The sequence below is a fragment of the Delphinapterus leucas genome, chromosome 9, assembly GCF_059928025.1.
Source record: "Delphinapterus leucas isolate spDelLeu-1000000601 "Yukka" chromosome 9, BTC_Dleu_Yukka2, whole genome shotgun sequence".
NCBI classification, from domain to species: domain Eukaryota; kingdom Metazoa; phylum Chordata; class Mammalia; order Artiodactyla; family Monodontidae; genus Delphinapterus; species Delphinapterus leucas.
The window spans coordinates 66,490,524-66,562,612 of NC_143137.1; positions in this window are offsets into that span (position 1 = coordinate 66,490,524).

Here is a 72,089-nt window from a genome sequence, read left to right on the forward strand (position 1 = left end):
CACTCAAACTGAACCATTTGTGGTCCATTAGTCAAGAGATGCCACTTCTCTTCTGCTTGGTCCTCAAGAGGCCCAAACTGAGAAGCCCTTCTCCTTATTCCGCAGTAGAATACTCACAGTTTTTCCTGCCTGATCGTCGCAGAGGTTCTCCAGGATTGCCACAGACCGAGGTCCCAAAATCTGTCTGTGCTGCACTGAAGTTACTTATACCTATGGGCATGCAAAGAAAAATTAACACACCATCAATGTAGGCACCATAAAGACATCCACTGGGAGAAAATATTTATATTCCATGCATAACAAATGTTCTATAAATATTTACATAAATAAATAAATTCCATATATTTATCCCATAAATAACAAAGGTCTAGTATCTAAAATATTTACAAAGCAATACAAATCATAAAGGAAAAGTTAAATGACCCAACAGAAAACACGGTCAAAGAATATGAAAATGCCCTACAGAAACACTCATCCCGGAAAAACTCCTGCACATATATAAAAGGAGTCATGTATAGACATATGGATTTCAAAATTACAGAAAAATGGGAACCCATTTTTTAATTATTGTTTATTCATATCCATGGTTATTCGTGTAGCTGAATACAAAACTAAAATGAATTAAATAGAAAGAGATTTGCTTCCAAATGAAACAAATGTTTCATTTGTAAAACTAAAAAAAAAAAAAAAGCTAAAAATTATGATTTCAGTCATGTGTTCACAGATGATTATGCTATTTTTTCTATTGTTCTAAATGCTGAAAATATGTTTTTTAATGCAAGAAGGATATAAAAAGATCTTAGCTTAGATGAGCAACAACTCAAGTTTTCAATTTAGAAGAAAATCACCAAATCCCTGTTATGATAAATAGAAGAGACACATATAGATAAAACTGATGAAATAACTCTAAGAATAAAGACAAAATTTTATAAGCTTTCAAAGAATATATGAAAACAAAGAAGAGAGAGACTAGAAACAGATTTCTAATCTTCAACTCTAGGCGGCAAAATCTATACATTTATAATCTGTTGTCAGGAAATAACTGTGATTTCAAAATCCTATTCGTAGCAAAGATATAATTTTTATATGAAAACAAAACAACTTCCGGTTTCCTATTCCACATATAAGGAGCCTGTAAGACGCCATTCCGTCCCAGCGAGTAAAAAGCTGAACGCTTAAAAAATCAACAGCTCAGGCTTCCCTGGTGGCGCAGTGGTTGGGAGTCCGCCTGCCGATGCAGGGGACACGGGTTCGTGCCCTGGTCCGGGAGGATCCCGCATGCTGCGGAGCGGCTAGGCCCGTGAGCCATGGCCGCTGAGCCTGCGCCTTTGCAGCCTGTGCTCCGCAACGGGAGAGGCCACAGCAGTGAGAGGCCCGCGTACCGCAAAAAAAAAAAAAATCAACAGCTCTTCTTATACCCGTAGAAGAGAGGAGGGCACTGGGCCAACCACTGGCCCGAAGACTGGAGAGAGGGACAGGGGGATACAGGGAGTCCAGGTCCACTGGGCAGAGACTCACCAGTGGAAACCACGCCAGGAACCAATGCTGGGAAGGAAAACTTGAACTCCGATGAATTGATGGCAGTTCAGTGTGGACAACTCTGAGAGTTAAAAATTCCAGGGGAACTCGGTTATAAGGAGCCCCACAATATTGTGAGAGTTACCAGGAGCTTGACAAGCCTCCCACAGTAACCAGAGGAGAAAACTCCCCTCACGCACTGGGCAGGGGGAGGGGAAATGGAACCACGTTTAAATACGTCAGAACACGTTGTTCTTAACAAGGCCTGCACTCAGGAGAAACTAGTTAACCAGAGCCCGAGTTGCTGGCATTTAATCAGAGGCTAACTGACCTGGGAGAAGGGAATATCCAACACCAGCTCCCTTTAGCCTTCGGGTGGGGAGAAAGGAAATACCCAACTCTACCTACTCTAGCCATCCTGTCCCACCTAAGGAGAGAAAAAAACACTGAGAAGCACTGGTGAAGTTCACAGCTGAAAGGTACAGGCTCACTAAGAGTGACACCTGATCACAGGATTAGAGGACACTTCCCCTCTCCCCACACCCCACTGCCACATTACTAACAGCCTACTTAACAACTGTCCCTTTTACCCAATACATCAGCTGCAGCTATCACGAAAGCAAAAGAAAGACATTTTCTGACATGCAGCAAATAACGTATATACCTTCTATAATCATCCATACACTCTTTGAGGAAAATACTAGACATGCTCCTACCAAACGACAATTTAATGAGGACACCGTCAACAAAACGAAGGAAAACAAAATTCCAATGAGTGGCAAGAAATGATTTTTAAATACATAAATATGTATGTAAATACTCAAACTTCTGTGACTAGGTATTATGATTAAAGTATTAAGCAATGATTTTTAAAACAAAGATATTACTATAGTTCATAAATAAAAATTCTAAACTGCTTAAATCCAGCAGTTGGAGAAGTAAATGCATTCCAAACATTTTCTGTGGTAGAGATTTTGGGAAACCAGTTATGTGAAATGTTCTGTGCAGGTTTAGACATTATTTAATTTACTCTGATGTAGATATATCTTTACATAGACGGTTACAACAGGAATGTAAGCAGTAATAGGATAAGAAATGCAGTAGTACTGTATTTCCAATTTAAAGTAGGGAGTAAAAGAGGAACAGAAAGACATTTAATCAAGTCAGCATAGAAAAAACAAATTGGAAATCGGGGGAAAGGAAACAAATGTACTCAATAATTAATATAAAGTATGGTGAAAATATTAATATTTATTTAATTACAATAAATATGAAGGATTGAAATTATTTATTCAAAGGCGAATACTATCAGACTGAATGAAATAAGGAACTCCAGGGACATGCCATTTACAAATGGTACATGTAAAACAAAATCTCAAAGGCAAATTGAAAACAAAGGAATGACAAAATCACAGAATTACAAACAAAAGTAAAGTAGCATGGCTACACTAACATCGGATAGAGGGCAATTCAAGGTCAAAGGCAGGAAAAAAGACTAATCAAACTGAATGGGTACTGCACACTTGCTATTTAGATTAAACCACAAAAAAACTGTCATTTTTAGGTCACAAGTAGTCAAATATTGGCAATTTCAAAAGCGTCAACATATAACTATTAAAAGTCTTTAAAAAGTAATCAACACATCACTTTATTATAATTCTAGTAAAGCAAAGATTATTCAACATTGGGAAATGTTTAAAATTGTCAAGAAAAAAAAGTAAACTCATGAGACTATATTGATAAATGCCAAAACATATTTGCTAAAGTTCATCAACCATTTCTAACAAAGTTCCTAAGAAAAACAGGACTAGGAAAAAAGAAAACCACTAAGGTACAAAAAATACTTTAAAAATTAACATCAAATATTTATTAAACAATGAAATGATACAGTCCAAATAAAATCAGAAATACATGAGGATGACCACTATCACCGTACTTATTCAACTTGCTTTTAATAATAAAGGGAAAACAGTTTATTTAAATAGTATATGAAATTGAAAGAAACCAATATTTTTATTGTCTGATTATATGATTGGTTTTAGAAAAGAAAACCCAAAAAATTCTTCTGATAAATTTTATATTTAATGAGAGAGATTTGCACTGTAGCTGAATACATTTGCAAACTCAACTGTATTTCTTTAGAATTTCACTAGTCAGTTAAAAATAGGAATAAAGAGGAAAACCACAACAATAACTGTTGACTACCAATTCACTGAAGGGACCATCAAAATAATCTTTTTATCAAGCACAGCCAAATTAATCGTTCTGTATTAAGGGAGAACACCACCTCCACAGACTCTTAGTAGAATCTTGGCAGGATGGCTATTTTTAAAGTTTGGGGGAATGGATTTAAGGTGGATCTTCCCACGCAGCGGGGAGGTCTTGATCGGGATGGAACAAAATTCATGATATAAGAGTTTAGGATTGATGGACATAGGGAAATGAGAATTCTGAAGCAAGTCTTAGAGAGTAAAGCCCAACTGACCAAACTAATTTTCCTGATAAGAAAACTGTTTATCCTGATGAGAGCAAGTTGAAAATGTTTTCTTTGAATAAATGAAATGTCTGAAAATCCCTGAAACAAACATATAATTATGTCCAACTGTTATTATCCTGAACAAAAATTTCTTGGAATAATAATGTTCTGTTAATGCACAGAATCAAATAGTAAAGTCACCTAGATGTAGAGTTTTATACTTAATCATATTAATCTGTGACTATTAATGGTTTTGTATCTCATGACCAAAACTGTAAAATGCTGAGGACTAAATTTAATAAGATTAGGTTCAAAACATATAGAAACTTATAAAATATGATACAATGGAGACCTGGGTGGGAACACTTCAAACAATTAAACTGTGTTATTTTCTAATTATTACATAAATTTAATGCACTTCCAATCAAATTTTTAGAGAACTTGGTGGGGAGAAAGGATCCTAAAAATTGGTTTTAAGTTTCTTATAAACACGTATTTTGTAAAAACTGCTTTAAAAGTTTTGGGAGAAAAATGAAAACTCTAGAATTCTAAACTGTAGAGTGTGGTAAAGTTTATTATTCCTCTTTATTCAAAACTGTATGTAATTGACCCAAAAGCAAATAGCTAGATAAGTAAACAAACTAGAGAGTCTAGAAATAGATTTAAGTGTATTAGGGAGGTTAATATAAGTGTGGCATTTTAACTGAATAAGAAAACGATCTTTAATTTGCTGTACAGTTCTTGCACAGTAGCTATCCCCAAAATAAACCTTATACATCACTTCCTCACAATATACATTAACAATCTAGATGAAATAAAGTTCTAAGTGTTCAAGAAAAAAGTTAATTTAAAAGTAAAGAAAATTTCGGAAAATATTCCTGTAACCTTTAGGTGATAAACTCTTACCAGAAAAGAAACTCAAAAGCCAAAAAGAAAAAGTTATGTATTTGACTGCTTTTTTAAAAAAATTATATTTAAAAAGACAATTATTAAAGTCAAAGACAAGACAGGCTGGAAGAAAACTGTTGTGCAATGCATATGAAAACAAAAAAAATTAATATTCATAATAAGATGAGGAAAAGCCAAACCACCCAAAAGAAAATAAACACAGGATATGGCAGGCATTTCACAAAAGAATGGCAAATAGCCAATAAACATGAAAGGATGCTTACTGTAACTAGTCATCAGGAAAATGCAGTCAGATACCATTTTGCACACATCAAATTTGCAGAGACAGAAAGAAAACGCTCAATAGGCTACATGTGGAAATAGGCCCTCATATTCTGTGGCTAAGACTATACATTTCCACACCTTTTTGAAAGTCTACCAAGTTAAAAAGATGCACTTTGAACAAGCAAATCTCCTTTTGAATATTTATCACACAGATAGAATGTACCAGTTTATAAGTGATTTTTAGGTGTATTTTAGTAATATCATACACTTACAATAAATTACTTATTTCATTTTCCTTACCAGTTTAAAATACTAGAGACACAAAGAGGATAGTCATCAAATAATGAACAGTTGATCACATTCTGGTACAGTCATTCTATAGAACATCAGAAATCTATCATAGGAGAGGAAAAATTCTCCTCTACCCTCTGAGTGTCTGGCTGGCCCTGAGGATTAAACTGATTTAAGACAGATTAACAGGAAAGAAAGCATACCAATTTTATTAAATTTTTACATGTTCGTAGGAGCCTTCGCAAGAGAATGAAGAGCCAGAGCAGGAAGCTTTTATACATTTTCGACAAAGAAACAATAAAATTGTGAAGAACTGACAAGCCAAAGGGCTTTGGGCTATGGGTAGCAAATGGTGAAGAAGTAGGTAGAAAGATAAGACTTTTACAGAACAACTATATCATCCAAGAGAATGAGTGCCCCAGAAGCCCCCAATGCCAAAGTAAACCCTCAGCCTACCAGAAGAAAAAACTTGCCAGAAATATGATAGAATAGTGAAAAGAATAAGTCAATACATGTCATGATTTTAGTATTTTCTGTAATACAGTTAGCAGTTTTCACCAAGAGAGGAATTAAAAATAAAGGTAATATACATTTACAAAGCTACTCATAACCAACTTATCTGGCGATTATCTACAAGCATTTTTTTCACTTTGTCAAATGTCATTCTTTCTGTAAATGACATAATATCTAAACTATGAAAGTACTACGATAAATGAGCAGACGGTTGACAAAAAATAGCCCATGGACGTTCCTTTCTCAATCTTAAATTCCATGTATTCAAAGTCTGTTACCTTCTCACTAAAGTGTCTCCACTCTAACGACTCCAATTCTGTGAATCTTCTTAACCAAAAACCTGGAAAATCATCTCTAGTTCTTCACTTTATTTACATGCTAGCTGTTTCTAAGCCCCGTTACTTTTTCATTTGAAAAATTTCTTGCATTTATCTCTTCCATTTCACTCTGATAGTCATCACTCTTATCAAAGTATTTATCACCTTACACCTCAATTATAGTTTATACCCAATCTCATGATTCCCTGTTTTGGCACCTCCTCTCCTCAAGTTCCTTTTCAAACCACACATCTACTGTCCTTTTCAAATGCCTACGCTCATCTCTTAATATAACAAATCCCAACAACTCATTCTGCCTGGCTCTTGAGCTGTATGGTACACACTCACTCTCCCTTCTTAGGTTTGGTCTTTTACAATAGCAACCTTCCACTTCCATCCAGGATAAGATCAAGAGCACAACATGAGCAGGGAGACTGTGGGTGCCCCAACCATGCTAGCAATTTAGTAATCTTTTAAAAAAATAGATTTTGACTTCCATTTAGAGCAGAGCCAAAGCACAGTTTGAGAGAAGGCAGGACAAAGACTTTCTACTATTGTCACAAGCAGTTTAGCTGTATCAAATTTACAATACCACCCCCATAAACAAGCCGTGATGCTTGCCAAATCCGCCCTCCGCAGAGCGAAATTTAACAATCATCCATATTAACTCCAGTCCTTATCAAAGTATTCTTTCCAGAATACAGAATATTCATTCTCTCCCAGAGAAATGATAGGAAACATAACTTTCTCCACCATGTTGTATTTCAATGATGTTTTTCCTCCTCAGTGTTTTTTCAGTTCCATTTAGAGATAGGTACCAGGATGACTGTCTACAGCTTAATCTACCTTCGTGCACAATTCTTTCACTCCATACTTCTGCTCTTTCATACATGGAATGCCTCCCTCTTTCCTGTCCACCTATGAAAATGCAATTTACTCACAAGGGCTGACTCCAGTTTCACTCCTGCCTAAAGCCTTTTCTGATTAATCAGAATATATTTTTCCCCCTTTGGCAATTGTTGTTCTGTTACTGTCTCACCTATGTTAGTTTTGTCTCCTGGTGGAGATTGCAAGTTACCAGTGATCAAGCACCCTATGTTTTCTTTCTTTCTTTTGTGTCTCTCTAATCACATAGTACGTACTCAGTGATCAATAGGTATGTGTTAATCAATTAAAAACTGTAAGCCATAAGAGCTTATTTGACAGATCAATGTAAAAACAAATTTATGACCAAAACTAAATTACTAAATAACTTTTTACCTTCAATAATCTGTTACAATATCACAAGAAGTCCTCCCCAAACAATGTATAAATCAAGACACAATAGACTGTTCATTATTTATCAATATATTTGACAATATCAAAGTAAAGTGTAATATTATATACAGGAATCATATTTTCTGCCCCAGAGATATTAATTCAAACAGTCTAAAATCCAAAATTTTTCAAGACGACGACTCTTCCTTTGTACCTGAAGACACCCAACAAAAAATCATTGTGTTTCACTTAAAATAAAAGAATACAGCGTGGGGAAATGCAGGAGTCTGAGAAATGCCCCATAAGAGAGGAAACAAGGGAAAGTTTCCATTAAGATCCTCTACTGAAAATGTTTCTTATATTTTAGATATTCCTAGGAGTGCTGGAAGAGAGGAATTAACCATCAATGATGTTCATGAACACGACGACCTGGGGAATTCATAACAGAGCACACTGACATGCATGTTACATAACAGTTCTGAAAATCCTTCCAGATCTATTCATGTATTTGAGAACAGATGTTTCTTCTTCATGATGTTTTTTTCTTTTCAACATTGAAAAACTGACTTTGAAGTTTGGGATCAATTTACAGATTTCCCATAATGTTAAGTCATTTTCTATAATGTTCTATTTGGAGTAAAATTCATGTTTATTTTTATAGCAATGGAAAAATCTCCCTTTGGAATACAAAATGGGACCGTCAGTATGATTAGGAAGTCAGTTAAACAATATATTTTGTTTGGAGACAATCTGTTCTGTTTTGAATTCTTAGACAAAAAAGAAAAAAGTCAATTAGTAAAAATATCTGTTAAAATAGCACTAATTTAAAATTAATCCAGGTCCTTATTCAAAAAATTGTTTTAAGTGTTTCATCAATTTCCCACAATTCTTCTAATTTAGCTATGCTTGAGTTAATTTTTAGAATCATGTTTCATGACTGGGCCTCAAAACTTCAGGTTTAATGGTTCAAAAATGGTGAATGTTGAATCTACTAGTTTATAAAAATAATGAAATGAAAATATTTTAGAACAGATACTAATACAAAAAAGGAGGAAATGAATGTAGAAAAGTAATGCAAATGAAATTTTAGCACAAAGTGGAACAAAGTCCACGTCGAATTACAAAACATGGATAGGACAAGGTCCATAGTTTGACTGGCTCCCAGTGAAGAGTTTATGTATTTACCAACACAAGTCAGCATTTTATTAAAGATTTTCCTAATAAACAGATGTAACAACACAAGCAACACGATCTGTATTAAACAAGTTTTGTTTCTTTTCTACAGCAGAGCTCCTCCTTCCTTCCCTAGCATTGTGTTAAGTAAAACTTAAGTTAGAAATCTTTTGTAGTTTGTTTTTAGATATAAAATGTTATGATTATATATTTACTGTATTTTGCTCCCAGTAAGTGAAATCAGTTTTGTTGATTGCTCCTCCTTGTGCATGAGACAAATACCTATTATAGCCATCAACCACTTAGGATTTCTTTTAAGATTTTGTTCATGTAATGACCATTGAATCACATTTTAGTTAAGAACTGTCCAAAGTTGAAGCTCAATCAAATGGAGCTTTCAGATTTTTTAAATAATAAATGTCATTAATTTTCCTTAATATTTTTATTTAGTTTTTTTCTTTTAACAATATATATTTAATTTTGCAAAAGTAGTTCTAAAGGATACCAGGAAAGTGGAAATTTATGTCAGTCCTAACCACCTTTTAATAATGAAATCCAGGGATTCGTGAGACTTTTTTTTGCCAAATTAAGTAACAGCTTCTACCTTTGGCTGCTAATTGATCACAACATGAGTGAGGGCAGAGTAAAGATCAATTATCACACAGTGGTACCCATAACATAAGGATAACTGCAATTAGGAGCCTTTAAAAAAAAACAGATTCAGTCGGTGTATTTCTTCTCTCTTTTCAATGACTGAGAATGAAATCTTCCTTCTCAAACCATGTATAATTAGTCTTAAAAAGTGACTCAAGTGAGGTGAGTCACTGTTTGAGTTTAACACGTTTGCTTCAGAATCTAAAATTTGCTTCATTTTATTGCTAACTTCTCTGGTCCTTTGGAAACTTTACTTCCCTTTTCAACCATATAATCAAACCCATAACCAACCATGAAGACAGATTTAAGAGAAGATATTTCTCATATAATTTTTACAAACATTTTCTCATACAAATTTTTCTCACTGTGTACCAGATTGTGACTCTGATAACTATTCCCTTGATCAAAGTGCAGTAATTCCATCTAGTCAGTAATTATACGGTTAAAAAAAAAAACTTCACCAGGGGAAATATAAATGGTGAGACAGGAACTCTAATTTACCCCCATCCAACCACCCATCCACAAAATACATAATACTCCTCTCACAGTTCTTATTACTTCAGAGAAAGTACTTACTGAAAGGAACTTGTTTATATTAACCAAAGGCTAATTTAGTGTTCTCACCTTTACATATAGAGAAACACATAGAAAATTAAATATAATTATATTCAAAGAATATGATTTAAGGAAACACAAAGTTTTATTTTCAAATGCTAAGTGTCAAACCTCTTATAACCAGTATTACGGAAACAGTAATCTTGAGTAGCAATTATTTAGTACTTTTATGAAAAGTTTAATAGGAAGATATGCTCACATGATTTTCTTTTTAATTTGAAAGAGGAACAACTAAAATGGAAAAATTGGAAACAAAAAAACTTAGAAAAAACCCAGGCAAGATATACTTTTCATAGAAATAAACATATTTCTGGTGATATAAACTGTAGCCATGTAAAATGTCCCATATACTTCCAGATCTGGAAAACACGTTTGGGTTATGGATTGACAATGAGAATGAGCAAATGCCTTGAGTTTAGCTAAGACACAGGAATTGGGCATATATAAAGATATAGTTAGGCAAGAAGTAGTCAGCCAAAACAGGAGAAAACTACATGATTCAGTATGTCCATGCAGGTACAGAGGGCAAAAGATCAAAGACTAAACCTGTGACTTCTGATGCTATTTCCCTTTTTGGAGTGGGCATTCCCTTGCCTAAAAGGAATCGGCCGGAAGCCTATAGTTCAACTCTGTCCCTCAGTGAGGCAGGATAGTGATACTTAGATTCATTTACATTCAACAATTATTTACTGAATGTCTATCAACTATACTTCTGGTACTCTGTGGGGTTGCTGTGTATACAGCGGAGGGCAAAACATACCTGATTCCCGCCCTAAAGAGCTTATGATCTAGTGGCAAAGACAAACAATAATAATCAAAGACACACGTACACAAATAAAGGCTTCAATAGTGTAGTAAAGGAAAAATATAGAGTTCTGTCTTATGTCGGTTTCCTAGAAACAGAGCCTGAGATCAGGATTCTTGTTCAAGTGACTTCTTGATGGAGTGTTCCCAGGATGACTGGAGCAAGGGAAGCAGGATAAACAGGGAAGAAATTTAAGCAAGAATGTGGACTCAGCTGGAGACTAGTTTGGGCTTGACCCCAGAGGGATCTCTGGAGCACGAACCACACCGCCAAGCTGGTCTCACATTGAGGCAAGGAGGCACACTTTTTGTAGTCCTTGTCAGTCACTGGGTGAGTAGGGGTGGCGGGAGGGGCACACTTCTTTTATGAACATACCCAAGTTGAGATCAGGAGGTTGTACAGTGTTTGCCTCAGAAAATAAAAGGACCTAGAATATGTAAGGTAGTGAAAGAGGTCAGCAATAATGGGGTATCACAAGATGATACCGGGAGAGAGGCAGACAGGAGGTAGATTATGAAGAATCATATAGAACATGTGAAAAATGCTATTTTTTATTCTAAGAGCAATGGACAACTTCCAAAGATTACAAGCAGATGAGGTACTTAATCGGGTACATGTTTTTGAAAGATTTTTGGAGAAAACAAATCAAGTGTAGATCTTGGAATAACAGGTTGATAATTCTAGGGATCCAGAAGAAAATAATGATGGTTTGAACTACAACAGTGATAGAGCACATGGATACGTATAACTGGATTAAAGAGTTGATTACCGGGGCTTCCCTGGTGGCACAGTGGTTGGGAATCCACCTGCCAATGCAGGGGACACGGGTTTGAGCCCTGGTCCGGGAGGATCCCACATGCCGTGGAGCAAATGAGCCCGTGCACCACAACTGCTGAGCCTGCGCTCTAGAGCCCGCGAGCCACAACTACTGAGCCCACAAGCCACAACTACTGAAGCCCACGCGCCTGGAGCCCGTGCTCCACCACAGGAGAAGCTACCGCAATGAGAGGCCGCACACTGCAACGAAGAGTGGCCCCTGCTCATCGCAACTAGAGAAAGCCTGCGCACAGCAATGAAGACCCAACGTGGCCAAAAATAAAATAAATTTTTTAAAAAAAGAGTTGATTACCATGTTAAACTGACAGGACATGTTTATGAAGAGGTACCACAAAGAATGCAATGAGGTATAACAATACCATACCAGTTCTCTATCTTGTGTTATTTTCTTTAGCTGTGCTATACTACCCAGGGACTAGCACAGATAAAGAGGTCAGTAAAGTTCAACCAGATTTGATTATTGCCTGGATGTAATGAAAAGTCAAAGGGATAAGAGAAGTTAGGTCATGGGTGAGAGAGTTACCAAAACAGTGGATCACAGAATTCAAACAGGACCAAGAGATAACGAAGAAACAGTGGGGTTACAAGTATGGAGAGATGAGGCATGAACGAGCTGGAGATATGACTGGGTAGCATAGAGATTTGTGCTGCCTACTATGTACAGTTAGTTCAATTGTTCTAATTGCGAAATTATCCAAATTAAATAAATTAACTTTAATAGCAATAAGCCCCTGGAAGAATGCATAAAGGAAATTAAAGAAAATTTTACCAAGAGAAAAAATCCTGTTTATATGTTACCAATGTAGAGATGATTCAACAATGTAATTCAATGGTACTCGAAGCAAATCCGTCACTGATTAGATGGATTTCGAAGCAGTGTGGACTAGTTTGGTACTAGTTAGACAGTACGTTCATCATGGTACTTATTAAGACTGTACAGTGAATTCTTCATTGCAACACTAAAGCAGATTAAGAGAAATTTGGAAAACCAGTGGAACCATACAAAAAGCAAAGCAAAAATAATCTTAAGATGGGCCAGGGGATAAATTCTGAGGTCACAAGGATCTCACTGTTTGATCTGCTTGGAAATTTCTTCAGTTCTTTATTTTTGAATCTATACACACAATCTTTGTGAGTTTTGTGTAGATTTTGAAGTCCTTGAATTCCACTACTGTCAAGTAAATGGAAACGACTGAAATCAGAAAGGGAAACCTGCAGTGTGTTCTCTGGAATGGTTTGGAACTGCCTGACAGGCTGCCCCAGTTGGCAGTGAGGATCCTGGATCCATGAAAAACACAGCTGTGTAGACCAGGCTGTAGATCAAAGGTTAGAATGCCTATTTTTATTTTAATGTTGTGAAAAATTCCCTGGTCCAAGAACCACACAGATTCTGACATAAAGGCTGCAAAGAGAGAAGTCAAAGGCCTTCAGTTCTGAAGTCCCTTGGAAGGATCATATATTAGTGAAGAGGTGGAAATGAAAATGCTCAGATTAAAATAAAATCACGTAAAATTTCAGCATGAATTTTGGAAGTCTAAAAATACCCTTATTGCAAGCAGAATGGATTTTAGAAGCTTTTATACTAAACTTTTACTTCTGAAAATAAACAACACGTTTTTTACAGCAACAGTGAGCTGTTGTTCTGAGATTCTTAAAGGTGATTATAAATGTGTCAAGATGACATTTGGGGTTCCAGAAGCAGTGCTCATCTCATTATCAGAAACTTTTTTGGCTGAGCTGGGACCGCCTCTCTCTTAATTCTAGTAGAAAAATATGGTAAGGCTCTGATCTGTGCTATTTAAAAAATTGTTTAAGGTAGCAGGACTGAATTAACCATTCCATGTCCCTTTTCCCTAATATGGTATCACATCTCCTTCCCACACTGCCTCAGAGTCCAGTACTTGCCTCAAATATATATATATTTCTTGAAGCCAAGAAAATCGGCAAAACTGTTCCTGATAACCAGACACCTATTTATCTATATCTGAAACAGAGTCCACTGGATCATTATCTCCTGCAATTGGATAAGCCCCCACTGCCCAATACCCTCCCAAAAGCTGTTGAGTTTTTGGTTTTGGGGTTTTTTAAACATCTTTATTGGAGTATAATTGCTTTACAATGGTGTGTTAGTTTCTGCTTTATAACAAAGTGAATCAGCTATGTGTACACATATATCCCTCCCTCTTGCGTCTCCCTCCCTCCCTCCCTATCCCACCTCTCTAGGTGGTCACAAAGCACCGAGCTGATCTCCCTGTGCTATGTGGCTGCTTCCCACTAGCTATCTATTTTACATTTGGTAGTGTATACATGTCCATGCCACTCTCTCACTCTGTTCCAGCTTACCCTTCCCCCTCTCCATGTCCTCAAGTCCATTCTCTACATCTGCATCTTTATTCCTGTCCTGACCCTAGGTTCTTCAGAACCTTTTTTTTTTTTTTTTGGTATTAAACTGTGATAGCAGAGATGCCCCAGTCAATACTGAAAGGAAGAACCTCCAACAACTGAATACAACAGAACTTCCTACTCCACAAGCAGTTCCCCAAGATTTGAGAGGGCCAGCAGTTCATAAAATCTACCTGAGGAGCTTTCTGTCTCACTTATTTTTATAGGTTCTTCACTTTCAGCAGGATTTTTTTTTCCCCACAGTGTTTTAGACTCCTAGTAAATGCCAGTTCTCAGAAAAAACCTGGTAAAAAATAGAAAAGTGCAGGAAGATCAATGAAATCTTTTAAATAGTATCTAAAAATGTCCTGGGTTGTTTTTATTTTTCCCTCTTTTGTAATCTATGGGATATTTGGGGAAGTCATTGTAGCATTTTGACAGCACCTGTGACATTAACAGGGGTGGACCTTTAATGCATTATAGACATATATCTTAACAACTTTAGTATATGCCATGCCTTTAAACCGATGGGTGTATTATAAAAGCAATTGGCTTTTAATCTGAATACATTACTATCAGAGCAATGTATACTTAAAAGAGTTCTATCTATAGTTAATTATTTAGCTCAGAGATTTAAAGCCACGTGGTAAATGGGTTTCTCATTTTCTTAACAGAAGGTTAGATCAGTCTTTTAAATGCTATCACGAGTTGGCAGCCAGGAGATCTCTGGTTGGCCTCTATTCTTTCAATTTGTTAGATGCTACCTACTATCAGTTTCAATATCCAGGTTTGCCAGCTGCCCTCGTGTGTTCTGGGTAGCATCATGCAATGAAGCTGTTGTGTACAAGTACACAACCGTTCCCAACCACTTAAATCTAACATTACCCTAGAACAGCAAAGGCAAATAGGTCCAAACCAATTCCATTCCACGAGTGTATTAATGTGTCAAATCCCTTAGGGGATTGTGAGGAAAATAAAACTTCACCCTGCCTAAAATCAGAATTGTCTGCCTCTCTCTCACTGTGGGAATATGGATATTCTGCTGAAATCTAGGGTGGCTGTTGCTTTCTGTTGCTCTCTGCTACTCCTGTTTCCCAGGCCTGGGAACAGATGGTGCGCCACCTGACTCAGAATAGTCTAATGTAAGATTCAATGTGCTTCACGGGAAATCAAAGATCAAGCAACATTACAGAAGGTGACGCAGCACCTCGGCAACCAGGAACCCAGTATGATACAGTGGAGTGGCGAAGGAGGAGGGGAGCAAGAAATTCAAAGCAAAAACTGGAAAAGACAGAGAGAGAGAGCATAAAATCAGTCAACGTACTTGGAAAATAAAACCTTCAGTCCTTGAAGGCTAGCATTTGAAAATACTATCAAACTCCATCCCAAATATTTAGCCCTAAACAGTAATAACTCTCTCTCCAAAGGACTTTAGTTACCTCATCATTGTCAACACTAAGAGATTATTCTATCATGTCCTTCATGATAGGTCTTAAATTCAAATCACCTTTAAGGCACAACAGTAGAGGTTGATTGTGACAAGTGGAAATTAGTAACTTTACCAAAACTATGGAGAAGGGGCGTAGGACAGAATAACTTGGATTACGTGAGCTAAGGTGTCCTCAGAGCTATTGTAAAAGAATAGCAAGTGCAGTCCCAGCAATCCCACTACTGGGCATATACGCAGAGAAATCCATAATTCAAGAAGACACATGCCCCCCACTGTTCACTGCAGCACTGTTTACAATAGCCAGGTCATGGAAGCATCCTAAATGCCCATCGACAGACGAACGGATTAAGAAGATGTGGTGCATATGTACAATGGAATATTACTCAGCCATAAAAAGGAACGAAATTAAGTCATTTGTAGAGACATGGATGGATCTAGAGACTGTCACACAGAGTAAAGAAAGCCAGAAAGGGAAAAACAAATACCGTATATTAACGCATGTATGTGTAATCTAGAAAAATGGTACAGATGAACCGGTTTGCAGGGCAGAAATAGAGACATAGATGTAAAGAACAAATGTATGGACACCAAGGGGGGAAAGTGGCTGGGGGGTGGTGGTGGTGGTGGGATGAATTGGGAGACTGGGATTGACATGTATACACTAATATGTATAAAATAGATAACTAGTGAGAACCTGCTGTATAAAAAAAATAAATTAAATAAAATTCAAATTAAAAAAAAAAAAGAATAGCAAGTGCAGTAGTGCAAGCATCTGTAAGCCCTCCTCCACTCAACCTAGAAAAGCAGTCAACAAACTATGGCCTGTGCACCAAATCTGGCCCACTCCCTGTGTTTTTAAATAAAGTTTTATTGGAATACAGCCACATCCATTCATCTGTTTACTGTCTATGGCTGCTTGCACACGACATTAGCAGAAATTGGTAGTTATGGCAGAGAACATACGGCCCACAAAGCCTGAAATATTTACTGTCTGACCCTATACACAGAAAGTCTGCCGAGCTCTGGCCTAGAACCTATCTCCCGCTAATAATCTACACATGAACGTGAACTTTCACCCAATCCAAGAAGTCCATGAAAACCCCTATAATAAGAGCATCCTATATATTTGACTCACTCTCTTTCTCTTTTAGAAAGAAACCAGTTCTCATGGATGTAAATGAGGCAATGCCTCCATCACTAGGAGGCAATGTTTCTCTGGCTCCCCCACCCAGTACCACCCACCACCACCAGGAGTTCAAATCATCATTAGCAGAAAAGATATTAAGATGGCCTCTCCATGCCTGAATGTCAGCTTCTGACTTCCTTATAAAAAGAACCCTTGTGTTGGGCTTCCCTAGTGGCGCAGTGGTTAAGAATCTGCCTGCCAATGCAGGGGACATGGGTTCGAGCCCTGGTCCGGGAAGATCCCACATGCCACAGAGCAACTAAGCCAGTGCGCCACAAGTACTGGGCCTGTGCTCTAGAGCTCGTGAGCCACAAGTACTGAGCCCTGTGCTCCAACTACTGAAGCCCACACGCCTAGAGCCCACGCTCCACAACAAGAGAAGCCACTGCAATGAGAAGCCCACGCACCGCAACGAAGAGTAGGCACTGCTCGCCACAACTAGACAAAGCCCGCGCGCAGCAACGAAGACCCAATGCAGCCAAAAATAAATAAAATAAATTTATTTAAGAAAAAAAAGAAAGAAAGAACCCCTGTGTATAATGCCTTTGGGCAACTGTATGCTAATTTGCAGCTTTCTTACCCTTATGCTGCTAAATCTTGTTGAATCATTTATTCCTGTCAGGCTGTCACAACACAAAAAAGTTTCAGGCCCTAGACAAATGCCACGTGAGGATGTATTCCTAACTTCGTTATCTCTGTTACTGGTTGTAACACAGACTCACCCACAGAGACAGAGTGGCATTAAAGTGCAGTCAAGACATTTACAAATAAATTACTGCCTGAAAAAATCATAATAAGTGAAACAGCATTTCATCCACAAAGAGCACACTTGAAAATCCGTTATCAAAGTCAATTTGCTATTTCCACCCTACATTAGCCTAATACAATGCATACGAGGCACAGTCGGTGGTGTTCCAGCACAGGCTCTCCGAAAAATAAGCCTTTAAGGATTTCAAAATATCTGAGAAACTGCATTACTGGTCAAGATAATGGCATTTTTGTAACAAATGAAAAACAGCAGCTGAAATGCACAAGGGCATGAGATGAGGCATGAACAATCTGGTTCCGATACAATCCCACCATCTGCCACTTCATGCATCATTCTGAAGCAGGTCAGCGCTTTACCTATTTTATGTTTCAAATCAGTATCAGCCAGAGGGACAACCAGGAGACAAGGGATACCTTTTCTTACCCTCCTTCTCCAGTATTACACTGATAACGAGAACGCCACCTTTTGTGCCGACAACCAATCTTCCTCCACCCCAACCCAAAGACACTTTTCTCTCAGAAGAGTGAGACCATAATAGAAAGATGGAAATACTGAGGACAATTTCATCCTACAGAAAAAACTTTTACACAGTAGGACAAAGAAAAAGTTAAAACAAATTAATTGGCTCATTTGTAGTACATGTATATTTCCTCTGCCAGTCAGCATTCCCTCCTGTTAAGTAACAAGAACATCAAAGAACATAGAAGAAATGGCGAACCTCCTTGTTTTTCTCTTTGAGCCGTTACAGTAGATCCCAAAAAAACAAATAAATAAAATCTAAAGTATCTGTGTCACTGTACTGCCTCCATGGAACTAGGACTGGTAATAAAGGGATCTAGTTGCCAATGAGAATCACCTTGCCATGGATGGTGGCTTCAATAATATGCTCCACGACTTACATACATACATTACATGCAGTCTTTTGTGCTTCAAACACTTCGTAGTAAAAACAGGGAAAAGGCAAATTTTTAAAAATATACTTTGAAAGGCAATGATTTGACTCTTTTAACTCACTAACCTAGTTCAAATGGCAGGAACAAATCTGAGACAATTTTTTCAGCATTACTGTTCTTGCTGAAGTGGGCATAGTAACTATAAAGATTTTTGCTTCTCTTCTTGGAAGAATGATAGTCTATAAACTTTTCAGTCTGTATGACCCAAGACCTTCAAGAGTATAATTCAAAGAGCAAACTTCTAAATAAGGTAAATCATAACTCAAATGCCCCATCAATATTGTCTTCTACAGTAAGAGAAGAAACTGCTGAACCTATCAATGCAATTGGGGATAAATCAAAAGAGTTACCAGTGTCTCCATGACTTTATGTCACTATCTCAATTTATACATTATAATATCATCTCAAGATTGAGCATACTAAAAATGCTATTAACTTTCCTAGCAAAACTAAGTAAAAACAATTTAAATTATAGCTTTCAGCAAGAATTTTATCTCTGATTCTCCAAATTTAAACAAACATATATATGTAATTTGTAATTTTATACAAATATTTTCTATTTACTCAAATAATAGCACATGAAGCCAACATCTGATGCTATAAAGAGGAACTAAGTTCACAAAGTTTGGGAAAACAATTATTCCAAGAGGAGAAAAGAGCTCACTCTCACTTTCATAGCCCCACACGGAATAAATCAATGCAAGAATACTAATTTTACACTGAACTGAAAATTCGTAGCTCTAATATTATGTTGACATGTTTTCAGATGGTCCACCACTTAGATCAACAAAACAAAGTGGAATAATTCATTCAACAAACATTTACTGAATATTTGCTCTACCCTGTAGGGAACAGGAGATAGTTTGCAATGAAAGACTTCTTGAAGAAAATGACACCTAAGTGATTTCTTAGGAATTAGCTAGGTCAAGGATGGAAAAGGAGAGAGTCTTCTTAATAGTGACAACAAAGACACAGGGCAGAGGAACCAAATGGTGTCAGACAAATATGCAAGCAGTTTGGTTTTGCTGAAGCAAAAAGTGTAAGACAATGCGTAGCCAGAGGTATGACTGGAAATCAGGCAAGGACTAGATGAGAGAGCTTCTGCCCTAAATTATGAAGCTCGGGAGGTATCTTCTCAATCATAAGAAGAAATTTAAAGGCTTTAAGCAGAGAGTGTTATATTGTTTAAACCTGCATTTCTGAAGGATCATTCTAGCAGGTGGATTGAAGATGGATTTGACTGGTATAAGAATGGATTTGACTGGTACAAGAATGGAGAAAGGAGATCAATTAAGAAACTAATCAAGAGAAAGCAGCCAGATGAAAGACAATGAGGACTTGAACCAAGGGGATGACCAAAGGGATGGATTAGAAAAGATGGATTGGGGGCTTCCCTGGTGGCGCAGTGGTTGAGAGTCCGCCTGCCGATGCAGGGGACACGGGTTCGTGCCCTGGTCCGGGAAGATCCCGCATGCCGCGGAGCGGCTGGGCCCCTGAGCCATGGCCGCTGAGCCTGCGTGTCCGGAGCCTGTGCTCTGCAACAGGAGAGGCCACAACAGTGAGAGGCCTGCGTACAGCAAAAAAAAAAAAAAAAAAAAGATGGACTGGGATTTAAAACTCAGCAGTAAACGCACATATATGGAATCTTAAAAAACAGTACTGATGAACCTAGTGGCAGGGCAGGAATAAAGCCGTAGACATAGAGAACAGACTTGAGGTCACAGGGAGGGAAGGGGAAGCTGGGACGAAATGAGACAGTAGCATGGACATATATACACTACCGAATGTAAAATGGATGGCTAGTGGGAAGCTGCTGCAGAGCACAGGGAGGTCAGCTCGGTGCTTTGTGATGACCTAGAGGGGTGGGATACGGAGGATGGGAGGGAAGCTCAAGAGGGAGGGGATATGGGGACATATGTATACATATAGCTGCTTCACTTTGTTGTACAGCAGAAACTAACACACATTGTAAAGCAATTATACACCAATAAAGATATAAAAATAAATAAATAAATAAATAAAAATCAGCAGTAATCAGGGAATTCCCTAGTGGTCCAGTGGTTAGAACTCTGCACTTTCACTGCCAAGGGATCCCTGGTCTGGGAACTAAGACCCCACAAGCTGTGTGGTGTGGTCAAAAAAAAAAAAAAAAAATCAGCAGTAATCTATAATTAATTATATATGGATGGTGGATAAGGGGGAGGAGTAAATTACTTACAAATTTTCTATGCAAGTTTCCTGGCCATGATTCCATTCGTGGAGCTAGAAAGTATGGGATGAGGAGAGAAATTTGGTAGGGAAAGACAAATTTGCTTTTTGACATATTACAGGTAAGTTTCCTATGCGTCATTTGACGGTACCCAGTAGGCTGCGGGATATGTAAGTCTAGGGAGAGGTTTAAACCATAGAGTTTGGAAGATGAAACTATGAGTAGATGAGACACTCCAATGAGCATGAGACACTGATGTGGAAGAGGAGATGAATAAGAAGACAAAGCAGCAGCATCAATACAGAAGACTCAGGACAGCGCCTGATCACAAAAGCCCAAGGAATAGGTAACAGGAGGATCAACAGCAACAGATACGGCAGACAAAGTCAAAAACTAAACAGCAGGAAAGGCCTCAGTTACGAATCAGGAACAATTAGAAGCCATATTTAAGTGGATCCAGGACTAAATAGGAGGTGAATGTGCAGTATTATTGCGATCAGGCAAAATTATTGGGCAGATTCTCAAATACCAGTAAAAAGAAAACAAAACCATCATTTCTAGTTATTTTTGTCAGAGACCAGGTACTATGTTATAAATTTTTCCAAACCTCTGAATCTGTGCTTAAGGCACATTTGATTATAAGAAAATTAATTTTGAAAAACAGAGAGAAACCAACTTTAGGAGTCAGATCCCACTGCTACTTAATAGAAATGACACCTAGGAATAATGGCAGTGAAAAGGAACAATAAACAAGGTAAAACTGGAGCTTGGAGGGTGGCTAATGCCCACATCTTACTCTCACAAAGGACCAATTTCTATCCATCCTTCACTTTAGCAGGAAGTCCTTTGTGTTTATTATACACTAAATGAAGGCCAGCACACTGCTTGCTTGAGGGACATGTAACATTCTGAATGAAAACGGTACTAGTTATCAAGACACATTACATTCTAAGCAAATGTGTCCTCTGAAATGTGACCATAAGTTATGCATCACCATATTTTCTCCCCAATTCTATTTTTTATTGAACAGTAATACAGGAAAATAGTTTAAAATCTGATTTGTAGGCAAAAAGTGCTTCCTTAGAAAAGAGTCAATTTCACAAAACCACTGACGAAGTTCAGACGAGTCAATCATCAACCTCAACTTTAAAGTGAAACTCGTACTTTTCCCCTATTTTGGCCAGAATGTATTACTGCTGCAAAGCAATTTGCACTTTGCAACTTTAAAGAGAGCAGAAAGGACTAGACTTGCCAGAAGGCACTTGGGCAATTGTCACAGGCAGATTGTTTATTCTACCTAGAGGTTTATTATTACTTTCATAGTATTCTGCAAAGATCAAGCAAAAGTGCTAACAGACTCCGGTGCCTTTTTTTAAGGTGGAGTTTAAAGTATTATAAAACAATAAACCATCAAGTTGCTTGACAGGTTATACACATAGGTTCATATAACTATATTAGCAGGGAATATACCTTATTTCAATTAATTCTAGAACTGCGTGGCCTAACCAAAAGAACAATCTGAAGGAATTTTTAAAATTTTTTTCCAAATTTTTAGCATAGCTCTGCAAGTGATTCAGGGCTAGAATGTAGTAAACCCACAGCGTCTGAAACAGGAATCAATATTAGCACCAGAAATCATGATTCTGTCCATTTCCAACTTCAAATACAATTGACAAGAATAGTAAAAGTTCAATAATGAAACCAGCAGTCTCAGAACTTAGGAGGGAGGCAGAAAACAAAGAAGCTTCCTTTGTGATGACACATAATGGGAAGAAGTCAAGTTCAGATCATGTTTCTTACTATGAAGTAAAATTGGTCAAGCTGGGAACCAAAGAAGCATCTATATTAGGTTCCTGGGGCCTCTGAAACAAAATGGCACAAACTGGGTTGTTTAAGCCACCCAGAAATTTATTCTCTCACACTTCTGGAGCCTAGAAGTCCAAGATCAAAGTGTTGGCAGGGTTGGCTCCTACTGAGGAGCTGTGAGGGAGAATCTATTCCATGCCTCTCTGCTAGCTTCAGGTGGTTTGCTGCCAATCTTTGGTGACCCTTGGCTTGTAGACACATCACCTCAACATCTGCCTTCACATTCACGTGGCATTCTCCCTGTGTGCATGTGTCTAAATTTCTCCTATTTATAAGGACTCCAATCATATCCGATTAGATGCCCACTCTACTCCAGTATGACCTCATTCTAACTAATTACATCCCATGACCCTATTTGTAAATAAGATGACTTTCTGAGGTACTGCAGCTTAGGATTTCAACAGATTAATTTGATGGTGGGCAGAGGGACACAACTCAACTCATAACTACCTCCTAGATGTCTCTATCTTTCCACACACTGTTGTCCCAAAGTCCAGTTGCAGCCATCTTCAATCTTCTCTTGTGTTTACCCCTTTCTCTCCAGCTCCATTGTTGCCCTTGCAGCATTATACTTTATCATCGTTGAACTGATTCCACAAAGGCAGGGCCCATGACCACTTTGGTCCTCAGGATATGCTCAGTGACTAGCCTCATGCTGGCTTGCCCTTAATATAGTATCTGTTTAATGAGTTCCAAGTGAAAGGCTCCTCATTGATTATTAAAATTTATTTCTAACTAGACTTCCTGTTTTTAAACCTCATCTCCACTGCACAACATTTCTTTTGCTGCTAACAGAAAAATCTTTGAAATATTTATACCATGCTCAAAAACTTTCAGTGGCTTACCATGACTTACAAGATAAAACTCTCAACTCCTTAGCTGGCACATAAAGAACTTCATCCTTGCTTCAGCTCACTCCTTCAGTCTCATCTCCTCAACTTCCTCTCCTATCCCTTATCCAATAAAAGCAATAACGAGTTCCTTGAAAAATCTCATGCTCTCCCATGCCTCCATGTCTTTGTACATCTTCACTTTGCCTTTTCTTTGTTTCTCATCCCATTGACTCAAACACATTCTCCTCTGTGAAGTCTTCACCAACCCCTCTAGTCCACCTTTTACGTACATCTATGTTAGAAAAGATTGTAGAGTGTCTATTTAAACACTTGTTTTTGTGGCTCACTTTCCACAAGACTCTGAACTCCCTCTGCTTCTTCAGGACCAAATGCAAAACATTTTTTCATCTTTGTATTCTCAGCACGTAATATGAGGCATGCGCAGGCACTGCATAAACATCTGTGGAGTAAACAAATGCATGGGAGAAAAACTATATGGTCCAACGTACATTTACAGAGCCTACTTGGGACACTTTTCGTGGGAAATCTGACTTGAAAATGTTTGTCGCTCTTCCAAATCAGGAGCCAGAGTCAACAGAACACATACTTCAATAATAACCTCAGTGTCACCATTCCACCTGTCAAATCTAGGCAAGCGAGCAAGGACAGGGAGGCTTAGAAGCTCCCTTTCTTAAGCCATGTTAATTCAGCAGGCAGTTACCGACTCATAGCTCAGACAGTAAAATCAAACCAAATCTAAAATTAAGAATGCAGGAGAACAGTTTTGTGTGTGTGTCCGTCTGTCTGTCTGTGAAATAGCTATCCTACATAGCGTGATCATGGCCCATAGAGATTGCTCTGTTTAGTATCAATCTTCAGATGCAGAGGTTTGCGTTGATTAAGTGCTTCCTTCCATACGAAGGCAGCAGTGACATTAGCAAAAACTCTCCAAGGAGACGTTTGAAGCTTGAAGGTGTGTAACTATGAGGCACAGGCATTGCTACCTTGGACATCTTCTCTTCTATTTCTAGCTTCTGTCATTCAGGCATCACTTAATTATGGGAGCTGGCAGATTAATTTTCCACGCCTCTGGGTATGCATGGTGCATGGTATATGCAAGATGATACCGCAGGCACTGAAAATGAAAAGATGGCTTCTCTCCTCCAGAAGGTCGCAACCTACTGAGGGAGGCGCCTCTTCAAGTAAGTCATTATGACAAAATACGTGTCAAAACTTTTGCAGAAGGTACACTGGGATCCTAGAAGAAGTCACTAACATTGTCTCCCTTGTCCTTAAAAAAAAGAAAGTAAATCAGAGTTCCATGAGCCTTCCTCATTTCTGCACTGTATCACTGGCAACATTTCCCAGGGCTGAAGGTGGGGGATGGGCAGAGGAAACGGGTGTGCTTCTGTCTGAGCTGGGTCAAGGTGAAGTACTAGTGGGAAATTGGAGGGCACAAGGAATACAGAAGCCCAGTTACCTCTGTCCTCTCACTGTCTGGGGCAGCATCTTCAGTGTGGCTAAGTGTCCTCCATAGCCCCACACAGGCCAAGCAGTCCTGCCACGTTTCCTGAATTCCACATACTTTGATCCTCCATTTCAGGGATGGCAGGAGCCTCCTGCCAGTACTGATGTCTGTGTTTTCTACCATCCTCTGGCTTCCTAGCTCTTTCATCAACTGTGTAACCCATCCTGTATATTTAACTCCCTCTGTTTGGGATGTCCACTTTTCTGTTGGACTTTGATACACATAAAATAAAACAAACCAAACTAAGAATGGAAAATGTGAACTTCTCTCTCCAAATCTGGGATCTTCTATGTACAAAGAATTGAGCAGTTAGATACATGACTAATAATTATCTCAGTTCTTATTTCACCTTTTTTTACGTTAAGATCAGCTTTGGAGTCCAAAGTACTAATATATTTTTGAAAAATCAGTGCCAGAAATTCTGAGATTTTTTTTTTTTAATATGGGACGGAACAAGTTAGTCAAATAATTAAGATTCAAAGACTATGTGCAAAACCTAGCACAGTTCCACAGCAGAAAACAAATAATATTCTAATCTTCATAAATAGAAAATGCTAGTAATTTTCCTTTTAATTTCAAATTTTGCTATAATTTTGATATTAATAACAATAATCTAATTACCCTAAGGAGAGGAACTAAATTTTCTTTAGTATCCTGATTGAATAACAATAATAGAAATAATATGAAATAAAAATTCAATGTTAATATCAATAATGATAAATGACTAAAAATATTAATGCCAATAATAATGATATAAAGCAAATACCTATGAGTTGTTTTTAGATGTTTATCTAACTACCTTTAAACATTTGGCAAAGACATCAAGTCTTTGGGCTTCTGTTTTTTCCTGGGGAAACTGAAGAGTTTGGATTAGAATAGTTTTTCCCAACCATTGGTTCACAGGTCTAAAAGTTCCCAAAATTCAAGATAATATTGATCTCTACTGAAATTTCCATTCTTTAAATAAAAAATAGGGCTTCCCTGGTGGCGCAGTGGTTGAGAGCTCGCCTGCCGATGCAGAGGACACGGGTTCGTGCCCCAGTCCAGGAAGATCCCACATGCCGCGGAGTGGCTAGGCCCGTGAGCCATGGCCGCTGAGCCTGAGCATCCGGAGCCTGTGCTCCACAACGGGAGAGGCCACAACAGTGAGAGGACCGCGTAACGCAAAAAAAAAAAAAAAAATCAATTTGAAAAGCGTAAGCTAATGTAATGAGTATTAAATATGGCTTAGCATCATGGGAAATAAAAAATCACACTGCATACGTTATTTGCAGACTTTTCAAATAACATCTTAAATCTCATTTCTTATCTATTCAGTTAGAAACAAAATGTAAAAATTATAAAAATAAATCAGTTACTTTTTAAAGTAAAGGGCAAGAACTCTACATATCTGGTCACAATGGTACTTTTTTCTCATAACATGCATTAAAAATATTTTATAGATATTTATTCACAAAACCAAATATGATGTACCCTTAGGTTGTTAAATTTACTTTTCAATAAATTATGACCTTTAAATGAAATTAAAATAAAAAGCTTTTATTTTAATGGACACGGTTGCAGTTTATATTTTTATGTATTATTTCTCTTCTTAAAAATAGCATTAAAATATTTTATATTTTTGGATAATGCATTAATCCAAAGCTATATATATATATATATATTACTTAAAATATATTTATTATATATATATAAATATATAAATATATTATATTTATTATATTATAATATATATTATATTATATATTTACTTAAAATATATTTATTATAAAACACTCAAAAGTTATTTTTAAAATGAAAGCCCTAAAGACTATGTGGAATTACACATCCCACTGAAGAATTTTTTCAAGTGAAAAGGATTTTGAAAATGCTTATTTTGGCTAAACTTATATCTTTCTAGTTAAGTCTTCATGAATCCAGTGGTTTTTATGATCCAAAGTAGATTATCTTCAAGGGGATCCTTATGTTGTTATTTAAGTCTATAAATGCTAAACTTAAAGACAAAACTGAAAGGAAGGAAAAGAGTTATCTGTAAAAGAACCATCCATTAAAAATCTCTGTCTTTCAGATGCAAACTATTAGACAGAGAATGGACAAACAACGAGGTCCTACTGTATAGCACCGGGAACTATATTCAATATCCTGTAGTAAACCATAATGGAAAAGAAATAAATAATTTTTAAAAAAAATCTCTTTCACTGTCTTCTCCCTCTCTCATCGTGTCCTCTTTATGGGCTGTGGGATCCAGTTTTACACAGCCTGACACAAAATCAGGCCTTATGAAAACATTCATGTCATCCGAAATTTTTTTTATAGAAACCTACTTTTTTTTTCCATATTTGGAAGTTAAGGGTTTCTGTTTGAGACATTTGAGAATCTGGTACCTGGTACTCAGGGTGTCCATTTGCTCTCTTCTGCTTTCATTTCTAACTTTGCAAAACACAGAGACCTAAAGAAACTGAGTCCTAATCCTTAGTCATAATGGGACTGAAGTAGATAGAGGATGGCTTATACACAGATGTGAAGTGTTCTTGATTTTAATGTTTATATGGAATCCATGAGGTGCATGAAGAGTTAAAAGGAGAGAATTCTTATAGGCAGTATGCTCATTCTTCGGATTCCAGCCATTGTGTTTAAATTATAGAAGAAATACCTATGAATGTATACTTGACAAATTTTCTGGTTTCCAACACCCTTCACCTACTCTTCCTGGAAAACATTCAAAGCAAAGTATATAATGCTGTGCCTCTAGTGCTGAGAGCCTTTATGCCATGAGATCACAATTTAAATCATGACTCAGATGTAAAATTGTCATTCTTGGGGTTAAGTAAAGACTTGCTCTCGCCTTCTTGGGGAACAGTGAACAAAAGCAGCTCAGTATCAGAAATATTACCCATGTAGTAGAGACAGTAGTTTGGTTTAACAGCAGGTGTTTTGCACTTGATGATTACTGCCAGCATCTAATCTGATGCCTATCTTTTTTTACTGAATAGAAATTAGAGTAAAAATTTAAGAAACTGCTGGGAATAGAGTTAAGGTAGTTTTATGGACTGACAGTTTGTATCCCCCAAAATTTATATACTGAAGCCCTACTATCCAGTGTGATGGTATTTAGAGATGGGATCATTGGGAAGTAATTAGGTTGAGATGAGGTCATTATGGGGGTGCCCCATGATGGGCTCCGTGGCCTTATAAGAACAGGAAGATACCAGAGCTCTCTCTTTCAGCCATGTGAGGACCCAAGAAGGCATGCAGCAGAAGTCAGAAAGAGGGCTGTCACCAGAACCTGACCATGCTGGAACCCTGATCTTGGACTTGCCAGCCTCCAGAACTATGAAAAATAAATATCTGTTCTTTAAGTCACCTAATCTATGGTATTTTGTTACAGCAGCCCAAGCTAAGACAGGCAGCATAGAGATGCATTACTTTTTTTACAATGTGCCTCTTCATAGAACATATTAACACTCTTCTGACGAGTCTTAGTAAAATTTCAAGATGTATAAAAACACTGACACTATACAAGGAGATAGGGTTTTCTTGTTACACAAATACCACATTTACAAGGGCGTGTATTCCATTAATGATGAAGTACGATCAAAGTATCTGGATGAAATAAAACGCATTTAACACTAAAAATGTGTTGAACAACTTCTAAAACTTGCAGGTTCCAGAGTCATCATGAGCATATATAATACCACTCTACTGATGTACAAAGTTTATTACATTCGTCATACCCTTTATTTGTCACGAAGACAATATTTTTTAGTGACTCTTTGATTAGTTCAATACCAAGTTATCCAAATATGGCTATAATTGGAGATCACAGATGAGTCAAATCCTACAATATAGCCAACATTTCTGCAGAGATATAATTCTTTGGATACCTGAAATCCCTACATTCTTTCCATCTTTATACTTTAGCTTTACCTAACATTTAATGTATATCTATTGTAAACTAGGCAAAGCCATGGATTGACGTTTACATAAACATTATTTAATCTTCATAACACTCTTATAGCGTAGAAACCATAACCTTTTTTTTCCCCAGAAACTTTAATATTCAGAATGTTTAAAAGCCACTCAAATTTCTAGCCCTATACTGTCCTTATTGCTGGCAATTTCATAGAAATGTGAATGTTCTATTTAGCAAGAGTTCCCTCCGATTTTCCAGACATGACTCTAATCAATTTGCTTGGTATTAATATCCTTTCTTGAACCAACTGCTCTGTAAGAGGATGGCACAATCTCCCTGGACAAGGCTTGGTCTTTTGCTAATCCTTAGGCTGGAAGTTACGAGTGGGGACTGCCGGTCTACATAAATCACATGTACTAAGGAGAAGAAACGGGTTTTTCCCACAGAGATTCTGAACAGAAGACCAAAATTGAAATATATTTTTATAATGTTCTGTTCCTTGATTGTCAGCATCTGTATATGCAACTCTCCCCAGATAAACATTCAAAACTGCCTGGCCTTATATGATACCACGATTCCATATACAACCCCAAAAGGTCTCACTCCATCCCACCAGGAGACAACTCAAAATTGTCCAATTATTACATCCTGATATCCAATAAACAAACCATGATACATGATTAATTTAACCATCCTCAACATAATCAATATACCATGGTGGAGGGTAAACAGATTATCTTTGATAATGTCTGAAAAGAGGACATAGGAAAATCATAATTAAAATCCAAACACAGGGGCTTCCCTGTTGGCGCAGCGGTTGGGAGTCCGCCTGCCGATGCAGGGGACACGGGTTCGTGCCCCGGTCCGGGAGGATTCCACATGCCGCGGAGCGGCTGGGCCCGTGAGCCATGGCCGCTGAGCCTGCGCGTCCGGAGCCTGTGCTCTGCAGCGGGAGAGGCCACAACAGTGAGAGGCCCTCGTACCGCAAAAAAAAAAAAAAAAAAAATCCAAGCACAGGTTTTGTGCTGAGAATGAGAAGAGCCCTTACTCTCTCCGCTGACAATGAGTAAGTTGCTCAATTAACTGGATTTCTCAGAATTCTGTTCTCTGATAAAATCTCCCTTGGCCTTTGTTTTTCTTGACGAAATATGAGTTGTACAATGGAGGAAGATTTTCTTTCTGGCGGTTGGAGCCCTTCAAGCAGCACAGATCCTGTGAAGATGGGTCATGAATTTTGCTTTAAAAGCAGAGTAACAATGTGCTTTGTTTGTCAGTTTGGGAATTTCTCTCACAATATAATTTCTCAACTCTTTTAACTGTTTATTTTCCAATTTCTTATAGGTGCTACTTATTTGGGCTTATCAATGACTGTCTTTAATTTGCTTACATTATTTTTTCAACTCAGGATGACAGAGATATAAAAATTTTAAGAGTTAAAATCGCCAAGTCTCAAATCCCTGCATGTAAGAATTTACAGAGAAAATGGGAAAATTTAGAAGTAAGCACAGTCAGGATAGAGATCACAAGTGATAATATGATAAAAGTGACAATGCACTATTGTTTTTCTTTTCATTTCAAGCCTTTGATTACAAGTCACTTATTAAACAAAATACTTGATATGGCAATTAGTTGTTGTGTTTTTTAAACCCCAGAATGAACCAAGCCATACTTCAGATCTATAATTAGGGGGTGAGAGATCATGTAGTGATCAGAATAGCAGAGAAAAGTCAGGGAACAAGGAAATAACTTTTGGTAAACTATCTAAGCCCTCTGACTCTCCGTATTCTCAGGATAATAAAGATTGTGGTAATCTTTAGGACATTCCAAATATAGTCTGACTTTCCTCTAAAGACACAGTAAGATTGTAATTCCCTGCCTCTTTTAAGTTAGGTGTGGCCACATTTAGCTAATGAAATGTGTCACGACTGAATGGACGATGGAAGAGTCAATGGAGAGTGACCTCACTGAGATGGTGGAGTAGGAGACCCCAGCCTCCATTCCGCGTAAAAGATCAACAATTAGACAGCTATCCACGAACAAAAAACAGCTCTAGGAGAGCTCGGGAGTCCACCTAAGAAATTTCAGCAACCCAGTAAGACAAAAATCCTCTAAATAATCACACAAAAAGGGAAGGTGGCTTCCCTGGTGGCGCAGTGGTTGAGAGTCCGCCTGCCGATGCAGGGGACACGGGTTCGTGCCCACGGGAAGATCCCCCGTCCGGAGCGGCTGGGCCCGTGAGCCATGGCCGCTGAGCCTGCGTGTCCGGAGCCTGTGCTCTGCAACGGGAGAGAGGCCGCAGCAGTGAGAGGCCCGCGTACCACAAAACAAAACAAAACAAAAAAAAAAAGGGAAGGAAGAGTAGCTTCATTTTGCCTGCATCATCCCATCCTCCCAGCTGGCACTGCTCAGCACTAAGAGGGAACTCCCAGCTAGAAAGAGTTTCCCTGAATCGGAAAAGTAGAGTGAGGTGAGCGACTTGTTTCCCCAATCTTTCAAAACAGAACCCACTTCAGTTTCATTCCACCTAGAGACTGCCAAAGCTGAGACATACACAGAAAGCGAGGTATCAGGATGAATGGCAGGGACTACCATATCGACTACAGGAGTGACCACAGTTCCCAATGATCTGCTCTGCAGAAGACCTCAGCCACTATTGCCATTGAAGAAACCAAAGGCCAGAATGGCTGCCATGGACTCACTGCAGATTTCACGAGGTTTCACCCTACAGGTTAGCATTTTCAGATGCCAGTCACCTGAGTCCCTCCCCACCCCCTCCATCCACTACCATGGCCTAGGACCCCCAGCAGCTCTTTGGCTGCACCAGTGTAACACACCAGTCTAGACCTGCATGGCTGAAGTCAACCACCATATCAGCTTGAGGTCAGCCCCTCCAGTTATGCACCTGCATGACCCTGGCCTAACCTGAAACACTGGCCTCCACTGCCACACTTGCCCCTGTGGCAAGACTGCAGCAACAGGAGTATGCAACAGGAGTGTGCACTGACAGCCAAGGCACCCACAGCTGCTGGTGCACAGGCAGTCCAGCCCAGCCCTTGCTGCTGACCCTGGCCCCTCACCACCATGCGACTGTCTGCATTTGGCCTCTGTCACTACAGACACCTATAGCTGGCCTCCACATCCAAGTATGTCACACCACTGGCCCAGGTACCCCTGCTACCTGCCTTGGTCCCTAGCTGCTGGACTTGAGGGGCACTGCTGAGGACACCAACAGCCCTTGCAGGAACTCAAGTGGACCCCCAGAGAACCCACCAAGAACCACACAGTTGTTGACCTCTATGGCCTGAGCTATGGACACACGACACACTCTTGAACTTGACACCCTGCACCACTGTGGCCACAGCATGCTCCAGCATGCCCCCACCAACAGATAAAGGTAGTTAGTTCATAAAGTCTAGAAGAGATGACTGCTTCTTCAAATGTGCAGACACCTATGCAAGGCTACTGGGATTGTGAAGAATCAGAGAAACAGGACACCGTCAAAGAAACACAAGAAACTTGCAGTCACTGACCCTAAAGAAATGGAAATACATGAATTTCCTGACAAAGAATTCAAAATAATTGTTCTAAAGATGCTCAGAGAGCTACAAGAAAGCCCAGACAAACATCTATGACATCAGAAAAAAATATAAAAACAAAATCAAAAGTTCAAAGAGACAGAAAATGTAAAAAAGAACCAAATGGAAATACTGAGCTGAAAAATATGACTGAACCGAAGAATTCAATAGAGAGCTTCAACAGCAAAAAGGCCAAAGTTAGCAGAAAGGAGTACATAACAAAGATTTGACCAGAAATAAATGAAAAATAATAGAAAAAAATCAAAACACTAAGAGTTGATTTTTTGAAAAGATAAACAAAATTGACAAACCTTTAGCTAGACTACTACAGAAAAAAGGAGAAAAGATTTAAATAAAATTATAAATGTAAGAGGAGACAAAACACCTGAAACCACAGAAATGCAAAGAATCGTAAGAGACTTCTGTGAATAATTATATGCCAACAAATTGGATAACCTAGAAGAAATGTATAAGTTATTTAAAAATACACAAACTACCAACACTGAATCATGAGGAAATAGAAAATCTGAACAGACCAGTTACCAGTAAGGAGACTGAATCCATAATCAAAAAGTTCCCAACACAGAAAATCCCAGGATCAGATGACTTCAGAGGTGAATTCTACCAAAATTTTAAAAAGAATTAACACCAATTCTTCTCAGACTTTTCCAAATATTTGAAGAGGAGGAAATACTCCCAAACTCATTTTACAATACCAGCATTACCCTGACACCAAAGCCAGATAAGAACACTACAAGAAAAGAAAACTACAGGCTAATATTCGTCATGAAAGTATATGTAAAATTTCTCAACAAAATACTAAAAAATGAAATTCAACAGCACATTAAAAGGATTATACACCATGGTCAAGTGGGATTCATCAATGAAATGCAAGGATGGTTCAATAAATGCAAATCAGTCAATGTGATACTTCACAATAAAAGAAAGACAAAAATCACACTATCATCTCAACAGATGCAGAGAAATCGCAGGACAGAAGTCAACATCCATTTATAATAAAAAAGTCTTCAACAGGTTAAGTGAAATAAGTCAGACAAAGACTAATACAACATGATTTCACTTACATGTGCAATCTAACAAAGTTGAACTCAAAGAAACAAAATGGATTAACGGTTACCAGGAGCTGGAGTGTTGGGGAAATGGGAAGAGGCTGGTCAAAGGGCATAAACTATCCATAGTAAGATGAATAAGTCCCAGTTATCTAATGCACAGCATGGTGGCTACAGTTAACAATATCATATTGTATACTTGAAAGTTGTTATGAAAGAACATTTTAAATGTTCTCACCATGACAAGAACAACAAAAAAATGTGTTCTCTGTCCCTCTTTTGGTGATGTCAAAGCTCTTATAAAGCTCCTCCATCAGTATGGGTCCCTGAATTGTTGCAAAGCATCCCTACTGACCCATGTCAAATATGCTGTGGAAACAAGAAACATCTTCTGTTGGGTTAAGCCACTGTGCTCCAGAAGTTGTTTGCTACAAGGATCAAATAACACAACATGTTTAGTTTTCACAGTGCCTAACACATAATAGAAGCACATAAATATGTGTCTCCTTTACTCTGGTCACAAATATTTAATCTTGTTCAAATGCTGTCTCAGTTCTTCCCATGTATAAAGTTGAAATAATAATTTCAGTTCAATAATAATTCAATTCAAATGTGTACCATGAAGCTCAATTAGCTGATTATTTCCATCAATTCAACTATTTTCATATTTATTCTTCTCCAGTCTAGCTGTTTCAGGGCCAGATACTGTCACTGAAGAAACGTTCTCTTCTGTGGGTTTTAGAAAAAGTGTCCTTTTTGAGTTATTAAAAATTACTGATTATTCTTAAAGAAATAAATCACTAAATTTGAATTGGCATCTTCTCAGTAACAAGAAGGTGGCTCCAAGGTCCCTGAAAGATGGCATATTCATCAACAAAATTAACTTCTAGAATAAGCCTGTTGAAGACAACAGTGGGAAAGGGATATGTAATGTCTAAGAACAAGAAATCATCCACAGAGAACAGATTTTTTAAAAAATAAGAATGAGGGGATTCCCTGGTGGCTCAGGGGTTGGGAGTCCGCCTGACAATGCAGGGGACACGGGTTCAAGCCCTGGTCCAAGAGGATCCCACATCCTGCGGAGCAGCTAGGCCTGTGTGCCACAACTACTGAGCCTGCGCTCTGGAGCCCACGCTCCAAAACTACTGAGCCCGCATACTGCAATACTGAAGCCTGTGTGCCTAGAGCCTGTGCTCCACAACAGGAGAGGCCACCGCAATGAAAGGTCCGTGCACCGCAACGAAGAGTAGCCCCCACTCGCTGCAACTAGAGAAAGCCCACGGGCAGCAACAAAGACCCAACTCAGTCAAAAATAAATAAATAAATAAATTTATATTAAAAAAAAAAGAATGAAAATAGGTAAAAGTATAATATACTTTTCTATTGAAAGGCAGCCTACATTCATGAAGGGTTTAGCTTGTACTTCTAAACCCTATTTTTTTCCTGGCTTTTGTTTTTCTTCATTGTTTCAGTGTATATCCTGGACTTATAAACATTCTGCAATGAGCTTTTAAAACTCCATTTCTGGCCTATAAATAGAGAGTTCTCTTCTATACCTGAAACTGTTGCCATTGTGAGAGAGTGTGGCAAGGGAGAGCCCAGCATAGAAAAAGATAGAGCAATCACCTGAAAGCTGGTCAGAGACCATGGTTCCCAAAGAGCCACTACGGTGTACAGTCAGACAGGAGACGCTACCATGGTTTTCCCAACAGCAGAATGTGATCTGTAATACGTTTTCAAGTTAATCTGTTTATCTCTTGTAAGGTTTTTCACATATCAGGCCGTGAAACATCAGCTGTATGATCGTATTGCCTCTCTTTAAGCTTCTATTCCGCTCTAGTTGCTCTGGCTTTCCTCACTGAAATTCCCTGTTTACAGGGACACAAAGAGCTGTTTTAAACTGGAAGCCAACACTTGGGTGCCAGACAGCATGCTGGTGCCACATCGCATTCATTCCATAGTGAAACTGCAAACCAAGACCTTTCTGTGCTAAATGCCACCGTATCTCCTCTCCTCCTTCATTGGGGAAGACTCCCTCCATGATGCCAGCTGCTTTTTTGGCACCAGACACGAAAACTCAGGCTGAATTACCCTCACTCAAACCATCGCTGGTGTCACTGTGCCAGACGCACCATTCAGACCTCTTTCACCACACTGTGTTGGAAGGCACATCTCCTCTGGGGCTGTTCTAGATTTTTTCTAGTTTTCCCTGGATCTTGTACCCTTGTACCATTTTTGTGGGCACTGTGTCAGATACACGAGCTGACTGCTGTTGCTCACGAATGAATTTCACAGCTCTTCATGCAGAGGCTTGCTGCCTTTTCTTCATGACATTCCCTGTAATAAGAATGATATACTTCAAAGAATCACAAAGAAATAGGAATTAATAGTTTCTATTCAAGGTGAGACAAAAGTCACTGTGTTGTAGGGAATCTGCCTCTTTACCAAAGCGTAGCTCTGTGAGCGATTTTCAAACAGCCCTCGGTGTAAATTACTGGTGTACAGGCGTTACTTGTATTGTGTATTTTATAAACGTTTTTTCCAGAAGTAAAAGTACTTCATAATGTCCACTTCTTTTCTTTACATTTCAGCTTCACTGACATATAATTGACAAGTAATAATAATGTTCACTTCTTTTTCCAGCTTAAAAATGTAATCCCCTTCACTGTTCTACAATGTTAAGCTAATGGCAGAAAGCAAGGATCACCTTCCTTCACCAAAGCTGAGCCACAGGAAAGGGTATTTGGGCACAGGTTCAATGACTGCAAAGCAATCTGTGCTCATCTGAGTCTAAAAAAGGGGGGAAAGGACCATACTGTGTTTGGAAACCTGTCCTCACCTCACAAAGAACTCTATACAATAAGAAACAGAAAATAAAAATCAAACTGACTTAAGCAAAAAAGAGAATCTATTAGTGTATATATATGGATGATGCAGAGGTAGATAGGGCTTCAGATTTGGGGTTGACTCAGCAGCTCAAGGATATCATTAAGACACTTCCTCTTCCCCATTTCTGCAGCAACTTCCTAGCATCAGGTTCGTTCTGAGCCGGTCTCAAATGCTGCCACGGTTCTAAGATCCATATCCACAAACCACACCATCCAGAAAGACAGATGCTGCAGGCTGCAGCCAGCTCGCCTAGAAAGGTGAGGAGCTCTCTCCCCAGGGGCTTAACGCCCACCCATGTTTCCTGGGCCAGGCTCACCCATTCCTAAACCAACTTAATTGACACAGGAAGAGCATGGAAAGCTAGGCTTAAGGCGGAGCTCTCCGAAACAATCAGTGTAGCAGGAGGGAGATTTTCATGATTGGGTCAATCAGGGCACACCTGTAGGTGGGATGGGGTCAGGGTGCCTTCCACCCACCCCCCACTCTTTGCTCCTACACAGGGGGATGATGAGAGGGGAATATGAGACAATCACAAGATGCATATTCCTAGCAGTTACTAAAGGCTTTATCTTACTCCCAAAAAGCTTTGCCCAAGGCTTCTTTAGGGGAATTTGCTTGACCTAAACAGTATGCATACACCCCGACCATTATCAGTGAGCTCTCTCAGAGCTGAGGAAGCTAAGCTTCTGCTCCACATTCAGGGTACTTTTTGAAATGAAATCACAAATTGCCCTAAAATATTTTACAGCCTCTAAAGTACAAGATCTCCTGAACAAGTTGACAAGCACAAAATTCCCTGCTTGAGGAACTACCTTGAGCAACTGATTTGATGAAAATTCAGACAGAAAATAAAAGATACTAAAAGAGTAAACTATGATCCTCTTTTTTTAAAAAAAAGTTGTTACCCAAGAAATATATAAATATATATGCATATATACACATGTATGTATATACGTACATATATGTGTATATATACATATATATGCACACACACATATATACATATATATACTTGTACTCATATATATGAGATGATATATGTAGATGAGTATAATATGTATATGCATATGTGTGAGTCCATATGTATCTGTGTATACAGACAGATATACATGTACACACATACACTTTGATCACCAGATAAATTTTGTCTTCATTTATAAAGAAACAAAAGGGAAATCTTAAAAGTCTCCTTTAACCATGTGATTCTCAACAGATTCTTGTCTCAGTGTAAGAGTATCCATCAGGGATTATAAACTGAATGTGGTCCACAGATACATCCTGTTGGAAGCCTAGACAGGTCATCCTCTCTCCACTTTGACCAAAGGCCACAACTTCCTGTCTTAGACCAGGTCCAATTCATAACTTACTGTTAGTCCAGCCTCCAAAGATATTAGAGTGCCCTTATCAGAGATGTGATCAAGATGGGATCACAGCCTGTCTTAACATAGGTATAAAAGTTAAATTAATAACCAGGCAACTCCTTGGTAAGCAAGAAAAAAGAAACATGATGGCACATTCAGGCCAAGGTGAGGACATTCAAAACTACCAGAGATTTTGCTGGGCTTTTTTAAGTTTTCTTATAACAACAAACTTATTTTTTCCTTTTACAGATAGGATCAAACAAAATCGAGTATGTAACAGCTTTAGCCATGCCAAGGCAGTCGCCCAAGAACTTAGTCATGAAATTTGTTGTTAGTTGTTTCTAGACTCCTTAGTCACAGATTATGGCTTTAGTCCAGGTATTTCTATAGCTGACTGATCTCAGTTGTTTCATGATGATTGTGTCTAATTTCATCCTCAGAGGGAAACCTTAATCCTAAGAGCTCAGGTTACCTAGCATTACCTCCTAGGTACTAACTACAATCTTCGCTACGGGTGTTAAAGTCAAGATTTAAAAATATTGGTCCAGCATCACAACGTGATATTAAATTGATACTGATGAATTCTTTTCACTCTTTTAAACATTTTCCTACTTTTCTCTCTCTGTAGGGTTGTTCTCTCTTTAGTTGAAGTATGATAACACATTTTAAATAGAATTTCCTTACATCACACTCTGACAATCTTGGCATTAAACAATCAGTGTTGGGTACATACAGCATTTGAATCTGGCAGGTCATCCCTCACTTGCTAGGCTACATAAAGGGGGTTGATAAATTGCAAAAACTGAACACCTTTACAAGTTAAGTGATGGTATAAAAATTTTGTGGACCAAAAAGGATGAAGCTACATTTCTTTAGGACACTGTCTTCTTCGGCATTTTCTTCCTAGCACCTAGAACAATGCCTGGCACATATAAAGGGTTTGATATATATTTTTGAATGAACTAATTAACCATAAAAATTAGAAAACAAGTCCAAAGGAAACATATTCTCCTGCTAGGTTATTTAGACTACAGGGAGACTTCTTACAGAGAATCTCACCCAATGAAGTAACAACTGATTCCTCCATTTGAACAACTATTACTTCCAAATTCTATTTATGATCGATATAACTTGTCAAAATTCACAGGGAGAAACACCTGTTCTCTATGATTTTTTTTTTTTTTTTTTTTTTTTTTTTTTTGCGGTATATGGGTCTCTCACTGTTGTGGCCTCTCCCGTTGCGGAGCACAGGCTCCGGACGCAAAGGCTCAGCGGCCATGGCTTACGGGCCCAGCTGCTCAGCGGCATGTGGGATCTTCCCGGACCGGGACACGAACCCATGTCCCCTGCATCGGCAGGTGGACGCTCAACCACTGCGCCACCAGGGAAGCCCCTATGATTTGTTTTCAATAAAATCAGATACTTTTCTTTAAGGGGGACACATTGTTAGGAAAAGTTTTTTTGTAAACTCAGCTAGTAAAATAATACTTTACTTCCTAAAGAGACCCTTCTTAAGAGAAGAGGGACGGACCAGCAACAAAAGTAAAACATTTCTCAAAGTAGATATGGATGTTGAGATGTTACAAGGGTTATTTGAGCAGTTATCTTGATTTCTTTAGCTTTGGCATATATGCCAGGAGAGTACACTTTACTTATTTTAAGTAAAATTAAGATTAAATTAAAACCAAGGCTAATACTATTAGCTATAACCTGTTTAGATTATTTAGAAGTTTGGATCATAGACATGCTTCAATTCAAAATAATTATTAAAAGCACTAAATCTTTTTCTGGGTGGTGAAAGTTAGGTGAACAATAATTAGATTAGAGCAACAGGAACACAAGAGGACAGACCATCACCAATACCACCTGTAACTTTCCTTGGTCTAAGCAATTCAGAATACAACTTTATTTTACTTATAATTCCAGCTTGAATCAAAGCATCTTCTACCCCAAGCATCAATGCTCTTCAATATCTAATTTCACAGTTTTCTTAACACGTATCTCATGTTATTTATTATAGTCAGGGGCATCCCAACACCTTTGTCTATCCTTGCTACCTTTTAAATGATTTATCTGGCAAACCATCAATCACAAATCATGAAGCATATTTTAGTCCAAGTAAGATCAGTTAAGAAAGAAAACAAGGCTTGTGTGCCCTAATTGGAAACATTACTCACATCAATAAGTGATAAATGCTTGTTCTGGGAAAGATTTTTCCCTCAGATCTGTCTGTAATGTAAAATACGGACAAGATTAAAATCTCCAATCACCTTCTAACTTGAGGCCATAAAGATATTGATAAAAACCAGCCAAAGTTTTGTGAAAAGTTTCAAAAACTCAAATTAAGGTGCAGAAGATTGCTTTTATTAGCAAACAAGCAACAATATGTACTTTATTTATGACTTACTCTCTGGTTAAAACCAGAACTGACAAACAACTTTAAAAAAAAATGCCCAATCAACATATACAAATGTTTTGCTGTGTTACGAAAGCCTTGATAAATCTACTAACTTGGCTTTACTCTGAATGACATGTGCTGGAAGTTTTCAATCATCTCTTATTTGATATTTAAACTATTCAAAGAACTTGTAATGATAATATAAAATATATAATTCAGAATTATTAACATTATATATAGTATTTTCTATGTCTTATGGAGGATACCTTAAATATATCCTAGTAAACATATTCTCAAAATAGGAAAAGTCCTAATGTTTCTTTCATAAAATTTTAATTTAAAGGACATAGATGTGCTCACTTATTCCATGAGGTCAATTTCACTACCACCACCACTTTACCCAGGTGAAGTTCATTTTCACATTACAGGTCATTTATTATAACTGCAGCACTGTCACAGGGATGGTTCACACAAATAATTTAACTTAGGTAAACACCATTTTCCAGTAATGATAGGACAAAACAAACTTTAGGAGCATTTATGAACAGTAACATCTTATTCTCAGTACACATTTGCCCACCGATCTCTGTTGTTTGCAAATGAATTAACGATGGCTTGAAAAATCATTAGAGCCATCTGCTTTGATGGTAAGGAAGAACTGCCGTGATCATTTTATTATAAGAGCAGAGACTAGGTACTATTGTAGCGTATTTTTAGCATCATTTACCTTAAATTTCCCATGCTATCTCAAAAGTTACCAGGAGCATCCATCCTCTCACTGAGGCTCCTTGTAAATCCATTTACTGAGAAACCTCTTTGCATAGGTAACTGTGCAGTTTTTTAGATGTTGACCATGGGAAATGTCTATTTTTCCTCCAGTAAAACTGATCATTATGGCTTTTTTCAGTATGTTTTAATCCCTCAAGTAAAAAACTGATGAAATTAAAATCAGCTTAACAAATTAGTTCCTCTGATTGTTTTTGAATATAAACGTAGGTTTGTTCAATATATTTCCCTGTTGAAACAATTTATGTGAATGTTACTTTCAATGCTACCAGAATTTGAATAGCGATTTTTCTCACTTGCTTAAAAAGTATCTATCTTTACTTTCCTATCAATCTTTGATTCAGGAACATGTTTGTAATGTAACTTTTAGTATTTGCTTGTATTTGGCAGGTAAAAAAAGGGAGGAAGAGGGGAAAGAAAGTTCACTAGTGTTTATCTTTGATGGAAAATTCCCAATAATCACAGAGCTTAAATAATATTTGATATGTAATATTAAGATGCATGCTTTACCATAAAAATATCATTTTTCTTCTCTTACGGATGGTGGTGGTACAGAGATGACTGTAAAGGAGGACCTGTCCGTTTTCAAGTGCATTGAATTCAGTTGAATTTCAAGAGCTAAGTATATGTTGAACATATATGGAAGAATGGATGGATGGATGGATATACGGATGGATGGATGGATGGATGGATGGATGGATGGATAGAAAGATACATTTAAATGTATTCTATCTAAAGCTAAGTTAAAAGCTAAGAGAGAAAACAAAACCTGCCTATGTACTAAAAAGCAGTCCTTTTTAAACTCAGAAGAGCATCTTTTCTTATCTGGGTTTGCAGCTAACAAGGGAACAAACATATAGTTTTAAGCCATCAGATTAGCTGATTCAAAGTTCTGACCTGTGGAGTGAGAAATGTGCTAAATACATCTTCACTAAAACTGCATACAGAATTGTCTTTACCAATAGGATATAAAAAGGGATAAGCAGGTAGATTTCACAGAAGTTTCTCATAATTCTAAATATAAGTAGCCAAATAGCAGATACACTTAAGACAGTGAATATAAATGCATATATACTTTACAACTTAGGTTTGTGTATTCAAAATGAAATTCCACAATCTGGTAACTGATTTTTTTTATATATTATTGAGAAAAACAGCATTACACTTTAGCGGAGGTTTAAGTCAGTGAAGCCCATGGCTGGCCATAGGCTGCTAGTAAACACTGGCCACTTCCTCTGGCTGGGCAAGCAATCTGACAAAGAACAAGACAGAGGATTTTTTTTTGCCACTTAATCTTGAAACTAACACCCCATCACTTCCGTGACATTCTTTAGAAGCAAGTCACTAGGTTCCTGTCCACACTCAAAAGAAGGGAATTACAGAAGGGAGTAAATATCAGGAAATGGGGATCACTGCCTACTACAGCTTCTTAGACCATGTCAGCCCCTTCTCCATTGCTTTATTCCAAGGTATTGCTCTTCTCTGAATTTCAATTATTTATTTTAAATTCAAACCTGATGACAATTAGCTTACCCATAGGTAAGCGATACTTTCCTTCTTCCCACAGATCTTAGAAAAAAGATCTGTTCTTCCACCGACCCTACAGGGTTACCGAAATTGTTAACCATGACAATGAATATCTAACACCTTCCAGAGCACCTATCATATATAGTAGCCCTTATTGGGCCATCTTTATCACCAACATTGTTGCTCGGTGTTAGTTCCTAAACCTCTCCTCTGGATCCCATTTCTGCAAGTTCTTACACCATTAAACACTCTTCTGCCTACTTCAACACCAGTAACAGACAATTTCAAGTCACTACCATTTTATTTATTTATGTACATTGCAAATATTCCTTCCCATATCCTTCATCTTTAGCAGCAACTGCCCTATCTATCTTCAAAGTCAAGTTTCTTAAAGAATAACAGGAACTGCTGAATGTACTTTCTGACTGCATTGCACTCTAGTCTCCCAGGCCCACTATGATTCTCTGCTAAAGACTGACAGGGATCTTCCAACTGCCTAGACCAATGATTCTCAAAATGTGGTACCTGAATCAACAGCATAAGTGCCAACTGGGATCTTGTTGGAAATGCACATATTGGGGCCCTTCCACAGGCCTACTAAAAATCTGGGGCTGAGACCCAATAATCTCTGTTTCAACAAGCCCATTAGGCCATTCTGATGCCTGCTAACGTTTGAGAACCATTGGCTTAGACCACCATAAAAGAACCACTGGCCTAAACTAATGGACTTTCTTCAGTTTTTATCTAACTTTCTTTCTGCAGCATTTAAAATAGACTCCTTTAAAGAAGATGTGGTACATATATACAATGGAATATTACTCAGCCATTAAAAAGAATGAAATAATATCATTTGCAGTGACATGGATGTACCTAGAGATTGTCATACTGAGTGAAGTAAGTCAGACACAGAAAGACATATCATATGATATCGCTTATATGTGGAATCTTAAAAAATGGTACAAATGAACCTATTTACAAAACAGAGTCACAGATGTAGAAAACAAACTTATAGTTACCAAGGGGGAAATGGGGGGAGGGATAAATTGGGAGATTGGGATTGACATATACACACTACTATATATAAAATAGATAACTAATAAGAACCTACTGTGTAGCACAGGGAACTCTATTCAATACTCTGTAATGACCTATATGGGAACAGAATCTAAAAAAGTGGATCTATGTATAACTGATACACTTTGCTGTACAGCAGAAACTAACATAACATTGTAAATCAACTATGCTCCAGTAAAAATTCATTTTAAAAAATAAAATAAATTAAAAAATAAAAGACTTTGAAAGTCTCATCACAAACATTCATTCATTCTCTTCTCCACACACTGTCTTCTCTTTCACAAAAACATTCTCATCTCCTAAACATTTTCTCTTTCTTCCTCTGATAATTCACTCTTAGTGTTCTTTTTGCACTCGTCTTGCCCCACCTGTCCCTAGCAGGATGGACTGGTCCTCAGTTTTCCTCTTTTATCATTACATATGTTTTCCCTAGTTAATTGTGTCCATCCCATTAATTTATACATGGAGCTGCTAACACATATCAAACTCATATCCCCTGCCCAGTCAAATCCCTCGGGTACAGACTTATATTTCCAACGTCCTAATCAAGGTCGTTAAATGTATGCCCTCCGTAAGTTACAAATCAATATGTCCAAAACTAAAATTACCATTTCCCCTCCCACAGTTTCCAAATCTGTTCCTCCTATATTCTTTTTTTTTTTTTTTTTTTTGCGGTACGCGGGCCTCTCACTGTTGTGGCCTCTCCCGTTTCGGAGCACAGGCTCGCGACGTGCAGGCTCAGCGGCCATGGCTCACGGGCCCAGCCGCTCCGCGGCATGGCATGTGGGATCTTCCCAGACCAGAGCACGAACCCGTGTCCGCCGCATCGGCAGGAGGACTCTCAACCACTGCGCCACCAGGGAAGCCCCTCCTATATTCTTTATCATAATAAAATGTAACATGGTTTTGAGAGTCATTACATTGAGGAAACTGGCATTCAACCCACGGAGCACCCTCTTCCCATACTTTCATATAGTCAATCAGGACTTCCTTCAGATTATGTCTCCTCTTTTATGAGAATCCCTCTCTGGATTTTTACTGCCATTCCTGGAACTGGCGGTTTTCTCATTTTATCCTTTAAAAAAGTTTCTATTCTTTTATAAATAACATATTTTTATGAAATATAACTATATTTTCCAACACAAGCAAACAGAAAAAAACAGTGAGAACAGTGCTGTTAAATGTTTATGAATCTCTTTAATGTCTGGCTTAATAAAAGATAACTGGATTCTCATATCTGCTCCTGCATTCAACCTGGTATATAATATGTTGTACTGACTGAAGTAAATGAAGAAAACCCTGCTTCATATTATATAATTGAACACATGGAGAAGTATTTTAATAACTTTTGCATATCATTGTGAATATTCCTCTTTGATATCATAGTAAACTCACCAAGTAGCAGTTTCTTAAAGAATAGTTGCAATGTGGTATCTGAAATCATATCAATAAACTTTCTGTAATGTGTTCCATTAATATCCACTGGTTTATCATGCATTTTGACTGTATCTGTTATCACGTAACATCATGCATTGGCTGTTTGGAAAATCGTAATTTATTGAATTATGCAGATCTTCCAACTATTGACCCAGTTTACCACATAATATTTAAAAAATCACATTCATTAATATCACCATTAATCTCATCAGAAAAATCTCTAGTACTAGAAAGTAATGGATATGTTTCCCAGAATTCTAATTATCTCTTGAACACTTAAATTTTTTCACTGACATCAAACATTGTCAGTTGTCTTCCTTGAAGTGATAAGCTCACTTTTTTCATTTTCAAAAAAACGTGTCTACCACCCAAGTCTGAATGGCCACAGTTTTGTCTATGCACCATTCTTTCAAGTGCTCCTGAAAAAGCTGGCTAGTTCAGCTTGCACCTGAAACAATCAACCAAGTGCTTTGGAAATAACTGTCCTGCCTTAACATTTAATAGACGTTCTTTGAGTACTTCTCATCTCTTCACACAAAATATTAAACAGACATGAACTCAAAGACTGAGATCTAGTAAGATTAATATTTCCATGGCTTGCCCCCCTCGGTGAATGAATGGTGGTAAGGAACTCAATGACTGCTAGTACCATTTGTTGCCAAGGCCTTTAGCGGTGCTAAGATTCCAGAAGTTTTGTCCACCACTGCTTTTGTACCATAAATGCAACTGTCAACACAATGAAAATAAGTAAATAACTTCTTACTACTATTATTACAGGATTTTAACCTTGCAAGCTCCTTAAAAGGATCTCAGGGACCACCCCAATCACCCTAAGGACACCCCCAGACAATGCTCTGAGAAGAGCTAATCTAAGCATTCTGCCTCCAGGGCCATGCCCCTAATTTTACACTCACTATCCCCCCTCATCTGGAGAGTTATTACAGTACAGGTCCCAGTTACATGGTCTCTGAGGTCAGAATGCTGAGATTTGAATCTGTGCTATTAGCTGTGTAATTCTAAACTATAAATGTTACCTATAATTATTATTCCAGATAAAGCAATTACAGCTGAGGAAGTTGATAAACTAGGGTTGAAACCCAGGTTTGCCTGCTGCTGCCTACATTTAAAATCTTACATCCTTTACGTGCCCTTCAGGACTCCCCATAATCAGGGTCTTGTCTCTAGTCCCCCTCTCTGCCTTCCTCTGGTCTCACCCTACTCCCAGACAGCCAAACCCCAGGAGCCCCAGCACTAACCTGCTTGCAGTCCTGACATTTCCAAACATATCGGAAGATGTATTTCACATCTATTGACCTGTGAATACTCTCTTGGTGGTCCTTCCACCTCTATTACTAATCCCAGTACTGAGGGCCTACATACTTTTATAAGAACATTAGTGCATTTTACTCCACTTAAATGTTTACGTAACTGGTTTCCCTTTCTTGTGGGCAGGCATCTTTGTACAGTGGAATGGGTGAAATAATAATTGTTTTTATAACTTTCAAAGACTTCAAAACACAATGTAGGTTTGATTTAGAAGATATAAAAGAAGGGGATTTACTGCAAAGCACTCTCATAAATATGTTGGCTTTCAAAGGAAATTATGAGAAATTTTCTTGCAAAGGGCTGGAAATTTCGTCTTATCTAGAGATCAGTAAGTAAGTAGTCTTAAATGAAATCTGGCTTAATTACCATATCTAAAGCTGGCAAAGAGTAAACTAAATTACCATGTATAAAGGAAAAATGTGCTGATGTAGAAGGGGTGGGGAGGTGGAGGGAGGCCTTAATTGAAGGACTAAACTTGTCAAGAACCCACGATGGATATCCTGGAACTGTAAGGGATATACAGTAACATGTGAACAGCGTTTTCTTTGGTTGGTGGAATATGCATCCATGGTTTTATCCTCATATTTTTCTTTTTTACCAAATTTTCTACATTAGAAAGATGACAAATTTATAATTTGAAAAAAATGTTATTTGGAAAACTATCTGAGGAAAACAATAGAGTTGCCCAATCACAGTAGATAAAAGTGAAGTTCAGAAAAGAGAAAATAAAGGTCCAGAAAGGTTACCTGTTTAATCACAGAGCTGCAAAAACTATTTTGTGGAACACCAAAGACAGGAAGGGACATTCAATGACATTTAACGTTGACTCTTACCAATCTTCACACACACACACACACACACACACACACGTTTTCAAGCACCCCCAATATTCCTTGAGATATCTGATCAAGGTTTGGATGTCACAACCACATCTGGTCTCTGTTAATATTTACTGCAAAATGATCCATGAAGTTGATGGTAGAAAAAGTTAAAACATATTTATTCCTGGATTTTCCCATTAATAACAAGAAAGGGTTACTACTGCATCTACTGTATAGGGTTGCTGAAAAGGGCATACAACTTAATTCACAAAAAGCACCTAAAATAGTTTGGAAGTTCCTTGACCAATAAATGGTAGCACTTATTGTTTTAACTATTATTGCTGTTGTTGTCACTGATTTTTTAATTTGATACAAGCAGAGTTTTACCTGTATTTACAGAATGGGACAACAGTGATAACCACAGAAATACACATATCTTGGATGTTCATATTCAAAAATGTTCACTGATGGGTTTCACAATCAAAATTTTGGAGATCACTGACATACAGAAAAAAAGACCCAACTAAATCTCACCCCTAAATTCAGCCAAGGTGACCTGCTGTTTCTATATCCATGTAAATGGAATTTCTCCTGCCTGGAATTCTCCTCCACCTCCTCTTATCCGCTTAGTAAATTCTTCAATCCTCAAGTTAACCAACTGTGTACCGTCCCATTCCTATTCTCCTTTACTTCCCACTTCGCTCTTCTTGCAATTTTTCTCTTGCTATATACATGTCTGTTTTATGACTCCTATCTTGTACTGTAATTGATTATGAATTTGTTTTTCCTACTTGATTATCAACCCCCTGAGGATAAAAATCGTCTTTGTGAACTTCATCTCTCTGGTGACTAACACAAAGCTGGCAGTCAACAATTATCTGCGAAATAAACATTGAATGATCTCCCTCTCTATGCTGATGTAGGGATGGGTCAATTTCTTTCCCTCTTGAGTGGTACAGGAGAAACAAAACACACAAGAAAAATCTAAAAAGGGTAAATATTTATATATATTTAATGTGTATTTATATTGTACTTTATGTATTATATATAAAATATTTATATATGTATATTATATATTTACTTACTCTTTAGATTTTTTTGTATTTTGTTTTGTGATATATATGTGTATATCTCACAGATCTCTTTTTCTTGGATTGTTAAAATCTGGTCAGAGATTGATTCTGTGATATACATTTCCTTGGAGGTGAAGAACTCAGTTTTCCTTCACTTCTGTCTGACTTTGATGTTTGATCAATACGCTCAAACTGCTAACCTGGAGAAGGTTCCTAGGAAGAGCACACTGTGGGAGAAGGGACTCACTTTCGAGCCATAAGAAAACCTCAGTTTGTATGTTGACTCTGCCACTTGGGAACAGGATAACTTTGAGCAAGGTATGTAAGCTGTTCCGTCTGTCCATTATTTTATCAGTAAGTTAAAATTGTAAAGTTTAATTCATGGGTTTTTTTTTAATAGAATGTAAAATCCTAGACACTACCTGGCATAGGTGGGTTTCCATATACATGGTACATATCACTACTGACACCCATGTAACACAATCACTCTCTCCTTCTAAAATGGGGCTTGCACTTTAAAATTATTTTTTAACGTTAGATGATTGCCTCATTTCTTTAATATAGTAAGCTCTTTGATGACAGACTCAATCTCTTCCTCTTCTTTACCATCTCTTCAATACTAAGCCTGGGACAGAGCGCTTGCTGAATCGGTATTTGTTTCTTGAATCGAACTGAACTGGTGGTAAGATTTCCCTCCAGTTTTGGTTATTTTCAGTGTGTGCTAATGTAATGGATGATCCAAACACACGGTTCATGTGCCCTTGTTCAGTCTGCCAGGCTGTGATCACCAGCCAATTTTCAGCTGCAAGCCCACATTTTTTTTTTATTCTGGGAAGTTATAAAAATAACAATTCTGCCATCACTTTTTAATTGACAAAGTGACCCCTGCTTTCTAATTCCTTTCATTTCTCCTTTATAGACCTGCCAAAAGCCTCGGCCTTTGCTGGCCTTACATATATAATCAGAGTTACCAATGCTGATGATTTTTACAGTGAATTAAGTTTGATTTGTTTTGAAACATTTATTTATTCCATATGGCATTTAAAGTGACTGAATTACTTTTGGTTTTGAAATGAGGTTGTGTGAACCAGATTCGAATTTGCTTAAAAAAAAAAGAAAAATCAAAAACACAACCAAAAGCCCAGGAGTAATTTTGTTTAAAAAAATCCTGCGTAAAAGAAATTAACATACAACTGAGAGATCAGATCAGATCTGGCAAAATCACAAGATAATTGGCTAAAGCTAAGTCTTTAACCTCAATTTCCTCAATCTCAGGCCAAGACTTGCTTCCACACTGTAGTAGACCCTGGGTTTTTTCCTCCCTACACGCACCAGGCCAGTGCCATGCTGCAGTACTCTGGTTTGGCTAGCATTGGCAGCGACACCCTGTCTTAGCTCAGAGCATGAGCAGAGAGGGCTAAGTGGCCTCATCCGTTCCATGAAACACCTTCACTCTTGCACAGGTTCAGGGTAGTCAGGGGTCCAGGCTGACTCAGCATCGGGCAGTGATTGGTGGTTGGGTCAGAGGTAGGGATGTGACCTAATTTAGTCCAATTAGTACAGCCTACTCCTTTTTTTCAATAGTTGAGTAAAGATAAATTATTCCAGATCCTGTGGTTAGAGATATACATCCCAACACTTGTGCAGCCGTTTTCCTACCATGACTAAACAAACAAACAAGAAACAACCTGAGAAAATTAGAGAAATACAGTCATCAAAAAAGAAATACCGTCGGGCTTCCCTGGTGGCGCAGTGGTTGAGAGTCTGCCTGCCGATGCAGGGAACACGGGTTCGTGCCCCGGTCCGGGAAGATCCCACATGCCGCGGAGCGGCTGGGCCCGTGAGCCATGGCCACTGAGCCTGCGCGTCTGTGCTCCGCAATGGGAGAGGCCACAACAGTGAGAGGCCCGCATACCGCAAAAAAAAAAAAAAAAAAAAAGAAATACTGTTCATCAAACATTGCCTAAGTCCTAACCTGGATGTGAACCAAAATATACAAATATTGCCTTTATAGTTTAAGTCAATATGAGTTGCTGTTGTTGCTTTTTTGCATTCAACAACAAAAGAAAATCCTGATACATAAGCAGAGATGCAGAAAAGCAAGTGTATAATTAGTAAATCCTTGTGCTGGGGTTCTTCTGCTGGGGCAAGTAGAACACGGTATATATTATTTCACGCATTCCCTTACTGAAGTAAGATTGCCCTTCAGCCCTTAACCATGCTCAGGAGGAAAGACTGTGCTGGGAAGACCACTGTTTCTAATGTATGTTACAAAGTTAGTGCTAATGCTCATTTTAAACCAGCTAAGTGCACCACTGCTGTTTCTCTTCTCTGGTGGTTAGAGGTGTGAGTCATGCTTCCTGTTAAGCCCAGGAATGGTGCCTCTGTTTCAGGTTTTATTATTTGGTAACAAAATGGAAAGCACGGGGGAGCTATGTCAGTGAGCTGAAAGCAATCAACATTTACTAGGCTTACACACATGAGAAACGCAAATATGTTTCATTTGCAGGGATATGGGTTGGTGGCTTGACTCAAACAGCTCATACCACCAGGAAAAAAGAAGTTTAACCACTGCCTTACTCCTTGACTAAATCTTGAGGCATTTAGAACCACAAATTAGAAAATTAAAACCAAAATGTGTTCTGCCTTTCTAAAATCAAAGAGCTAAACTCTTACTTTAAAGGCTGGTAAATCCCACCACCTTGGCCCATTTCACTTGATTCTTACCCACTGGTTTACTTTTACGGCCTCCTGCCAGCTCTCTAAGGCAGAGCTATGGAATCATGACTCTCAGCTATGGAACCAGAGACTGGGCTGCAATTGGGCTTGAGAGGGCACTAGAAGCTTCCAGTGATAGTTAACTGCTGAATTTCTTGGGATAACCTTGGACTGTCTGGAAAAATATATTAACCTGAAAACTCACAGCCTTCACAGTTGGTGTAAAAAGTGTTAATTATAAAGTTAAAGGTAGTTTTATTCCTGTAGAGATGATAGCACCAAAAAAGGTAGAGAAGAGGTGCTATCTGTGTCACTCAGTATACAAGGTTCTCGCAAACCGTAGTTGATAGTGATGATACAGTTACTTTAGGAAAGCAAGAAAAATAACAGTTCTTTGAATTCATCTTAAATAGGCCTAATTTCATTCCACACACCAGAACAGTTGGGAATTTTTAAGAAAATTGCAACAATCTTTGAGAATTGTTAAGTTGAAATTCTTGATATGAAAAAATAATCCAGAGAACAAAGGTTGTTAATGATTCATTTTAAAAATGTGGTGGCGCGGTGGTTGCGAGTCTGCCTGCCAATGCAGGCGACGCGGGTTCGTGCCCCGGTCTGGGAAGATGCCACATGCCGCAGAGTGGCTGGGCCCGTGAGCCATGGCCGCTGAGCCTGCGCGTCCGGAGCCTGTGCTCTGCAACGGGAGAGGCCGCGGCAGTGAGAGGCCCGCGTACCGCAAAAAAAAAAAAAAAAAAAAAAAAAGAACCATTTGCGAGAGCACAGAAATAAACACACGCAGGTACAGTCAGCTTATGTCTGATAAAGGAGCCAAGAAAACTGACTGGAGAAAAGACAGTCTTGCAATAAACGGCGCTGGGAAAAGTGGATATTCATTTGTAAAAGAATGAAACTAGACCCCTATCTTATACCACTCACGAAACTAACTTGAAATGAATTAAAGACCTAAATGTAAGACCTGAAACCATAAAACTTCTAGAAGAAAACATAGAAAAAAAGCTCTTTGACACAGATATTGGCAATGATTTTTTGGATATGACCTAAAGCACAAGCAACAAAATCAAAAATAAACAAGTGGGACTACATCAAACTAAAAAGCTTCTGCACAGCAAAAGAAACAATCAACAAAATGAAAAGACAGTCTATGGAATGGGAAAAAAATATTTGCAAACCATATATCCTATAAGGGGTTAATATACAAAAGAACTCATATAACTCAATAGCAAAAAAGCAAAGAATCCAATTAAAAAATCGGTAAAGGACCTGAATAGACATTTTTCCAAAGAAGATATACAGATGGCCAACAGGTATATGAAAAGGTGTTCAACCTCATTAATTGTAAAGAAATGCAAAACAAAACCACAATGAGATATCACTTCATACCTGTTAGAATGGCTATCATCAAACAGACAAGAGATAACAAATGTTGGTAAGGATGTGGAGAAAAGGGAACGTTTGTGCACTGTTGGTGGGATTATAAGTTTGTACAGCCACTATGGAATACAGTTTGGAGGTTCCTTAAAAAATTGAAAGTACAGCTAAGATATAATCCCAGCAATCCCACTCCTGGGTATATATCCAAAGAATTAAAATCAGTATATGGAAGAGATATGTGCACCCCCATGTTCATAGCACCATTATTTACAACAGCCAAGATATGGAAACAACCTAAGTGTACACTGACATATGAATGGATAAAGAAGATGTGGTACATATATACAATGGAATATTATTCAGCCATAAAAAAGGAAATCCTGCCATTTGCAACAACATGGAAGGAGCCTGAGGGCATTATATTAAATGAAATAAATCAGACAGAGAAAGATAAATATTGTATGATCTCACCTATAAGTGGCATCTAAAAAAAAAACAAAACCTTACAGTAAAAGAAATCAGATTTGTGATTACCAGGACTGGGTGCAGGGGAAGAGGGGAAGCTGAATGAAGGTGCTCAAAAGGTATAAACGTCCAGTTATAAGATAAATAAGTACTAAGGATGTAATGTACAACATGATGACTATAGTTAACACTGATGTGTACTAAGTGTGAAGACTGTGAAGAAAGTAAATCCTAAAGAGTTCTTACTTCAAGGAAAAAAAACATTTTTTTCTTTTTTATATCTACATGAGATGATGAATGTTAACTAAACTTATTGTGGAAATAATTTCACAATATATGTAAGTCAAATCATTATGCTGTACACTTTAAATTTATATAGTGCTGTATGCCAATTATATCTCAATAAAACTGGGAAAAATGAATGATCTGGAAAAATGGGATGGAGAAGTACATAACTAACTTTGAGAACCTACAACATATAAGTCACTTGACAAACTCCAGTATATTTAATGCTCACAATTAAAAAAAAAATCAAAGTTTCTACTAATCAGAATTCCAGAGATGAAGCCATGTTAATATGTGCTTCTGGGCTTCCCTGGTGGCACAGTGGTTGAGAGTCCACCTACCGATGTAGGGGACACGGGTTCGTGCCCCAGTCCAGGAAGATTCCACATACCGCAGAGCAGCTGGGTCCATGAGCCATGGCCGCTGAGCCTGCGCGTCCGGAGCCTGTGCTCCGCAACGGGAGAGGCCACAACAGTGAGAGGCCCGCGTACCACACACACACAAAAAAAAAAAAAAAAATCTGTGCTTCTACAATGATCCTGAGGTATTCTAATAAATGCTGGGAAGAGCTGAAAGCAATATGTATTAATATCTTTCATTAATTCATTCCATAACTATTTAATGAATACTAATATAATTGCAAAATATATGGAGCTATGGGGCTACAAAAGTGAATAAAATAAAATTGAAATTTCTGTCTTCAAAAAGGTCATCACCTAGCAGAAGAAAGGCATGGAACTGTGTGCCCCTCTTTAGTATTTGGGATGCAAACTGTATCCCAGTTGTCAAGTTTGGAATCTGATTCTATTCCATTTAAAACTGGTAAATTAGCCTATTTATGCTTCATAGACACCGGCAGAAGAGACTCCTGGTTTAGAAACCAAGGACTTTATTAATCATACATGACACAGCAAGCAGCATGAGCGTCAACATGATTGTGTCGATTCCTACTGCCCCACACCCAAGCCCCGGGGGGCGGGGGCGGGGGGGGGATGCAGAGGGCTCAGATAGATATTTGCACACTCAGTAGATTGTGTTATAGCAGAGGAACACTGAACTAGAGAATCTATTACTTTCATGGTAAGCAATAAGCAAGCCTGCTGCTCATCAAAGAGGGGGGACTTTACCTATCTGTCAAAGCTGCTCTCTGTGAACACAACCCTGAGAAACAGCAGTCAGGGTCTTGCATTCTTGGTATACCAACAAGACATGCAGGCGTGCAAGGACTCTCACATCACCAGGCAAGATCCAGAGTTCAATACCGTAAATGCCATGTGTTGGTCAAAGCAGGAAATCCAATCTCTCTCCCCTCAACAAAAGCTACTTTCTGCGTTCTAAATGTGAAAGGTTGCAACACAGAAAATAACTGGGAGAATTGGGAGCTAAGGTCAGGGAAACTGCTGTCCTCAATCTCAACCTAAAGCACCAAAGTAGATGGGTCTCAACAACTCTGCAGGAAGCTGATAAAATTCTCAAGAATCTCCCGAATGCTTCCAGTCAATATCTCAACTGCTACGGACTGAATTGTGTCCCCTCCCAAATTCACATATTGAAGACTTAACAAACCCAATGTGATGGTATTTGGAGGCGGGGCCTTTGGGAGGTAATTAGGTCTAGATGAAGCTCTGAAGGTGGGGCTCTAATGATGGGATTAGTGCCCTGATACGAAGAGGAAGGGAGACCTGAGCTTACTGTCTACCATGCTCTCCCACTCACACCCACCCCACCCCCCCAACACCCACTCCCACCCCACCACCGCTGCCACGTGAGGACACTGTGAAAAGGCTGCTGTCTGCAAGACAGAAGAAATGTTTCACCAGAACCTGACCGTGCTGACTTCTGATCTTGGACTTCCCAGTCTCTAGAACTGTGAGAAATAAATTTCTATTGTTTAAATCATGTCATCTATGGTATTTTGTTCTAGTAGTCCAAGAATTCTAAGACATCAACCTAGAGCAGCAAGGTGAATCGTGTCTGTCCACAGGTGTGGCTGCTTTTGCCTAAGAAAAATAATAGCTACTCCTATTCACATTTCAAATTGCATGCAAGGGTTTCATGTGGAGAAACTCTAACCCAGGGACACGCAGTGAAGTAAATTCTGTGAAATATAGTTCCAGCCTCTTCTCTGTGATAAAGAGAGTAGTAATGATGCTGAGTGTATTAGAAATAATCAACCAAACTGGATTATTAAACTAACAAGCCAATTATGTAAGTGCCACATGGATATTATCAACTAAGTAATGAGTCTGACAGTGACATAGGAGATAAATGTACTCCTGAACCACCCCAGAGCTGGGGTAAGCTATGACCACCTAGAGCAGAGGACACAATTCAAACTATAATTGACACCACTCACTAGGTTCTTCTCAGAGAAGGACAGCTTCCTGGGAAAAACTGGAGACTTTGCTGCAACCACAAAGATGGGAGAATCTTGCAGAGGACTCCCAGAAATATCAAGGGTCCAAGAGAGGATGAAAATTTCCAGAAATTGTGGGTCCTTTGTTATCAGGTGGTAGCAAGCATCAAAATAGTCTTTCAAAAATAAAACACCAAAGAAGATATACAGACTGCCAACAAACACATGAAAGAAAGCTCAACATCATTAATCATTAGAGAAATGCAAATCAAAACTACAATGAGATATCATCTCACACCAGTCAGAATGGCCATCATCAAAAAATCTAGAAACAATAAATGCTGGAGAGGGTGTGGAGAAAAGGGAACCCTCTTGCACTGCTGGTGGGAATGTGAATTGGTACAGCCACTGTGGAGAACAGTATGGAGGTTCCTTAGAAAACTACAAATAGAACTACCATATGACCCAGCAATCCCACTACTGGGCATATACCCTGAGAAAACCAAAATTCAAAAAGAGTCATGTACCAAAATGTTCATTGCAGCTCTATTTACAATAGCCCAGAGATGGAAACAACCTAAGTGCCCATCATCGGATGAATGGATAAAGAAGATGTGGCACATATACACAATGGAATATTACTCAGCCATAAAAAGAAACGAAATTGAGCTATTTGTAATGAGGTGGATAGACCTAGAGTCTGTCATACAGAGTGAAGTAAGTCAGAAAGAGAGAGACAAATACCGTATGCTAACACATATATATGGAATTTAAGAAAAAAAAAATGTCATGAGAAACCTAGGGGTGAAACAGGAATAAAGACACAGACTTACTAGAGAATGGACTTGAGGCTATGGGCAGGGGGAAGGGTAAACTGTGACAAAAAGAGAGAGAGGCATGGACATATATACACTACCAAACGTAAGGTAGATAGCTAGTGGGAAGCAGCCGCATAGCACAGGGAGATCAGCTTGGTGCTTTGTGACCGCCTGGAGGGGTGGGATAGGGAGGGTGGGAGGGAGGGAGATGCAAGCGGGAAGAGATATGGGAACATATGTATATATATAACTGATTCATTTTGTTGTGAAGCTGAAGCTAACATACCATTGTAAAGCAATTATACTCCAATAAAGATAATAAAATAAATAAATAAAACAATCAAGTTATATTTAATAATAGACTTAATGAACTGTATTTCCCAAAGAATAAAATAAAATGGAGTAAGGATATTCCTGTGGATGATGGGGAATTACGTTGGAACAATGATTTGGATGGATTCAGAGAGGCCACTGAAGGCTACGAAAGATGAACTTTGGTCTGTAGGCAGGCAGGGAACAAGTGAAGATTTCTGAACAGAGGAATGATATGAACAAGGTAGTGTGCAAAATGGGTTGAAGAGTAGACAAACCTGAGGCAGGAAATAAGATAAAAATTAGGCCATTGTATTACTTAGACTACAGTGATAGCCCTGAGGGGGATTCCTGGTCCACATTGTGAAGAAAGAATCAAAATAACCTAGTGACTTGGAAAGAATCTTTTTTTTTTAAACCTGGGAATGTCCTTCACCTAATCTTAGAGACCTGTATTCACTGAAACCAGTCCAGTGCCTTTTATAGCCACCTCATTGATCTTCAATTTTAAATCCTCTCAGCCATGATCTTGGCTTCATTTTTAAGACGATTCATCTTTAAACACAAGTTGGAAACAGAATAGGCATTTAGTGTTTCTGTCTTCTCACTCATGTTATCTCTGCCTGAATCCTGAGCCTATTCTTGATCTTCTCTAGAAGATCTAGGACTGATAAATTCTTTTGCATCTCCCCTAATATTTTTTTTCTCAAATTACATTTGTTCATCTATTTGTTCTTTAGAGAGTGGCTACTATATGCCAGATACTGTACTAGATGTCAGATATATAAGTATTAATAAGGTGTGGCCATGCCCTCAAGGGGCTCATGTTCTACAGCTAGGCACACAAGTATGCCACATTACACAATAAACAATATTTTTAAAGAGTACCGTTAGCACAAAGGAGAGATTAGTGACATGGGCTAAGGGACAGGCAGTTTGTAAAGGCTTCTTAACAAAGGAAGTTTTTCTTAAACCGTACCTTAAAGGATTGGTCAGGTAGACAAGATCAAAGGAAGGGAAATCCAAGCAGCTACAAGGCAAAGAGGAAAACAAGGACCGTGGCTTTGGATGTAAAGCATTTATCTGCACATCTGATACTTCACATGCTTCTTGCATACAACACTCTAATTTTTATAAGTAGGTTGACCGCTTTCAAATTAACTGCAGTAAAAAAAAAAAACTACATGTTTCTGAATGAATCTATATTTTTATGAATTGTTTAAAACACCTACATATTAGGATGTGTCTATTACTTGGAACCACATGGAAACACAGTAAATTGGTTTGAGTCTGTTGCAGAGGACGGGCGCCCTGATGCTGTATTCCATCACTGGGAAAAGTGAGAGTTCAGCTGAGATGCGAGAGGCAACAATAATAGACTATTTCAACAGAGAGCAATTTTAGCTACTTTTTATCAGGCAATTTATGGTTGTAGATCTAAACTACAGCTCTAGTGTATTTTCTTCTTTGGAGGCCATTTACAGAATGCTACATTTGGATGTCATTTTAACTTTGAGAAGTTTACATTAAATCCAATCTGCACTTATTTAGCTTTGGTCTTTAGTTGTATGTAACTACCTCTTCCCAGGTCACCATCACCAAGCCACCAAGGTAAAACCACTTGTTAATCACGAACTCACTTATCTGTATTGATTTACTCTGGTTTTACACATCCCTGCTTTCATTCTTCACGGATGTCCTGTTAAAATCAGATGTCATCAGAGATCTCACTTTTCAATTTTTTTTTTTTTTTTTTGGTCTCTTCCTCCTTAGAAAGTTGTTTTATTTGGAGTCTCCTGTCCCTCTTCATTGTATATTTTGGATTCTGTATTCGTGGCATCGTAACATCTTTTTCCTGAGAGTTTCTCCATCTGTATCACAGTAGTAGTTTGTTAGGGCTGCCATAACAAAGTGCCACAAACTGGGTGGCTTAAAACAAAAGAAATGTATTGTCTCACACTTGTGAAGGCCAGAAGTCCAAGATCAAGGTGCTGGCAGGATCGAGTTTCATGTTTTCTCTGAAACCTATAGGGGAATACTTCCTCGCCTTTTCTAGCTTCTCTTGGTTTGCTAGTAATCTTTGGCGCTCCCTGGCTTGCAGCTGTATAAATAAAATCTCTACCTTCTTTGTCACACAGGGTTCTCCTGGTGTGTCTCTCTCTTTCCACAGCCGTCTTCTTATAAGGACACCATGCATATCAGATCAGGGGCCCACCCAACTCCAGTATGACCTAACTTAATAAATTACATCTGCCACAACCCTAAATCCAAATAAAGTCACGTTCTATAGTGAAGACTTCAACACATCTGTTTTTAAGAGACACAATTCAAACTCATAACAATTACTGATATTGAGAAACCATCACAGTGACGCTCACCAGTAGGGGCTTTGGAATGAAAAAGCTCTGGTTTCAAAACCTTGTCCTACCACTAACTGTGACCTGGGTCCATTTATTTAATCTTCCTAAAAAGACTTAGTTTTCATGTATAAAGTAGGATTAATGACAATACCTTGGAAGTTTTTGAGGATTAGATAAAATATCAATACATTAAGGTGATTCGCTCAGTACCTGGCTAGGAATAATGACAATACCTTGGAAGTGTTTGAGGATTAGATAAAATGTCAATACATTAAGGTGATTAGCTCAGCACCTGGCTTACAACAAATGCATATAAGTAAATGGCACAGAGTAAATATTAGCAACTGATACTGTCTTAAAGCGTATCAACTATTTCTAAATCTATTCAGTTATCCCTATTGTGAATAGTATAAAGGGTAAAATAGTAAGGAAGGGCAAAGGAGTCACCAGCTTTAGCCTAAACTGTGTCATCTGTTGGAGTTCAGATATTCTAATACCTGTAAAAAGGATGAAGAGAAAGAGAACTATTTGCATGGGGAACTGGGAAGTCTCCAAGGCGTGAACTCATTCCAAGGAAAAAGAGAGCTTTCAACGACCAACTTGATTACCTACAAGATGTTTGTTTTCAGAAGGGAAAAGTGATTCTTGTGTCATGCAGTCACTGGCCCACCAGCATGGATTTCTATCTGGGTCCTAAAGGAGAGACAGGACTCCCAAGTTTAAAACAAAAGGACAATTTCAGTGAAAACTTTAAAACTGTGGAGCACATCGTGTATTTTCTTGGCATGCCTCTAACAAATTTTAAAGCAAAATGGTGTCACCCTATTCTAAACTGCTATAAATAGCTGTGAAACTTTGGAACTTTGAGGACCTTTGTAATGCCTGGTGGTCACAAATGTATGTAGTAAAGGGTCAGCATGGATGACAGAAACTGTAATAATCCCTGGAAGACACCAATAGGGAAGCAATACAATAGCATAGATGGAGTGAAAATCAGGAGCAGTGGTGCTTGTAACGCTTAACATATTTAGTTGGTCCTAGCAACCACCTTAGTAGAGAAGGATTATTATTATACCCATTTTATACATGAGGAAAACTCAAAGTTGAAGAGTGGCAATATCTAGTCCAAGACTACAAGGTTAGCAGGCAGAAGAAAAAGTATTTTAACTCAAGCAGTCAAATTTCCAGAGCTGAGAATTCTCTAAAACGTATGTTAAGTTTGGAGGTTCCTCAGAAAACTAAAAATAGAATTGCCCTATGATCCCGCAATCTCACTCCTGGGCATATATCCAGAGAAAACTCTAATTCTAAAAGAAACATACACCCCCAATGTTCACAGCAGCACTATTTACAATATCCAAGACATGGAAACAACCTAAATGCCCACCGACAGATGAATGGATAAAAAAGATGTGGTACATATATACAATGGAATATTACTCAGTCATAAAAAAGAACAAAATAATGCCATTTGCAGCAACATGGATGGACCTAGAGATTGTCACATGGTGTGAAGTAAGTCAGAAAGACAAATACCATAAGATATCACTTATATGGGGAATCTAAAATATGACACAAATAAACTTTTATGAAACAGAAACAGACACACAGACATAGAGAACAGACTTGTGGTTGCCAAGGGGGCAGTGGGAGAGGGTTGGATTAGAAGTTTGGAACTAGCAGATGCAAACTATTATGTATGGAATGGATAAATAACAAGATCCTACAGTATAGCACAGGGAACTATATTCAATATTCTGTGATAAACCATAATGGCAAAGAATATTAAACAAGAATGTATATATAGTATAACTGAATTGCTTTGCTGCACAGCAGAAATTAACAACACTGTAAATCAACTATATTTCAATTAAAAAAGTACGTAGGCCAAAAAATGCATTTTAAGCATCCTTTAGTGCAGAGGTCAGAGATCTTTTTCTGTAAAAGGTGAAATAGTAAGTATTTTCAGCCTTGGGGGCTTAATGATCTCTGTTGCAACTATTTAACTTGGCCATTGTAGTGAAAAAGCAGCCGTAGACAATATGTATACAATGGCCATGGCTATGTCCCAATAAATGCTTATTTCCAAAAACAGAAGTCAGCCAGATTTGGCCCACAGGCCACAGTTTGCTGACCCCTGCCTCCTTTCAACTGCTGTGGCAAATGATTTGTTCAGTCATGAGAACACGCATACAGAAACAGCATTTAAGCCTACGTCCCCTCTTCCCCTCCTTTACCCTTAACCCCTTTAAAACTGTTAGATGTGAGTAATCAGCACTGATTAGTTTCACTTAGTGAGAATAGTCCCCTTCGGCAACAGAGCTAGACACAGACACTTGATGTGAATTTTCCATAATAAATCATTAATCTTTGCACCTCTCTTGCTGCACCTGTTCATCGCCTAGATGCTGCTTGCTTAGATCTACGCTCCTCTTTTTCTACACCTGTACTAGCCCATCTCCTCTTTTCCTTTTATTTCTCAGCTAGCTTTTACTTATGTTACTGAAATTTCACTTGGTTTCTGAACTTTTATTTTTTCCTTTAAATCTCTGACTTTTTTCCACTTGCTAGCCGTGATTGCAACACATTTACTTATAGCATTTGCGGCTCTGGACACCATGTAAATTCTATGAGCACTTCAAATGATTAGAGGATTAGCAGTGGGTGGGCAACCTCTTAAAATTCAAGGTTATTCAAAGGTTTAACTATGTTAATACAGCCTAAAAACACTGAGAAAGAGATACAGGATGAAACAAAAACCATCTAAAGGGAAGGTAAACTCACCACATTCCTTAAGAAGAGAGTTTACTACAGCTGAAAGGAACATAACTACCAATACATCCACCACTTCCTTTTTTTTTTACATCTTTATTGGAGTATAATTGCTTTACAATGGTGTGTTAGTTTCTGCTTTATAACAAAGTGAATCAGTTATACATATACATATGTTCCCATATCTCTTCCCTCTTGCCACCACTTTCTTTCTAAGAAAAAAACCAAAATCGAGAAATGTGGAGAAATTAACCAATCTGGTTATGTAGTTTACTGCAAAGCTGACTCAAATTCAAGTCTGCCGACTGACCAGCAACGGGTGTTTCTACCCATGTAAGACCTGAACGGATGGAAAAAACATTTCTAAAATGTTTTGCCTTCTATAAATCTAACCTGTTGCATCATTATTCCTGGTTCTAATCCCTCAGGCAAAATGACAGGGGCTTCTTCCCTCATCTACAAATATAAGGGCCAGAGTTGCTGACATCTTTAAAGAAAGTTCAGTTTTTAAATAATCTCAAATCAAGCAACCTTCTCTTCTCTCTTGCTGACTTCCACCTGCAAAAAATTTCGGAGCCAGCTAAATCTGTCAGTCTTTCTACCTATGATGTGACGTGAGTTTTCCTAAAGCACAATTCTGATAGTGCTGCTGGGCTGCCACTCCAGAAACACTGGAAGCTTCTCACTGTTTCCTCAGACAACAAGTATTTCCTAATCTTCAAATTTTGCTATTTTTCGCCCCTGTGTCTACTACCAAAACAAACCAAAAAAATCTCTCTGGTCAAAACCAGAGAGATTATTCTGGTCAAAAAATTATTCTGGTCAAAACCCTTGTGTTAGTTTGCTAGGGCTGCCGTAACGAAGTGCCACAGATTGGGGGACCTAAACAATGGTAAAGTATTCTCTCACAGTGTTCTGGAGGCTAAACGTCCGAAATCAAGCTTAGCAAATTTCTAGGAGTCTATTTGCAAGGGCTGATTCCTTCTGAGGGCAAGGAGGGAGAATATTTTCGAGTCTCTCCCCTAGCTCCTGGCGTTTCGCTGACAACCTTTAGCCTTCCTTGGCAACGTAAATCCAACCTTCACATGGCGTTTTCGCTGTGTCTCTGTGTCCAAATTTTCCCTTTTTATAAGGACACAAATCAGATTACGACCCACCTTAATGACCTCATCTTAACTCGGCTACTTCTGCAAAAACCCTGTTTCCAAACAACGTCACTTTGTGAAGTACCGGGAGTTAGGACTTCAAGACATGAATTTGGGGGTAGAGGGCACAGTTAAACTCCTAACCACCTGATTTGTGTTTCCAGACCTATTCAAAAGCAATCTCTCTCATTAAACATTCCCCTGACTCCAGGCTCAGGGGGTATTTTCCCCTGCTGAGTCCCTCAGTGACAATTCCCTCTCCCTACTTCATGACAAGATTCTTGAAATCAGGGATTGTATTTTTCTTAGTCTGCTATTTTATCCCCAAAGTCTACCATGCTGTGTAACATGTAGTAGACCTCCCCAAAATGCTTGCTGAATTGAAAAGGTTTCTCCCCTTACGGGGGGTCAGGGATTTTTCTGCAGTTGGGAGCCAGGCAAGGACTCTCCAACTTCCAGTCACATTTACACCATCGTGCTGAGAGACAGCATAATACTGTGGTTAAGAGGTTGGACTAGGCTCACATATCGCTTTTGTCACTTATGTATGTATGTAACCTGATGTTTCGTAATTTCTCACAAATTTCTCTCAAATGTCATTTATAAAGCATGACCTATAGTCCATACCTTGAAGAATTTGACTGAACGTTGATAAAGGTAACACGCGCAACGTTCTCAGCAATGGTAGCTAATAGTACTATGGTACAGGATGGCTACAAGCTTAAAGTGCTGACAGGATTCAGCAAGACTTGCTAGAAATTCTGTGGGTTTTTTTCCCAAAACACTTAAGAAGTTTTATTGAAAACAGTAAAATACAGAAACACCATCTTCTCATTTTAAAGTAAAACTAACAGCATCTTCCACAACTTTCCTAGTACTCCACCATTCTTATCACTATTAAAAAACAAAACCAAGTTCCAGATCCAAAATAATTAACCTGCTGGTAAATTTTTTTCTCATGGTTCTAGCCTCCACTCCACTTATTTTGTAAATTTTACGTTTGTACCTTTTCAAGAATGAGTAGCAATTTTTATTTGATTAATATCTGTGAGAACTGGACTTAACTTTCTTCATATTAATTAAAAATCAAAACAAGGGCTTCCCTGGTGGTGCAGTGGTTAAGAATCCGCCTGCCGATGCAGGGGACACGGATTCGGGCTCTGGTCCGGGAAGATCCCACGTGCCGCGGAGCAACTAAGCGCATGCACCACAACTACTGAAGCCCGCGTGCCTAGAGCCCGTGCTCCGCAACAAGAGAAGCCACCCAGTGAGAAGCCCGGGCACCGGAACGAAGAGGAGCCCCCACTTGCAACAACTAGAGAAAGCCCACGTGCAGCAACTAAGACCCAGTACAGCCAAAAATAAATAAATAAATTTATTAAAACAAAACCACACACACCCTAATCAAACTCAGAGAAAATACACATTTGTTCATTAAAGCTCACCTGCTTTAGATAATTTTTTCTCTTCACACATTAGCATAGTACGCCAATGTTTGATCCATGCTGCAGAAGCTGTACAAAATGACAAGACCTGTTAATTCCCTAGAGAAACCTTCAGGCAAAAGCAAAAGCCTCACTCTACAGAAGAAAAACGAAGCAGAGGCATGGGGACTATGAAGATGGCTCAGATGGGTAGGCAGCACAAGGATGAAGACAATTTTTATTTTTATTTATTTATTTAGGCTGCGTTGGGTCTTTGTTGCCACACGGGGGCTTTTCTCTAGCTGCCGCGAGCGGGGCTACTCTTCGTTGCTGTGCACGGGCTTCTCATTGGGTGGCTTTCCCCCCCCCTCCCCGCCCCGGTACGCGGGCCTCTCACTGTTAAGGCCTCTCCCGTTGAAGAGCACAGGCTCCGGACGCGCAGGCTCAGCGGCCTTGGCTCACGGGCCCAGCCGCTCCGCGGCATGTGGTATCTTCCCGGACCGGGGCACGGACCCGTGTCCCCTGCATCGGCAGGCGGACTCTCAACCACTGCGCCACCAGGGAAGCCCTGGGTGGCTTCTCTTGTTGCAGAGCACGGGCTCTAGGCACGTGGGCTTCAGTTGTTGTGGTGCACGGGCTCAGTAGTTGTGGCGCACGGGCTTAGTTGCTCCGCGGCATGTGGGATCTCCCCTGACCAGGGCTCGAACCCGTGTCCCCTGCATTGGCAGGCGGATTCTTAACCACTGCGCCACCCAGGGAAGCCCCGGATGAAGACAATTTTTGTACAAATATATGCAAGATAAAGTGTAAAAAGGAGCATTGAACATCCGGTTTCCTGCAGAAATAATTATGTCAGATAAAATGACTCCTGAAACAAGTTCTGCTTGGATCTTAATTAACAGAATCTTGTTAGTTCTCTCCTACACATTACCCGTGGTATCAGAGCCTTGTTTCAGAACTCTTCTTTCCTCCTGTTCACTGTACAGACCTGGATCCCAGGCCTGCCCAACAATCCCTGTAGAAGACAGTGGTAGTGTGTTTGGGTCCTTCTTTGAAAAGCAGTCACCTCTCCTTCACCTGAACACTGGGACTAACTCCAAATTCCAGGCAGTCACTTCATGTTTTTGAGCTGTAGCAGAACAAACTTTTTAGCATGGAGGTTTCTTTAAGGCTACAAACTTTACAAGTTGGTCCCATTAACAATGACCTAAAGGCAGGAGTTCTTTAAACGGCATGAATCAAACACTTAAGGTTTGCTAGAAGTTTTTAAAGAATTTAGTGTGGCTATAGATCACAGAGAGGCCTCCATACACACATAGAAAAACCTTCTGAGCCAGATTCATGGAGAGGTTTTTTAAAAAAAAAAGGGGGATACTTTGTATGACATTAAGGAAACAGTAGTCACTACTGCTCAAGGAGAAGAGACAGCGACTGTACAGAAGTAAGCTCCAGAGCCTACCTTTGACTTTTTAGTCCTGCCACACAACTATCTATCTAGAGGAGCTGTTTTCAAATATCAAGGGCAATACACATAGAGTTATCACCATCACTCACTCTTCAAAGCAGTGATCTTTACTTTGGGCTAGTTTCTTTAGCAAGGAAGTTTGGCATGAAACTACTAAAGTAACAGACAGCAAAACTCTGTTTTTGCAACTCAGCTCTCTTAATGGCAATGTAACAAAACACCTAGCTTCGGGCTCCAGAGGTAAAACTTCTTAAGATAACCCACCTGAGACTCCCAGGAAGCATATTTATCAAAACTAGTTAAAGTCACCTTCTGAGTAATTGCCGTGGAGGTGTTTCAGCACAGCAGACAGGCACATTTTCTGTGGGTTGAGCGATTGATCACTCAGTTCTAGTAACAGGTGCATCTTGATTCTGGGGCCTTGAAACATGACAGCCTGTAGAAAGACTATTAAAATCGCTTTGCTAACAAAGAAAAATCAATTGTTCTCCACAAGGAGGTGCCCTCAGGCACAATCAATATACAATAGCACAAGGCTGGGCTGTAAAGCCTGGGCTGTAAAGCCTGGGAACAAACAGATTGAAGCTTTTGATTAGGTAAAAGTAAAAAGAGTAGCCATTTTTCATCTCTCTGATGGACTAAGAGAGATAAACATGTATTTTGCTGCAAGTTGCATTTGGTTTTCCTTCAGCAGATCAACATGCTAAAGGACAGTTTTTTTCCTTGGAGTGTAATCCTTTCTAAAGTATCATTTTACCTGTGTTCAGCTCAAAGTATGAGGGAGAGAGCCCGAGTTGATAAGGGACCTACTTACGAGACTAGTCGAAGAATCAAAATGGAGAGACACATGGGAGCCGTGACACCATCAATTGTTAAGTGCTCTGGTTGAAAAGTATACAGTATTGTGATTTCTCTGCTAAATGTAAGAGATATATGAGTGAAGATGTGGGTGAGGTCAGTACTTTTTGTGCATTTTTCCACCAACAAATCAATAATCACCTGTCATTTACAGACATATGTTTCAAGAGTAGAAAAGTGGCATTTTCATGGCATTTACAACCTCCATGTATTTTCATAAAGCTTTACCTGTGTGCCAATAGTCTTTGAAGCAGGTACAAAATTCAAAATAAAACTCAATTCAGGCTGTTCAGATGTGTAAAAGGCACACTCTCAGTAACAAAACTTTATGCTGAGAACATGAAATGCTTTTTTACTCAAAGGAATGTTATAGTTGAATAGTGCAGACAAAACCCACTGAACAATTGTCAGTAACTTTTCAGACTTAGCTAGAATGTGTATACATTAACAAATTTGAAATTCAATGTCAAAAAATATTAAATGGTCTTGATTTTATACAATCAGCAACATACATAATTCAGTTTTTCATGGAAAATTAACTATATGAATTGATTGAGCATAAAACAAAAAGATACTTTGTAATTTACATGGTATTGGGAAGTACACATAAATTAGGAGGTAATTTTTGTTCAACGTAGATCAGCTAGTAAGTATCGTTCAGTAAAACTTCCAACCTCATGAGTTTGAGTTTAACCAGATTAATCTCTGGTTAATCTTGTCAGGTAGATTGCCCGACAGAATGCAATGTGGTTCGCAGTCTATGTATCCAAAATAAAGATCTGGAAGTTTGACAGTTAGTGTTAGGAACTGAGGCCAAAATTCTAAGACAGAAGAGTGCTGTAGAGTCAAAAACCAGGAGAGGTCTATGAGATTGTTTGCTCTAACAGCCGCCTACATACTACTGCCAACTTTTCAACTGAAATGAATTAGGCGTAGCTGTAAGTTATCCCCGATCTGCATCTCCAGAAAAGGGCTATGCTCATCTCTGATCAGACACCGTCATTTTCCATATGTTTTGCTCAGTAAATTCTAAAGGGAGTTCATCAGGCAGATGAAACATAAAAGAGGGAAGCATAAAAGTGAAGAAAAAGTATTTGAAAGAGCAATGTATTTGGAAATCCATAAGCAAACTTAAATAGTTATTGACAGTATAAAAGAAATACAATGTTTTAAGTTTAAAACATATACTGTTCTAAGGTCATTGTATTGTCTGGAAAATAGTAAAGGTATTCACTTATATTTGACTTTAATCGGTCAAAAACGTGTGTTGTAATCTCTAGGGCGGGTGTTAATATGTCAAGGAATGTTGTAACAGTAAAAATAGTACAAGAATGTATAACTAACAAGCTAATGGGTATGGAATTTAACAATTAAATACAAACAAAAGAAGACTTAGAGAAAACAAGGTACATAGGACAAATAGAAGAAACAGAAAACAAATAAGATGGTAGATTTAAACACCAATATATAAGTAAAAACATTAAATGTAAATGAACTAAAATTAAAAGATGAAGATTTAAATACTTGAAAACAACTAAACTCAAATAAATGCTGCTTGTAAGAGATACTTTCAATTTTAAAATTCAGAAAAGTTAAAAATAAAAGAATGATAAAAGAATTATAGAGCAACATAAAAGGAAGTTTTTAAAACTACACTAATATTAAACAAAGCAGACTCTAAGGAAAGATACATTACAGATCAAAGATACATTTCACAATGATAAAAGGGTAAAACCACTATAAAACTAGAATAATTCTAAATATGTACACACATATTAGCATAGCCTCAAAATAGTGAAAAATTTCACAGTTCTACAAGAAGAAACATTCAATTTCACAGTTACATTGAAAGACTTTAAAACAACTCTCAGTGACTGATAGGACAAGCAGATAAATCAGTAAGGATAAAAGACTTGAACAACATAATTAACCAATTTGACATAATTGACAAATGTAGAATATCCAAACCAACAACTGCATACTATAAACTAATTTAAGCTAAAACTAAAGGGAATCTGTTGATTTTTTATAATTTATTATAACTAGGAAGTCTGTGCTTAGATCTTCAGGTTTCAGGCATCACTGAACCAGGGACTGAAAATACATTATGGATGTTTCTGCATTTTTTTTCCTAGCTCAGTTCTGCTTAATTTTACATGTTTGATCTCATTATCTCCTGCTGCAAATAAGCTGTCTTTTTGAGACCTAGTAATATTGACCCAAGCAATTCTAAATCTGTATTATTCTAGCATTGAAATTCCAAAGGCAAGAGACAGTCATCCATAGTACTACTTGCTAAAAAAACATGGGGAGTACACTGATTGACCTGGATTTGGTCTCATGCTAATCCCTGAATTAAACATTGAGGGCTGGAAGATGGGTAAGGTATCTAATTCTGTAGCAGGCCCATTAAAATTCCATGGAGCAGAAGAGGAGTTTGCCAATTAAACATGTTTCATGTGATTGGATAAGAAGTTCTAAACTTCCATCTTCCAGTACTGTGACCCCAAAGACAGTCTTTGATGCTGGATCATAATAGAAAAGTTATAAGAAAAGTTATGATTGGTCCATTTTGGGTTACAAATTCATCCTTGAATAACTAAAGCCATCCTTTAATAACTTCAGGGAATAGAGAGTATTCTTATTTTCTCCTCTTTCAACTTTTTATTTGGAAATAACTTCAAATTTCCATAAAGGTTACAGTAACATCATAATTAACTCCTTTATTTCCTTCACCCAAATTTACTAACTGTTAACATTTGGTCACATTTTAAAATTTATCACAGTGTTCATAATGTGTGTGTGCACGCTTATGTTTCTAAGCCATCTCAAAGTATGCTGCAAACATCATGGCCTTCACCCTTCTCAGCACTCATGTTCTAAGTACAAGGACATTCTTTTATACATTATAGCATAATTATCAAAATCAGGAAATTTAATGTCAATAAAATTCTATTATATAATATATAGCCCATATTCAAATTTGATCAGTCATCTCAATATATTTAACCACTTTCCAGTGTTGGATATTTAGGTTCCTCTTTTCTATCCAAACTAATTTTGATCCTATACTTTCTGAACCCCTGTATACCATGGTAGATTATCTACCTTCTGTGTCTCCTTTGTCTTGTTGCCTTCTGCTATTTTCTTCTCTCATTCCTTCTCTGTGTTGCGTCTTTTGAGATCCATACATACAGTTGGTGTTTCCTTCTGTCTCCTGTTACATATAGCTACACCACTGTGTTTATCCCCTTTTGATGTCAACAGCTATGCCTAGGTCTGCATGTACTTTGGGATTCTATGGTTCTATGGCCATAAGATATTATTCACTACAAGAAAAAAATGTTTTCCTCAGAAAGAAAAAGGAGACAATGTTCCTAGGTCTTTACCAATGTTCCTCCTAAGCCCAGAGTATATTTACATCTCCCTGTAGCTAATCAATTACCCTAATATTCAATAAACTACCCTGAACTTCCAGTCACTTATCTTAACTGGAAAAATTTCATTGATTTGTTTTTGCATGGTTACCTTTTATTCAGGAATATGGCTTCATTATTTTCTCAAAAATGACCTTTGCTGGTTGATTAAAACTTCAGCGAAAGTTAAAATAATGCGACAACAGCATATCCTGTGATCCAGTGCTTTCACTCCTAAGAAATTTAACAACAACAATAACAAAACTCTAAGATAAAAATATGAAGACAAATCTATCTAAAATTTATAACAATACAGAAAACCCCTAGAAGCAACTAAGGGTCCAAATTTGAAAACTGGTTAAGTAAATCGTAGAACACCTATACATAACTTTAAAAAGTCACAGTGTACAGTTACACTCAAGAACACAGAAAGTCATCCAGGTCAATAAATCAGGTTATAAACTGATTATTCTAGAATTATTCCCAGATTTAGTAGCAAAAGTTGAGATGAGATAGAATTCTTACTCTGGAGACAAAAGGAAAACAGAGCCAGAAGCAAAAACTAAAAATGTTCTTGAGGGAAACCAGACAAAATACATGAAACCCAAAAGAGTTTTCCGGGCCAAAATCAGTCTTAATACAGTGTCTTCCATATCTATTAATACCCACCAGTAACACTGTACATTTATAAGAATAGCTCTCTCAAGACCACTTGACTGTCAGATTCAGAGCATGCCCATACTCAGCCTCTGTGCCTGTCACGGAAGGACTCAATCCAGTATCTTACAGAGCTCAGCGGGAGAGCCAGACTCTCTCAGCAGTGTGTACAGTTTGTATTCCTCTTCTCTAACCCATCACTCTCTTAGGCACGTTAGCCCTCCGGCCTCAGTGGCGAAACAAAAAATATCAATATAACACAACTATTCCTTTCCCTTCCTCCAACCCGTAGGCAAGGTTGGGATATTTCTTATGCCAGAACCAAAATGACTGGGTTCTCCTGAAGCAGGAAACAGTGGACACATTATAGGCTCTGCAAGTCAGGTCTGACACACCCCGTCAACACAGTCCAGGATAATTTTGCACATGATCTTTATGGCTTTTATCTTCTGCTTCTAGAGGACAGACACAGAGGATACTGCCCTACTGTGCCACATACAGGGGTAAAGATCGGCTCTAGACTTCCCAACTCATTAATATCCCTGGTCATCTTCATGTCTGTGCACATAAGATATTTGGAATTCCATTGCCCCACTGTCCCTGCTGTGTTTATCAAATTAGCAATAGGACACAATTATTCAATGTTTGCTTACTATGTTATTAAAATACGTGTCACACAAGGTCAAATTTAAGCAACTTATTATTTCAATTAGTTATGTGACACTAATACAAAATACAGATAGCATAAGCAAGGAGATACAGTTGGAGGGTGAGCTGTAGAAGACTTTCCAGAGTAAATGCTTATAGGGTGAGGTGTGGGACCAGTGCAGGGAAACAAAGGGCCTGTAAGAGGATAATTGTTGGGTTCGGTTTGGGACACGATACATTTGAGAGTCTTGTGGAATACCCAGATGTCCAGCAGGAAATCTGAAATTGGGATTTGGAGCTGGGGTTACGAATTAGATTTTTAGAATACGTCAAAATAAGTGGTGATAGGAACCGTAGGCTTCAAAGAGATAACCCAGGGAGAATCCATAAAGTGAGACTACAAAAAGGCCAAGGATGGCCAGCAGAGCAAGAAGAACACACACAAGGGACTGACAAGAGCGACTAAAAAGGCAGGACAGAGCAATAGCCGGAAGTCTCTTCAAGACAGAGAAAGCGGCCAAGTGTTACTAAAAGGTTTTATTTGTCTCTAAGTCCCCCACAAATTAACTTAGAACTCAAATTTCTCTAAGTATTTTCATTATAACCCACCCTCTCCGTGAACAGGAGAAACTGCCCCTTCTGATCAGAAGCATCTAGTGCTCGATAAGAAGGTTGCTTCCAGTTTTCCTTGGTGTAGTCTACCTATGTGTGTGACTCTGGCTGTCCTCAGCTTTTAGGTCCTGTTAAGATCCTTCCTGGGCTTCCCTGGTGGCACAGTGGTTGAGAATCTGCCTGCCAATGCAGGGGACACGGGTTCGAGCCCTGGTCTGGGAAGATCCCACATGCCGCGGAGCAACTAGGCCTGTGAGCCACAACTACTGATCCTGTGCATCTGGAGCCTGTGCTCCGCAACAAGAGAGGCCGCGACAGTGAGAGGTCCGCG